Raw genomic sequence first — 72,089 nt, 5'->3', positions numbered from 1 at the left:
CACATTTTACGAATGCAGTATAATTGTTATCAATAGAATTTAAAAAACTGCAGTTGTATTGTCGTAAGTGGTGCTCAGTGATACCACATATATCTATGCTATGATTATTTAAACATTTGATTAAATAAGGAGTTGCTGTCATGATACCTCGGCAGTTCCAGCACATAAAATTAATATTCTGATATTCCATTGTCAGTATTTCTGTTATTAAATTGGCTAAGAAACTTGTCTTTCGGTAACCAGGGTTTTACATATACCCCACTAGGCCAAAAGTCGGCACATTCGATTTTTTCACGATGTTCATAACATATATTTATCTGAGCAGAAGCGGACTTCATTGTTTCTTTATTAAAAAATCTGAGAAAGGTTGGTTTCACACCTTTTTCTATAAGAAAATCTCTTAAGCCTGTTTCCGTGGAATATTTGCTGATTCCACCAATATAAAATCGGGCTACTCTAGGCTTTGTTACACCACAAAAAACGGATTGTTTGGCAAACGTTGCCCTACACTTGTCGCCGGGTGCCCAGACGCTAATCGTGTTTAAACACACAGAAGAAGTATCACTTCTCTTGGAGTTTACAGTGGGGCACCTGGGGCGGATCCAGCTTTTCTGATGAGGGGTGGGGGGGGGGGGGGCAAGACAAAAAGGGCACCATAGCATTATGAAAAGGCACTATTGAAAAATTACACACGGTTCACATGGACCATAATATAATAGTGCTACAACAGGGATGCTGGCAGACGTATTCTACAGTGTTCTATACATTGACAGAATAAATACATTTGTAAAAAACCTAAAAATCCTAAATAAAAGGGGCACTTCTCAAATTTGAGGGGGGGGGGGTCCGGACACCTTGGAACCCCCACCCCACCCCCTCTAGATCCGCCCCAGGGCACTGGTTGTCATGACTGGTGTGATGATTATCCGTTCTTTCGATCGCTGACAACTGTTCACGAGCAGCGCAGTCTCGACTAGTTGTACATTTGCTTGTAGTAACGGAGGGTAATTTCGAAAATTGGCTTTGTTCAGTTTCAGAATTGTGACTCTCCAGCGAAGACGGTGTTTGGGCGTGTATATCAGCAAGTGGAGCTGCTGTGTAAGGTGACTCAGTCATTGTAGATGTTGTCGACTCACGTACTGCACGGCCCTCATCTACCGTTATGCCAGTGTTAGAACACGTTGTATATGTCTCCGTCGAATCAGTGGTTTCTTTTGATGCAGTCTGTGTAGTTGACGTCTCTTTATGCAGTGTGTGGGATGGACGACTGGTGTTGGCAGTCGCTTCGGCATAGCTTTTTAATTTTAGTTGATGTCTCTGTTCTTTTTCTAGAGTACCAAGGCGTTTCCTTAGATCAGTTGTCGATGTTGTCACCGATGTTACTAACGTCATCAGTTCATCCACGCAGTTCCTTTATTTATTTATTTATTTATTTATTTATATAATTTATTTATTATTATTTATTTATTTTTGTTAAGGAAGACTGCTTGGTAAAATTCATGTACTTCTCTTCTTTGTCCAATTCTTGCCATTTGTTTATTTCCTTCCTACGCAAGGTATACATAATGCATTGCATTATTATTATTATTATTATTATTATTAAAGGTAGTTTTTGAAATATCATTTTAAAACATCATATTAAATCATACCTACCCCATTATCAGATTCTAAAGTTTGTACTGGTAACAGTTTTTGTTTCCGATAGTGTACGCATTATTAAGCAGTCATTGACATTTAAAAAAAAAAAAAACCGGCCTGTTTGCGTCGTGGCTTTGAACTTCTTTCTACAGGCTGGTAGGTTGGGTTAGATCCCAAACAGCATGGTTCATAGGATACTGTGTCAAAAGCAGTTTTGCAAGGCTAAATGTGGTGTAGCACATGAATCAGTTATCCATAAGTGTGGTTCCCCAAAACGTATATTGTGATATCCTTTTACTCAAATAAAATATGCTCTAAAACCGGAAAAGCCCATGTAATGACGAAAGCGGGCCGCCAAAATCTTTGTCCTTAAATATACAGTAACCGTAAATAAAAGTGCGTCGTTAAATTCAACATTTTTCTTTCTTAAAATAGTTTTGATCCGACTTGCGCTAGCTCTTAGGTTTTACCGATTTAATATTATTGATAAAAACTAGTCATTTTTTTTCAAGTATAAAGATACACTTTAAAAATGTCAAAGCGTCAGAGAATACTAATACTTATATATATAATAATGGGTTTGATAGGGTGGAAAATGCACGGTTTAATCTAAACGTGTAATTGTCCGGTGTTTAGGTAGTCGATGATTTTCTGTCAGCGTTAGGATTGTATGCTAGATTCTATTCAGTGCGGTTTGTGGCCAATCATGTCGAGTGTCTGGAGTTTGTGTAATATACGCACGCATAATATGCATGTCTCAGTGGCGTTTCTTTTATCTTGCAACTATTTCGTCAGTGTATCAGGTGCTTCTGTGTTTTAATTTTATAGTTGTAACCAATATATGTATTTCAATTGTGTTATTCAAGATAGGGTACGTTGATGGCGACTCGGGCTAGGGTTGACGACAGTCACTCTTCGCACCCTTGTTTTGGTTACATACACAATAGATGTAACGTATTCAACGATACTTTTTGATATGATATATTTGACGAATGATACCTTTTACTTGTTTTAATATTTAAAAACTTAAATTCATATTTTGTCTAAAACTTTGAAATACAAAAACGATATCGTTTCTATTATGGAGCGGTATCTTTAAATAGCAATTGTGTGTCATCAAAGAAAAGCTATGACGTCAAATGCAGACGTTTTTGCTAACGGAAGTATTTTTTATTGATAAAAATAAAGCAATTTTTACAATTTGCCAGTTTGTGGTAAGTATAAACAATTAAAAATACCATGTATCTAAACGTACTATTTTCCGTAAGGCACTCTTTTAACATACATATAGGCATCCCCGTATCTCCAAATGTTCTGAATTAATTTTACTCACCTGCTGCACGAGACATAACAATGATAATTATACTACCCCTACATCAATATATTTCTATGGACATCCGAATAAGCCCCCTGTTCTTATTTTACATGCACTGCATACATAATTATTTGGTAATTCAGAAGTTATCTGGATGTTCCGCTTCAAAATATATAGGCCTACCTCAACAAAAAAAGTTAAACTATTACCAGGCGCGGATGCAGGATTTCTGAAAGGGAGGGGTGGGGGGTTGGGTTTCCAAATGTGATGACTGATCTCACCTTTTACACAGAACAGTTGACATAATCACGTTTCCTCTTGAAGGTTATGCTCGGTTTTCAAAGGGGGGGGGGGTGGTCCGAACCCCAGGACCCCCCCCCCCCCGATCCGCTACTGATTACAGTATACACAAGTAAACTAAAATTAAAATTACAAATCTCACTGTATATTGAATTTAATGTTTATATTTTAATGATATATATATATATATATATACACACATCAGGTTATACCTCTGTAAATAATAACGAAAAACAGTTATTTCTATACTACACGATATCGTTGCTTATCCGAGCCAAAACCGATAAAAGTTTCTTCAGCTAAAAGAGTTCAACCTGTAAACGGTATCGTCTGCTCAATATAGGACTTGGAATTATTGCGACAGGGGTCAAGGTAAGCAGACAGGATTTTATTTTAGTGTGGCGACATAGTCGTACGGGCTAGATTTAGCCCGAATTAAACGAAAATGGCCAAATCTGGATAACAAAAAACATGTACCGGTATTCATGTTAGCATTAGCACGGGTCCCTGCATTAGTATATATATATATATATATATATATATATATATATATATATATATATATATATATTAAAACTGCTTTGTAATTTTATTATAATTATTAGTTGACCCTCAAACAAAAAGTGGTTCGGCCATGCCTTACCTCTTTGAAAAGTGGTAGGCCCTAAGGTCATGGCCGTACCAGCGCCGCCCCTGACTACGCATTTTTTACAGGTAGAATAATGAAAATACATGGTAAAAAGGTCTAAGGTTCGCGCATTTCGCCCGAATATATCTGTATAATTTTTGTTCTAATTTGAGGTTTTGTGTGGCGAAGCATTGTAATAGTATGGGTGTTGGTAAAACGCGGACCGGACCGGACCTGACCGGAATAAGCCTTACGATTTTTAATGCAAGCGTTCGCGACGGGCGTTTTTTGTTTGTTAAATGTTTGTTTTTGGTCTATGGATCGGTATTTTAATATGCAATCGTTTTTCAAAATGACTGACCAACAGAACAAAAATGCTTGAGTTTGGATTATTATCAAATAGTCCTCTGACGGTAGCCTACGTAGAAGGCCTTGGAATGATTAGTACATTACAAACACAAAATAAAATTATCCTTATAAAATTTAATGCGCGAAACTAATCGAGTTTATTCTCAGCTTATTTTTATTAAAAAAATTTGTTGATATTATGTTTAATGTTTTATTAAACATAATATCAACAAAAGTTGTTTTTTTGTTGTTTTTTTAATTCCAATTATTATATATACTTTTTTATTATTTATTTATTTAAAATATATTTATTATTATTATTATTATTATTATTATTATTGATTTATTAATTAATTAATTTAATATTATTTTGTATATATATATATACTGTAAAACATGAAAGTAATGCGCGAGAGAAACTAATGCGAAAAATGCGTATAGGTATTTGACGCATTAATTTACCACGCATTTATAAAAACCCCCAAATAAAAACATGAATCAGTGAACAACAGCAGTTTCATTTCACTTAATAATTATCTCAAACAATTCATTAAAACAATAATGTTTAAACACATTCACATACCAATTACAAAGTGTTTCGGTTCGGTTTCACATCTCAGATAGTTCGTTCAATTTTACAAAACATCAAGCAAGCCTGCTTTAAAACAAACCCGTTTGATACAGTCTGTGTCTTTCTTAATTGAGTCAAAACAATTGACAATCCAGCGAGAATGAATGGGCTTTAGCACACTAATCCTCAAGTCCACCCGGACTTTTACAATTATTGGATAAAACAATACATAGGTTACTCTCTATATATAGGTAGCTTAGTTTAACAGTGAGTTAAATGTGGCAACTCGTAACTTATTGAATAACGTCACTGAGTAATACATGTCGTACTTGCAGCAAGTTGTTTTCACACCAATAAATAGTCCAGTCATTTTAGTCGCTTTTAGGGCATAACCTTAAACAAATTGCAACACGAAGAAATTTAACTGTTTTCTATTCTACAGAGTCATCTAAATAACATATCAAAAGTATAGAAAAGTATAGAGAACGATTATTTTTTTATTTGAAATTTTCTAAGAGGTATTTAGAAAAAAAATACACATATTTAGTGATTCATTGGAGGGATGGTAGTTCACAATATTCGTGATTTTCTGTCATGAAACTGAAACGTTCTGGTTCAATTAAAAACAAGACAATGTCAGATTAGCATGAATGAATATTTTAGTAAAATTTCAAAATGGCCGCCATTTTAAAGATGGCTGTCATTAAATTATGAAGTTTCTTTTTCTTAATGCACTACAGGTATGTCGCCATGTACGAATACGAATATATTCATTCTTTTGACAGTAAAAGCAAGCCAATTTCAGATGGTTATGGATTAATATCTTAGTTAAATTTCAAAATGGCCACCATTTCCAAGGTGTGTCCTCATCTCCAGTGTGTGTGTCGCCAACTGTGGTTTCCAGGCATCTATCTTCTGGTGGTCCCTTGTCAACTACACCTCTCAAAGTCCGTTCATCCTCATCTCTAGTGTGTGTGTCGCCAACTGTTACTTCCTCGCCTCTGCCTCCATCTCTCAAAGTCAGATCATCTTCAGTGTGTGTATCTTCTTTCAACTTTGGTCCGTCTTCAATTTCAATTTGCCTCATCTGTCCAAAAGTGCTTGCCATCAAAATAGCATGTAAAGCTGTATCAGTAATGAAATGGGCTCGAATAGATCTAGAAATAGCCTTTCCAGTCAACATGTGAGAAACAGCATTTGGTGAGTAGATGGTTTCAAAGACTTCTCTCAACCCTGATCCAGCCATTATGTGTCCGACACATCCCAAGAAGCTCATTTCCGTATGAAATGCTCCTAGGCGCAAGACAATAGCCTGGAGGTCCTTGTCAAATTGAGAGCTGGCAATGATGCTCTGGGCTTTCCACCAAAGCGGTTGGTCAAAGGTAACGACAGCTGTCACGTTGTACTTAGCCGACTGTTTGCAAATGAATTTCAAAGTCGAATAAATACACGAAGGATCGCTAGAGCTCATATCGATCATTGGTACGAATGTTATTGATGATGGTCCAGGGTGCTGTCCTGTAGAATGCACCGTTTGCATGAAACTTGGCCATGCAGGGCGAGGGTTTTTCAAGGGCCAGGAGACTTTCCACAAGATGTCAAGATTTGAGGTAGGGTCCAGTGTTGCTTCTACGTTAGACAGCTTGTCATATGTAATGCTAGATAATCCATTCCATTCAGACTTGTAAAAATGGACTCCTATTTTCCCAATTTCTAACATGTCAGAAGTATCTGTTGCTCTCGGAACACGTGTGTTAGCTTTTCTTCCAGGTGTCGACGCCGCTACTATGCCCATCCCATGGAATGTGTTGAAACCATCCAGTGTACGGACATTGTGGTCTACATTGTCCGCAATGAATTGTAACACATCTCCCTCTTCATATCCCTTTACGTCATTGCCATTTGTAGATGCTGCATTGCGTTGGAAGTTTTTTACCTCTGTGTAAGAAGATGAAAATCCATGTTTATGGAGCGTGTCGATCAGAAATAGGGAGGCGAAATGATGTTGCATTTGTATTCCAAGGCCAATTTGCAATGGTGATATGAAATGCCGTGGACGACATGCTTGCATGATGGCTTGGCCTATTGAGGCTATCTTCACATCAGTATTGGTTCCACCAAATAGCTTCCTTAGCATCAACAACAAAGCACTGAGCAGGAACGCAAGATTTTTCTCGACTGAAGTTAAGTCCTCAATACATGGATATGCATCATCATCATCAACAGTGATGGACTTTATGTCTTGTCGTAGAAGTTTAGCTGCTAGTTCAACTATGCGGAATTTCTCCTCATCTTGATCCTGCTGCTTGGGTAACCTATAGAAGTCATGGAGAATTGAAAATGCAGTTTCGTTTAAAGTACCAACGTCAGCATTTCCATTAACTTCAGCTATGACGATCTTTTGGCCATAATGGTCTAATAGTTTCATTTTCATGTAGGGTATACTGTATGGTGGGTCATCTGTGTAGTATTTCATTCTGTTAACAAGTTCAGAAACTGTCATTTGGTCAGCATCGTTGGATTCGAAATACTCAACAACTTTCAGGAAGGCATTTGTTCTGTGGACATCCTCTGGTCTTCCTAGTTTACGTAACTTCTTGACGGGTTCAGCATCGTCAGTTGCATAATTAGGAATCCGTTTCAATGTTCTAAAGTTAGCACTGCAAGTGCGATGGTACATGGTGTCCTTTGCAAAACAATCACCTGAATATTCTAACCTGGATAGCACTTTTAGACCCCATTCATCTTTTCGCCTGTGGCAAATACTCCGGATTGTATCTTGAAATTGAATTTCTGTCCTTACGGGAATCATAGTAGAATGTCCAGTTTTCCAGTCATTTTGGTCTCTTTGGCCACAAAAAAGACAATCAGTGCGAAAATTAAATGCGTCTCCAGATGATCGAAGTGCACGTGCCTGTGTGTTTACATGTTTATCTGGAGGACTACGCAATGCAGAAGCAATGCAGTTTGGATTAATATACTTCCTTCTACACTCTTGATGAACGACCTGACCTTCAACGGTATTAACATCGTCGCCACGAGAGATGCTTGCAGCATTTATACTGTCACTACTTTTTGTTCGTAATTTGACAGTTGCCCCTTCTAGTGTTTGTTTGCATATTGCGCATGCTTCCATTTTACCTAGATGTAAATAAAATTTACTATTGTAATAATCAGTTTAACTTTTAATAATATTCGTATTTCATATAGCATAATTTCCAAGTTTATTGACCGTCATCATAAACCTGTTATTACAGCACAGTCTATTAGTACATTACGTCCAAAATGGGCTTTCATAGTTTTACATTTCAGCAAGAAATTGAAACTGTAGCTTTACTCTTTTAGACTCAAACTATCTTATTTTGTGAGTGAATGATTGGTGTATAATCTTTTAGGAAGGTGGACATTTATTATTTGTATGTGTATGTGCATTTATGAGCAATACGTACAACTGCGATACAAAAACAGTTGTGAAATCACAAACGTTACAAATTATGAATATGTTACGTGTTAATTTTCAATATAATGCCGAATATGTATAATGTTATGTTACTTGTGTATGACCTTTCTTGTGCAATGTATATTTATATATACATATCATATTTATTACTACGCATAACTTCCTAAATACCTGTAGTTAGTTGGTTATAGACTAGCTGTAGATCTAAAAATGGCATTAAGCAAAACCTACCTAGCATTCAGTTATTACAAACACAGCCATTGTATGACACAATTAGCTTGTCGCCTTTTCACCGCAAGCATCGCGCTAAGTAAACAAGTTGTCTTACGGTCAGCGCATTAATTAATACACGCATTTTTGACAGAGCTGTGGTGGCGCATTATTTTATACACGCATTAATTTCATGTGTTACAGTATATATATATATATATATATATATATATATATATATATATATGTATATATATATATATATATATATATATATATATATATATATATCAAGGTATATATTTATATAACATTATTAATTAGTTACAGTGTGGGTATGCTAAGGATGTTTAATAGTTTTGTGCGGAAAGCCAAAATCGAAAATGATGGCAGCCTTCGTTTACCGCATGCAGGGAATGATGGATTGGTCGATCGGAATTAAGTTGGAACTGTTATATTAAAGTTTTGTTTTGTTTTGTTTAACAACACCACTAGAGCACATTAATTAATCTTCGGCTATTGGCTGTCGAACATTTGGTAATTATGACTGGTTGTCATCAAAGAAACCCGCTACATTTTCCCGTTAGCAGCAAGGGGTTAAACAGGGAAGTACATACACGGCGTTGACCAGTTGTGGTGCACTGGTTGGAACGAAAACCAAATCCAATCAATTGTATGGATCCTCCGAGATGGTTCAATTATGCGATGCAAACACCTCAGCCAAGCGCTCAACCGACTGAGCTAAAACCCGCCCTCTGTTTTATTAATGCTGCGTTCATTTGGTGATCGCGAATAATGTATATCTTGTATCCTTAGACGATATCGAGCACACTGTGTAAGTTGTGCAATAGAACATTAAGTTTGTTTCATTGTATTTGTTAAAAACCCAACATTGCGGTGGACTGCGAATTGACATTGAATGCACTGCATGTTGCGATTTAGCAAATATTCAGTGTACTGCATATTGATTCATTAATGATTTTTTTTTTAAATATCATCTATAATGGACATTAAAAGACTATGTACACTAAACAATGGTAATTGAGATTAAAGGTATATATTAATAATTACAAAACATGTTAATTCCACGTATGACTGTAGGAAAGGGTGCAATGATTTACTTGTGCATATAAAAAAAAAGAAAAAAAAAAGCTCCCTTGCTATTAATGGAAACATGCAGCGGGAATCTTATCTAAGACTATAGGGCCGGGACGCAGCACAGTGGTAAAGCCACCGCCTGATGCGCTGTCGGTCTAACATCGACCCTCGTCGGTGGGCCCATTGAGCTATTTCTCGTTACAGCCATTGCAACACGACTGGTATAGCAAAGGCCGTGGCCTGTGCTATCATGTCTGTGGTATGGTGCATACAAAATAATCCTTGCTACTAATGCAAAATGTAACGGGTTTCCTCTCTAAGACTATATTGAAATATTACCAAATGTTTGACATACAATAGCTGATTAATAAACCAATGTGCTCTAAAACAGAACACATTTTAACTTTAATTGTCTTTTTGTTTGCAGGTGGACATTCTCTGAATATTTCAAGATCGGGAGCTTTTGCTGTGTTGAATAATCCCTTTGCAATAACATGCATTGTGACACAGGCCGCTGGTCTTGATGATTTGGTCAGATTTTATAAAAATGGCCCTGCACCTGTCGGTCATCAAACTAGTCTCTACCAGACTGGTGCTTCCTGTTCCATTTTCAATAATCCACCAGTCGGAACCAGCGTGTCCTGTGGAAGTGGAACAAACAGCAGCTCGTCCACCATCAAGAAGTACACTCTGACATTCAACAGTGTTGATGAACATTATGCTGGAGAATGGTGGTGTGGACTCAGACTGGCTGAAACAACCAGCCTTATTGTTAGACTTGTCATTTCAAGTAAGTATTATTTATTAACTATATGATTAAACATATCTTGGTACAAAACAAAGTGATATGTCCTACTAGTACGCCAAGTGGGACGTAACACTTCGACGTCACACGATGTCATCGCTTTGGCTCACTACAACCTTACAGGAACATCAACAAATCGAGTTGATCGAATATGGGTAATACATAGTATTATTAAGCGAGCTTCCGTTTCGTATCATGTTGATATGTCCCTCGTGAAATAACTTTCATGGCCACTCGCTAAAGCTTGTGACAATTGAAAATTATTTCTCTCGGGACATAAACATGACATGAAACGAAAGCTCGATTAATATCGTATAAATCTTACTTATATGGTTGAAAATGTAGAAACATTACTTTAGCTGTTTTCAGTTTTTTCCGTATCTCTTCCTTGATGTACTGCCTACCAGTTTGGAAATATATTAAAGGTGTATGCATCTAGAGAAAATATTTAAAGTTGGGAAGAAAATATTTAAAGTTGGGAAGAAGGTTCTACTTGTGAGATGAAATACATGTTTCAAATGCAGACCATGTCCGAGTGTGTTGTAAAGGACATAAGGAGATGCAGATACAAAGATTATACTTCAATGTCTGTACATTGCAGCCAGTTGACCATCCCAGGTACAAACATTGTTATACATTCAACATGGTAACAAGAGGTATTTGATAACAACAAGAGCACCATTAAGAATGCAGAGAAGACATCAACTAATAATGTCTGCTGTGTTTGCCTTTACTGACTACATGTATGATACCAACAACACTTTTATGCAGAATGGAAAACTGGTGGTTTTGAATATTCTTAAGTAACATCAAGATTGCCTTGTTATGTTTTCGTTCATGGAAGATGAGCAGAAATTGATGTTCATATATTTAAGAAGTAGAACACTCCATATGCCGTCACTATGGGAATGCAGGTGCAAATATCACTAACAAATTATGAATTGAAAAATATCTGAAAATATTTGTTTTCAAACCAAGGATGATAATATTGAACTACAGTAGAGTATACATAGCCTTCTCCACCCTAAATGTATAGATGTCCACTGATAATGCTCTGAGACTGCACACAAAGAGCACAGCTTGTCAAGTTGTCATTTGGTATCCGTCATACCAGGCAGTCCGGGCTCTTTCCCAATCAAATGGTTATGGCTGAGACATTTCAGAAGGAACACTAGATATGAAATGGTGATATGATACCATGTTAGCTGATGGACATACCGATGGAAGAACCAGATGAGAGCCTGAAGAAGGAGAGTCCCAGAAATTGTGAACATGGCAGACATCATATTTTAATTGCATAAAATTACAAAGTAATAAGAAATGAAGTCAAAACTTTCCAAGTGGTAATGACAATATTCGATATAGATACTAATTATATACATCTGAGCAAAATTTAGCACAATGTAAATAGAAAGGCAAATCTAAAAATATTATAGGGGCGAGAATTAGCTCAGTTGGTGGAGTGCTCACCAGAGGTGATTGCGTCAGCAGATCGTACCTCCTTAGTGGATCCATTCAGCTGATTAGGTGTTTTCTCATTCCATCCAGTGCCCCACAACCGGTCAAAGGTCGTGGTGTGTGCGTTCTTGTCTGTTGGAAGTACATATAAAATACCCCTTGCTGCTAATGGAAAAATGTAGCTGGTTTTCTCTGATGAAGTGTCAGAATTACCAAATATTTGACATCCAACAGCCGATGATAAAATAATCAATGTGCTCTACTGATGTGATTGAACAAAACACTTTCTTTCTTAAAATATAACAAAAACTGACTAGCATAAGATGAACTTCTGTGAGATACATGTAAGAGAATTGTACATGCAATGCAAAGGAAAAAAGGTACACACAACTGACGTTTTGAATTTTTAACACTGGTATTTAGTATAGACGAACAACTTCATAATACTGATGCAAATATATGTATACTTAATAAAATTAATTAAGGTCTAGTAAACTTTCTGATAATTCTTTGTTAGTGTCGTATTATATTTTCTAGTGTTGGTCATATGTGCATGACTTCTAGGCATTGTTTCAGTAAAATGTGACCCGTGATAACGCACAAATCTTAAAGACAGTGAGCATTTCACATATTTATGGAAAATATTGAAATTAGCATTTGGCAAGGATTTGTTAAACATTGGTTCATAATGATACTTGTCATTGTGTTCCCTCTAAATTGTTGTTTAAATCATTAAGCTTAAGAACATGACACCTTAGAAAGGAAGAATTGTAATTTTACCTATATTTAAAGGAAAATGCTAAAATATCTATTGACCCTTAAAAGAAGGGACAATTAAGGCATTTGGCCTGTTATGCATAGACAACGATATATAATGCACATTATTGCTTAATATCAACAAGTATAATCGTATAGGTAATTAATAAAACGGTTAAATGTGATGGCTATCATATATAACGGGTGCATCCATTTTGTACTATCCCAGTGAATACGCCCTCTGGCGATCTAGTGGTTACGTAATACCTAATGTGTCACGTCAGGAATTAGTCTTCGAACTGAAGAAACAAAACATACCGGATTTTTGCGGATGCATCGCATTGTTCTGTAATAATATCCATCCCAGTAAGCCAGCAACAAGTATATATTATTTTTCAATGCAAAATAAACCACCATTGTCCGTGTTGAAATAACTGTATTATGTTTTGTACATAAATTAACTGTGTTTTCTTGGTTAATTGCTATTTTCTTTCCGTGGCCTGTACCTGTGGTTCCTGATTGGCAGATGTATATTTAGACGGTCCCCAGACACCGTGTCTAGACACACTAAAAATACATGCGTCTTTTATTAAAATCGCAGGGCATTGTGTGATAACCCCTCAAATCGTAATGGCCATTATCAGCCATCCTGCTTTATTACTGTAAGTAATTCTGTAAAACCCTTGATTAAGTAGACTTTCCCCATCTAAAATCACAAAACTGACCAATTACCTAGTCCCAAAGAAAAGAAAATTATCACTTGGGTATCGTGAGTGGTTGTTTTTGCTTGAACGTGCCCTACCAATAGGCCTAATAATATGCAGTTTTTCTTTGGACTTTTTAAAGAGAAAAATACTATAACTCCATTTCGTTCTATTGATGCAAATTGAAATATATTTAGTTAAATGGTTTATTATACTATCAAGTAATTTATGTTGTTTTACAAGCCAGGTTGATGAAAGTGCCTTGTCGTAAATTAGAGTGTTTGGTTACACTGTACATAGAGGAGTTGGACAGAGCTGACGTCACTTCGCCCTAAGCTATACCACCGGACGTCACAAAAACGAAACAAAATGGCTGCCCTCTGTTAGCAGGAATAATCATGTTTTTTAATTGACTCTAAAAATACGCGTTTTTCATTTGTTAAAGTGTTAGTATGTGTTGGTGGTCCGGGTATGCATCTTTCCAACTTATAAGGCTCTTGTTTGAGTTGACTGTTCCTTTGATTAATTTTGTTGAGTATAGTATAAGCATATATACTGAACCATATTTGAATAATGCTGCAAGCCGCGAACGCACCTTAAGATTACATACTGCATGTACTTAGCAATTGTTGCAGCTTGTACACACTTTTTTTTTCAGATGGGCCAGACAATATAACACTCGATCCATCACCACCAAAGAACGTCAAAGAAGGATGCAATTTGACAGTAAACTGTAGTGCTGACTGTGTCCCACCATGTTCTTACTCTTGGACTTGGGGAAATGAAACCATCAGTTCAACCTCTGTGTTAGCACTGGAGAACATGCAACAGGACAATGAAGGAGAGTACACGTGTACAGCGACCAACACATTTACATCGCAGTTTGACAATGAAACATTCGAATTGACTGTTCTCGGTAAGTATTTTATTTCAATTGTTGTAAGTTAAACAGATGTAATCATACTTTCTGTAAAATAATTGACATGTATTGTAAAAATATTCCCAGTTTTACATTCACTATATGGTACTTTTGATGGCTATAGATATCATACAGATCGGCAACCGTCTGCAACACCAAAATGGCTCTTCCATAATCGATTCCTGTGACAGTCATGTATACTTTTCTTGGTGGGGGGAAAGACCTAGAACAATTGTTAACGTAATGAGGTCATAGGGAGGGGTGGGAGATACCTACAACAATTGTTAGCACACTGAAGTCATAGGGAGGGGTCAACGCTTACTCATCTTTGTTTCTATGATGGAACTGTACATCAGGATCTGTTGTTGAAAAAAAAAAATAGTTGGTTTTTGGTAAGACAACAATTCCAAAAATAATGTTGCTATGCAATTTGTTTTTGGTGGGGTTTTTTGTCTCGACTTTCAGGTGTGAAAACAAGAGATACTTTTCCTGCAGTGGTGGCAACGGTAGCAGCAGCGACGGCTTAACTTTTCTGTTAAAGTTAACATTAAAGTTTCACATTTAGATCAGTTTCTCACAAACTACAAGACCTCGGTCAATAAACCTTGGTTTATAGTTGCACATTTGGACAATCAATTCAATGCGTATGCATTTGCATATAATAATAAAAATCATCAATATAACATTTTAAATTAATATACTATTGCATTTAACTTAACGTTAACGTTTTGCATTTAGCTGTATTTCTTACAAACTATTCCATATTTTGAATATATACTGAACAAAAAAAGAAACTTCCGATTTGTACATTAAGTATTTGTTGTGTTAAATAATTCATTGTGTAATGAAATTATATAGGTAGCACCAACGACTTGCCACGTCGTGGACGTCCGCGTGTTACAACGCGTGGTCAAGACCGCTATATCATGAACACGCATTTGCGCAATCGATTTCAAACTGCCACTGCTACTGCTGCTAACACACCTGGGCTTCATAATAACCGAATCAGTGGGCAAACTGTTCGTAATCGTCTGCGGGAGAACGGTTTACATGCACGACGCCCTTACGTCGGATGTGTTTTAACGCAACGTCATCGTCTAAATCGTCTTAATTGGGCACGTGTACATACTCGTTGGATACGGCGACGCTGGAATACCGTTCTTTTTTCGGATGAATCCAGATTTTCTTTACAACGTGGTGATGGCAGGGTGCGCGTCTACCGTAGGAGAAATGAACGCTATGCTGACTGTTGTGTTCTTGAACTAGATCGTTTCGGGGGTGGGGGTTGTGTCATGGTCTGGGCAGTCATTGCCCATGGTTAGCGTTCACCACTAGTCGTCATTGATGGCAATTTAAATGCTCAACGTTACCACGATGACATTCTCGCTCATCACGTCATTCCTCTGTTCCATAACAACGCCAACATCTCGAAGTCTTGTTAATGGTGTCTTCGGGAGTGGCTTTCCTCCTATTGACGAGGCACTGGATAGAGATTCATGGAATCAACCACTATTTTGCCAAATACCCATTTGACTCTGCATTGTGCAGAGATGTAAAATCTTGATCAGGATAATGAGTTTTGTCATTAAGAATTACGTGAAAGTAAAATTATGAACAACTATTTATACTCGTTACTGTGAAATACGACGTATACAGTAAAATAGATTTACACAGTATAGCTTATAGTTAATACTTCTATTATAAATTAAGCTTTAAGATAATTAGGCAGGCATTGAATTGACATACATTCGCATCTGCTTCACGTGTGCAATTATGAGTGTCTCCCGACTGTATTTGCTTACATTATACTGATTGTTTTTATTGTGCATTTTGATTTTCATGCAATCAGGGAGTTAAAACCTGCAGACTACTCGATTAATTGTGACAAAACTGGAATGATTGGGTATTGCTGTAAAAGGCATCACTTGTTTTTTGTTTTGTTTTGTTTTGTCTATGTGTATGTGGATATGGATATGGATATATATATATATATATATATATATATATATATATATATATATATATATATATATATATATATATATATATATATATATATATATATATATATGGATATGGATGAAAGTTTATTTTTTTGTGGGATTTTAAAAAATATACTTTGACTGATTAGTACTGAGAGTCTTTATTCTCAGTCATCCTCTTACTGATCATGATTTGTGCTGGAAACAATAATGATCTTTATAATTCCAGGTGTTTGTTAACATTTGATAATTTTATTAAAAAAAAAAAAAAAAATCATATTTTCCTGCCAGATATTTCTTACCATTACTCAAAATGACAGAAAATGTAATAGAATTGAAGCCAGTGCATTCGGTATATAATTCGGTGACATCAGGTGACGTCAGTATCAAGAAGCTTCTCAAGTAAACTCGGAACACTTTTCATTTTAAACAGATAAAGGACCTGTCTGCATGCATTATTGGCATCACTGAGGTATCGACATTGTTATGGGAATTATCATTGTGCAACCAGCGAAATGCCGGTATATCTAAAGACTGCACTTATGGTAGCAGTCGTGACCTTGTGAAAACGTCCGTGTAATTTGAGCCGACATATGTGGTTTAGGTGGAAGCATTATAGCGGTGAATGTTATTGCTATGTTACATGCCAGTGTATATTTTCAGATCCAGAACGCATGTCTTCCACCTTAAGTGCAGGTGCTATATCAGGAATTGTGATTGCTGTTTTACTGGCCCTTGCTATTCCTACTGTTTGGATAGTCTATTCGAGGTAATCAAATATAAAAAAATATATAAATATATATATATATATATATATATATATATACATATATTATATAATAGTAATAATAATAATAATAAAGGGACCAAATCATGATTTAGTATGTTATGCTAAGTTACCTACAATGCAATATTGTTGTCCAATACATCAGTTTGGTTTGTGTTGATGCATATGGGTCAAACCTAACTGTGTGGAGTATTTCAGATCTCTCATTTCAATAAAATTGCACACTGAGTCAATTAGTGGGTCAAATTAAGGTACTTTTTGTTGTTTTAATTTTCACTGAAATCATCCCTTTGTTATGTAAAAATGATAGTGATTTACAGACAATTTGATTTCTTTAATGGGGCGGGTGTAGTTGGTTGTTTTGTTTTGTTTTGCTTTGTTTTTTGTTGGGATTTTTTCTTGTTTTTGTGGGCTGTGGGGTTTGTTTTGTTTTTTGGGAGGGGGGGGGGAGGTTGGTGGGTTATGCTTTTTATTATTGTTTATTTTATTTTTTTTGGTGGGCTTTTCTTTGTTGTTTCGTTTTGGTTTTGGTTTTCTTGTTTGGTTTCTGAGAGAGTGGTTGAGTGGGTGTTATTAAATACCATTGGTCACAAGTATTTTGAGAGAGTGTTAGTTAGTTACTTAAAAAGTAAGACACATGACAGCCAGACTGTGTTTAAAATGTTATAGCATGCTACTTGTTACACTGTTTGTGTCACTCGTGAAATATGTTTCGTCCTTCATTCGCCAATGCCAACTGGTAAATAATTTATTGTCCTCTATTTATTTTAGTTATTCCAGTACTAACCTTTAATACATTAATACATGGATAATTGGGTTGATCATAACACTAAAACAAATATTACTATTTTATGTCAAGTAACATTTGGAACATATTATATATTATATTTACTCACAGAAGACTAAAGAAGAAAGCTGTAGATGGGCAGATCGAAAAGCAAGCTGACATTCCTGCAGTTGTCCGAAACTAGTACCCGAATACGGAAGACAAAATGACGCTAATGCTAGATCCTAACAGGAATTGTGTTTGATTCGCGTGAAACTGTATCAGTAAACATGCTTAAGTGAAATGTATATGTTGTTGGGCTTTGTTGGTTGTGTTGTTGGGGTTGGCGTTTTTTTTTTATTTATAGGTTTTTTTTTCTTCTTTTTGTCGTGTTTTATTTTGTTACAGATTTTGTTACCTTCCAGTATTTTATATTTGGTCCTTTCTTGAAATAAAATTGTTGCACAAATTAGACAAAAGTTGCAGTATCGTAGTTAGAAGTACAGTGTTTCACTAATTTAACATTTAGTTGTCAAAAATAGCTATAGTTTGTTTGCATCAAACGTTAACTAAGGAATTAACGTGTAACTGTATAATAGATAATGCTAAAACTCATTTAAAAACATTAGTTTTAAACATATATCAACACTCATACTATTTTTAAGAACCCAAAACATTCTGACTGAATTAAGAAAAAAGAGGTTGCTTAAAAATTGTTGACTGTGTAGATAAAATTTTAATACACGTAACGGCAAAATGCTGGAACAGTGAAGTTAGGCAATTTGACCTGAATTATTACTTATATTAATAAAGCAGTATAGTTACATTAAGTGCAGAATTGCACGTGCAATTAGCTTACCGTGGCTATTCCATTCATTGTATTCATCTGTATATCAAAAAGAAGTTTTTACCTTGGTATATAAAGGGTCAGTCCTGAGTTTGGTTTGATTATAACACGCATTATACTGACAGAGTACATGTATCTTGGATGACTAAAATTACATATTAAAGATATTTCCGTGTTTGAAATATCAGACTCCTAACAAAAGACTAAAGGACCTCGTACGATTACAGTTCCGACTGAGCTATATCCCGCTCCTTCTCAAGCAAAAGAGACACTTAGTAAGATTTTTCAGATATACATGTATGCCCATACATGTATGCCCATGAATAGTCCTGTATCCTCAAGAGAAACCCACGGTGGCCCACTCAACCATTTAGTTTCCAGATTACCTGCCAGTGCTGGATGCAGAAAATATCTTATACAGGGTAAGGCTATGTGAAATCCTTTCTACTTAAAAACATAACAGAAAGACATCATCAAGGGGAATTAACTGCAGCACTTTTAGAATGCTTTGTATATTGTGCAGAAGTGCATGAGATTAGAGCATTCCTCCCTACCCTTGGACTACAACCATTAACATTAATAAGACACATCTTATAATTTTCGCTGAAGTGGAACATATCCATGTGTATCATTATTGGAGAAATCAGCTACGTTTCTATAACTTTATCATTATTATATAATAATAGGTATTTACAGATGGTTTCATAAACTGTCAAAATTAACAGGATTATCGTTTATTATTGACATCATTGTTTAAACAAAAAGAGGAAAAATCTATCCTAAACAGTCCTGACATCTAGCTACAATAACATGAGCTAATGACATTGTAAACCTGGACAAGACAAATAAATGTCGAGGATCTCACGTGTGATGCCCATTAAATCACGTATGTTACCTTCATCTCTTGTGCAAGAAGCCTTTACCAGACGACAACAGATAATCCAGTTTGTCACCATATTTTTTGTCGGTTTTGTATATAAAAAAACCTTTGTATTGTAAAAATAACACACGTGACATTTGTACCACCAATGACATCCTTGAAAAAGGACTGATATGCCAGAAATATGAAAATATAATGAAAGGCTGTTTATACATTTGGGAGACTAATATTTAGTACATTGTTGAAAAGTACTAATGTGGTTTAATTGCTAATAGTGGGTTTTATAAATGTTGATAGACCTACAGTCTTTGCAAAATGGCATTTTTTCCCCCGTCCACTCCAAGTAATGTTAAGAAGCTGAAATAGTGGGCAACAGTTTACATATATGAATTATGCAGTGCAGTTTAATCATCTGGGGCAAAATAACAATAAACCACAATTAGAAAGTACGTTTCTGGGGTTAATGTTTTTGTTTAATCACCCCTATACAAATAAGATATTTCTTCTGTATGTAACAAGCTGAACTGGATTTTGCCTTCCAATAATTTTGTACGTACGAACACTTTTTTTAAATTATATATATGTATATATATATAATTTATATTACAAAGCAAAATGAAAAATGACTGCTAAAAGCATAGTACACACACTAGATATATATTCCCTGGTATTCCAAACAACAAAATGTGTTTAATATTACCAAAACGATTATGTTTGGAAACGTCTTATAATGGCAGTAAATTCAGGACAGTTCCTTTAATGGCAGTAAGAGAAGAATAGTTTCATTTAATTAAACTAAAAAAGAAGAAGAAAAAAATAATAAATGTGTCTGAATTAGTATGTTTTAGCATTATTCAGTGTAAAGTTAATGCCAATACATCGGCTCCCTGTTGATCGAAACAGGACATACAAATTAACTTATCCGAAACATAATCTGTGCATAATTAACTCGGGTATATCAAAACTTGTAAAGTGCTTGCATTATATAGACAGGGGGCGGACATAGCCCAGTGGGAAAGAGGTGGCTTGATGCGCGGTCAGTCTAGGATCGACCCCCGTCGGTGGGTCCATTTGCCTATTTCTCGTTCCATCCAGTGTATCACTAATGGTATATCAAAGGCCGTGGTATGTGATATTCAGTTGCACGCTGTGTATAAGAGATCCGAAGCTACTAATGGAAAAAAAATGTAGCGGGTTTCCTCTCTAAGACTATTTCAAAGTTATCAAATGTTTGACATCCAATAGTCGATGATTAATAAATCAATGTGCTCTAGTGGTGTCATTAAACAAAATAAATGTTAACTTTGTATACTCAGTAACGAATAAAAAGTGTTATTTTACTTTTGCTTTGACGTAAGTGCTGGAAAAGTTCTTAGAAAATATCAACAAAATACGTCCAGAATCAAGGACGCTTTATACTTGAAGTCATGTTAATGTTTTTAGTGCGAACACTATAGAGTAAATCATACAAATTGCAATCAAGGAAAAATCATATGCGTTATATCACTTACTTAAGAGGCTTAACTGTTGGTCCTTTTCCCGTTTAACCAAAAAGCTATTTTAATGCAGCAGTTTCAGTCTCTTTTGCTCATTTATTAACATGGCATACATTCAAGTTTACCTATTAAATATAGATATGCCATACATTTAGGTATCCATACTATATAGATATGGATTGATACACACACATAACACGATTATTTTACAGCGAACAGTACTTGTAGTTTAAATTGTCATATTACTTATACTAGTAAGATTCAAGTTTCCAAACTATATATGACTTGCTACATGCCATTATTTGACATATATGCATCATGTACATTAACATTGATAAATTACATTGCGTAGCCTATATCAATTGCTTTCTTCATGTATGTTGCTAGATTGTTCATAGTTACGCATTTTTTAGACGGATTTAGATGGTCTACGTTTTTTTAAATTATTAAAATGTGTGGACTTCGTCCGGGAGTCAAAGGTTCACTTCATTAGATGTTTTCTCATTTCATTCAAGTTGATTAATTTTTTTTTTTTTTTTTTTTTTGGCAGAACTTGTAGAAAATTGCCATCTTAATGTGACCAGGAAGGAATTAATATTCATCAAATGGTATCAAAATGTACCTACCTCATGAATGGACATTGACACAAGCACAAAAAAAAAAAGTTTTTTGTATGAGTACTTTACAAGAAATGGAGAAAAATCTTCTCTTTTGTTTTTTCAATATATGAAATTGGTCAAGGGTTGCAAATGCCCCCACCCCTGACTTTCCCAAGTCCTGAATAAACCCTAGACAATAAAAAGCAAAAAAAGACCAGAAAATATTCGGCAACTCCAGGTTTCCCCAAAATCAGCTCATGGCTCCCGGACTAGCTCCAGTACTTTACCTTTCATTGTTTCTTTATCTAAATAGTGTTTGCATCTTTTGTGTACATATTTTAATATAGTTTTTAAACTGTATATGTATGGCTAAATTTCATCATTTGATATACATTCTACATGCGCACTACAATTACGTATATCAATTGTTTTATTAATGTATGTAGCTAGATTTTTCATCGTTGCGTATTTTAGATTGTTTTCAATTTTTTTTAATTTTTACACTTTGTGAGCTTAGTTTGGAATCCAAGTGTTAATTGTATTAGTCCCATACCGGTCCAACCGGAGGAGACTATAGGTTTATTATCCTGTTCATATGTCTGATTGTATGTCCATCCGTGTGTTCCATATATATTTGTCCGGATGTTTATGATATACTGAGCTGAACGTTTTTATATAGCTTTATCATGGACTGTTACAGATCATAGTGTTTTCCCTAGCTTGTTTTAGCATGGTGCAGCACCATGCCTCAGTAGTCTAGCACCATCTTGATTTAATCATCTAGCTCCTCTTTGATTTAATCAGCACCATGGTGCCCTGAGATTAAACAAGCCTTTTTCAGTAATTAATTCTAAAATTGCCTTTATAAAACATCCAAAAAGGTATTATTAATTAATAAAATATGTCTTTTATATCTTTTGCCATTCATTTATTAAAGCAAGCACATAAATTACATTAATGTTTATTTCAATTAATTTTTGTGTATTTTTAATGAAAAACAAGTGCCCCGAAAATGGTGAAAATGCCACAAAAGTGTTTGGTCTACCATGCTTTGCCAAATGTCTAGGAAAATCACTAGATCAGGTTTGATTTGCATGGCAATTTACCCATTTTATTTAAGAGTTATGACCATTAAATGTAGGTGATACGAAAAATTGTTCGGCCCAGTTGGGGACATGTATTGCTTTAGCAGTATTCTGAGAATTCTAGTGACATTTTTGTTTTCTCATTTTACTCTACTTGACGTAAATCTTTTTATGCATATCACATTAAGCGCAGAAATGTAACAAAAGTGCTATATTTTTTTTCCATCGAAATGGACTATACTATACCTACAACGAAACACTTTTACTATGAGTACTTTACAAGAAATGGAGAAAAAAATATAAATTGTTTTGAGTATTTGGTTGTAACCTTGTTAAAAAAAAGGATAAATATCTGGATTTGTCCAAGTGTTGGAAACAGTAACGGCAGTTGTGAAACTTAATACTGTGTTTATCTTGCAGTATCCACAAACTAATACAGATATATTTTGGTAGTCTCTATTTTTTCACTGAAAAAATCTATGTATTATTATCTACTAGCGATAAAAGTTAAAATTAAATAACGGAGCTCTCTAGACTGACAGACTTGGTGTTGTTTATTTACATAAGCAATTAAACTTAATGGTGCTTGTATATTATATAGATATTCCAATAAACAAGCTAACATTAGTTTCGATTAAGATGGTTTATAACTGTTACACGTTGTTTTACCGTTGTGAGTTCCACTCTGTTACCTCTTGTTTCTTCAAATAAATCCTAAACTTCAATAGTGTATGCCTTTGTGTTACATATATAAATACATATATCTTTATTTACATGTGTTTGGTAAACATTTATTCATTCTTTCATTAATTCATTGTTTGAAGAAAATACATATATAACAATAGTAGTGTAGTCATCATCTGTACAAAATAAATGCATTAATTAATTGATTAATCATCGGCTATTGGATGTCAAACATTTGGTAATTCTGAAACTTAGTCATAAAAGGAAACCCGCTACATGTTTACAAATGCAGCAACGGATCTTTTAAATGCACTTTCCCACAGACAGGAAAGCACATACAACGGTCTTTGATCAATTGTAATGCATTTGTTGAAACGGAAAAAAAAAAAACCAATCAGTTGAATGGATCCACCGAGGTGGTTCGATCCAGCGACATAAGCACCTCAAGCTCAACCGACTGAGCTAAATCCCGCTCCACCATATATACCTTGACCCATTACAAACAATTCCAGCTATGGACCCAGGTCAGGAGCGACCCCTGTTGGCCAGGGTAGATCTACAACTGTCCCTTTTTCTTCCATGCAAGTACAGTCAAGTAGATCAACTTACTATGGCAATACATTGCATGAAGTAAGAATTAAATAATTAAATATAAAAAAAAAAAAACTTATTTAGAACGGATATACATCAACTATAAATGCATATATTTCCAGACGATTTCTCAAAAACTGTTGAAAGAAACATAGAGATGGTAGAGGATCAACTTAAAATGTGCAGGAAATAAACTTGAACAATGTACGTGACAGCCATCTTGAATTTAAGAATTTTATTTAAACGGATTTTCTTTGAATGGGGGAGGGGGTGAATTGCACAGCACGAAAACAAATTTGACTCCCATGGCGGCAATATTTGATTTCTTTTAAACAAGCGTATCTCCAAAACTAACGTCGCAATCAAAGTGACACTTGGTGGAAATTACAAGGTGACAGATGTCATTCAAAAGGAAAGAAAAATAAAAACCAACAACAACAAAACGATCCGATATCTGAAACAAGATGACCGTCTTTGATAAACGAAAACTAATCGTATGGTACAGTCGCCGATTGCAGTAATGTAACGATTCATTGCAATGGAACTACCGTACACATAAACGTGCGCAACGAAGTTGACTCGCCCACGTACACACGTACACACACATACACATGCACACACACACACACACACACACACACACACACACACACACACACACGTGCACATACATACACACAGATACACATATAGACGCACATACACACAGAAACGCATATACACACACACGCGCGCACACACACACACACACACAAACATAGGCACCAATAGACACATACACACGCACACACATAGACACATGCACATATATACACACATATAGACACACACGCGCACACACACACACACGCACACACACACACACACACACAGTCACACCAACACACACAGATACAGACACAAATACACAGACACACACACACACACACTACTATCGCCGCCCCTTTCAAAAACAGCTCCGACAACTTCTGGAGTGGTTCCGCGGGCCGAAACTGACAGTGCTACCGGGGGCTGCCCCTTCTACTTTGCCGACCTACTCCAGGAAGGTTCCATTAACAACAAGGGTGGTTAAACAAGCACATATCGAACACTAATGATGCGTTTACAGCGAAAGTTGGTAGAAATAGTAAGATAGGATAGCACATTCGAATGAACTAAATATTTAGGATATCTGAAACAACGTGGTCACCGTCGAATAGCTGCTGGAGGTTGAGAGTTTCATTTGTTATAATATGTGGTCGATCTACTGTTGTTGTTCAAGTCGAGGTTCAAGAGGACATCCCTATTATTGTTAATGCTATTGTTAATGTTAATTGCAAGAATACAAAAGTGGTGGCGGTTCTTGACATTTGTAATATGGTGGAACATTTCGCGAATCTCATCTATTTCTAAGTATATTATTTAGATTAGTTGAATCAATTCCCTACTTTGCATATTCCAATTTCTAAAACTCCGTTTCTGTTTTTCAGAGAAACCAACTAGATATATGCTTTGTCAAAATAATGACGGTCTTTGATCTTTACAGAGAAAGCAACAGATATATGCACTTTATATAATGTAAGTTATTTACAGCACCCAAGTTGTCCTATTCACGTCCAGTGTTCAGTGGAATACTGTGTGTGTGTGTGTGTGTGTGTGTCAAGTGATCGTTTGAATCCCTAGTGCTAGCAGGACTGACAATGCAACTTGAATCAATAGCATCTACACTGCCAATATTGAACAGTTCCCCCTCAATATATAATACATCATGTGTCACATGAGCACGTTTTACTACTGCTCACACTCGTTTCAGGTGTGGGATCAATAGTCGTCTCTTGTCATGTATATCCTTTGGAGAATGGAGACTAAAATATTTCACCCCCTTCACAGTAGGGCGTTTCTGTTTAACTTTCTAACTCACCAAAATCGGCCTTGATTTCGAAGTTAGTCTCCTCCCCCATCCTCCGTCACTGAATGAATGAATGAATGAATGCATGTTTAACGACACCCCAGCACGAAAGATACATTGGCTATTGGGTGACAAACTATGGTAAACGCAAAACCTCCGCCACTGCTGCAAACTATTACCTGTTCCAGGTTGTACTTGTACCCATCCGATCACATTCGATGACGACAGGTTTTAGTTTTGTGTGTGTCAATTTCAGTTCTTCAAACGATGACCTAATAAACTGTGGACTTTACATCTTTAACTCTAGTTTTCAGGTTCACAATATGATCACTTACATTTCTGACTTTTAAGTTCAAATCATTACACCTTTTACCATGTATTTCCACCATTCTACAAGAAAAAGCAGTTGTAATCCGCGAACAAATGCGTAGTGATTCGATTGCAACGCTATATAGTTGTTTGGCAGTAATGCTAATACATATATATATATATATATATATAAGAATTGTTTCTCATTTTTTAGGAATTTATCGATGTATAAAAGTCACAAATGAGCGAAGCGATTTTACACTACATTTGTGACTTTTATACATCAATAAATTCCTAAAAAATGAGAAACAATTCTTATAATTACAAACAGTACAAGAAGTGTACCTTAAAACACTCAAAAATAATTTCTTTCGTTCTTACCGTCAACCATGTTCTGTAAATAAGCGTAGGAATACATGTATACATATTATTGGAAATTGTCCGCTAAAAATAAAAATAAGTATTGAATCAACAAAAACAGTGTAGGCTATATATCTTTATTATAACTTCTTTTTAAAAAATGAAACAATTTCATGTGCAGATTTGTCTTGAGTTTTTCTATCGCAAAGTGACCTTGATATTAACTTTTGTTTTCGTGTAGTGACTGTTGGTGTTATGCGGTTATTTCGATCTTGGTCTTCCGTGATGACGTATTTTTATGAGGTTTATGGAAGGATAACGCTTGGTTTTTTAGTGGCGTCAGCCAATCAGAATGCAGTAAATCGTATAAATTCGGAAAGTTTGTAATTATATATATATGGATTACGTTTAAACACTTTTATTCTAATTATGAACTATTAAGGATGTTTCGTTGGAATATAAGTATTAAAACGTGAGTACTGTTCTCTATATAATAAAATAATAGAAGTGATAGTGTTCACAACGATTTATACTTAAATATCTTATTTCTTTATCTACCCAGAATCTTTTCGTATTATTATTAAATTATCTTTGGCGTCCTTTACACTTGCATGATTTAAAGTGTTGTTAACTATACATTTTTGTTTTTGTTTATATGTTATTTGACATTGGCGATATAGAGGGTTCTCGGCGTGGAGCTAAAAATAGCAATATTACCCATGATTCTGCGCGGTCGGCCATGTTGATAGGTAGGTTCCACTGTAAAGCACACATAAGACGTTATTGTTTTGAGCTTAGAATATAGTGTTATCAGTTATTTGTTTATTAACAAAACATTTTGACCACTAGGAGATCGATAAAATGCAGAACTATATTGAGACACTGGATGACCAATCGAGATCTCGATACAATGACAAAACAGAGTGTATAGGAAAGCAAGATCCATACCAAATCAGCAAAGATAAATTGCTTCATGATCGTAATTTGTATCCCGCACTGACATATCCCGATCTTGTTAATTATTTAATATCCCACCCAAGCCCCTTTTGTACTTTAAAAAACTTCCAGAACTACAAGAGTTTGGACGCCTACGACCGGTTTGTGTGTGGTTGGGTTAGGGACGTTGCTGTTTACATATATAATGTGGATAAGGCCAGTCTCAAGCTTATCAGAGCCAAGGTTTTGCATTCTGCAAGTCTTAACGACCCCCTTCTTCATCCCTGGATCATCTTTAATGCTGAAGGCAAAGTACTTTGTGCACATTGTGACTGTAAGGCAGGACTAGGGGAATCATGCTCACATGTTGCATCAGTTTTATTTCACATTGAGGCATCGGTGCGGTTGAGAGAAACCACTACTGTCACGTAGGAACCTGCATACTGGATGTTGCCTTCATCGCGTACCAAAGTTGATTATGCCCCATTGAAAAATATTAATTTTATGTCTTTGAAAAGTCTCAAGAAACGACTGGATCGACAAATTGACCATCCTGAGACACAAATCTCGGATACCCCTATTCGTTCGACGAAACCTGTGGAAAAGGCATCAACTTCACAGTGGGAGACCTTTTTTAACAAGATTTCAAGTGAAAAACCAGCATGTCTGTCTGTAAACAGAAACTACAACAGCATTTATATTCCAAAAGTTCTTGACATTAAATACCCCATGATATTAAGTGAATTGTATGATGAAAACTTGCACAATGAATCCACAATCAATATTTTGAGTCACTGCGAAAGCATGTTTAAGGAACTTGCTGTCACTGATGAAGAAATTGGCAATGTGGAGCTTGCAAGTAGAGAACAGTCAAAGTAAAAAATGTGGTTTAGATTTAGGGCTGGGCGTGTTACAGCTTCAAAAATGAAAGCAGTATGTTCGACATCTAGTAGCAATCCTTCATTGAGCTTGCTGAAGTCAATATGCTACCCAGCAGAAGCAACATTTTCATCTGCAGCAACTAGGTGAGGATGTCAACATGAGCTAACAGCAAGAGAAAGTTACTTGAATCAAATTAGTACCCTTCATCAAAATGTCAACATCAGTGATTGTGGGCTTTTTTTAAGTGCATGTTATCCCCATTTGGGTGCTTCCCCAGGTGGTCTTGTTGAATCTGATTGCTGTGGTAAGGGATGCATTGAAATTAAATGTCCATATTGCATGAAGGATGAAAATGTATGTGGTGGGAAGAATTCATGCTTAGAAACGATTGATGGGGCTCTTCGGTTGAAGCGAAATCATTCTTATTTTTATCAGGTGCAATCTCAACTGCATGTTTGCAATTTGGAGTATTGTGACTTTATAGTGTGTACCACAGATGATTTGTTTATGGAGAGGATTGAGCCCTGCCCTGAACTTTAGGAACAAATTACTTTAAAATCTACCAAGTGTTTTACAACAGTAATACTTCCGTTCCACTAATCAGATCAGCCTTACTGCCTCAAAGTCCAAATCTATAAAACAGGGAAGGAAGAAAAGTGTCAAAAAGCTGTGTGTTAGAAAAAATAAAGTGGAATCCCCATCATATACCAGTACGCTCGGTCAAGTGGACCCTCATTGTAGTGACCATGCCTCGGCAATTCCTGTGGAGAAAATGGTCATTTCAACAGGACATGACAGTTCCGATGATGATGCAAAACTGTACTGCATCTGCAACAATTCAAGCAGCGATTCCAAAATGACAGCTTGTGACTCGGCAGAACATTCGAGTGGTTTCATGTTTCCTGCATGAAGTTGAAGAAAGAACCGATAGGAAAATGGTATTGTTTGGATTGTGTGGAGAAAGAAGCTGTGAACAATATTAGAACTTCTAAGATAAAGAGAAGGAAATAATCCTTAACTTCAGAAAGACATACATGTGCATATAATTAACTTTTATTTAACCTGTATGCATTTTTATTACTGGGTTGTGATTTTCATCATGTTTGTCCAGTGAAATCAGCAGCAAGGAACTTGTAAGCTTGAATATACAAATTGTTTCCATGAACTTCAATTATTAAATGAAATAGAGCTCAGTTTTCTTGTCAGAAATGATAAGGAACCCTAGCTGCACTGATGAGCCCTGGGAGGGCGAAACGTGCAAACAAATTTTAAAGCACATTTTTTTTCTTTGCTAAAACAGTCACACATACACCACCTTTCAAATCACAAGTACATCTACACTGTATATAAATCTCACCATTAAAGATGCAACATCATAGATGTAAGTACCATATTTCACTTCGGTCAAAGGTATTTGAAGTCTTAAATAAATTATTAAATATGAATGTTCAGTGAAAACACAAAAAACATTTGAGTGTGACAATAACAGTAATAAAGATTAGAATATGCAATACTGCAACGTCAAAAACATGAGTGTTAAATGGTTAGTTAGCAAAGCAAAAACTGTTTATAAATATTGCAACGGTGTTTGCATTATTTGTAGATTTATTTATTTTATAGTACTAAATAAAGTACGGAATGACCATGGTTTTCAAAATGACCAAATCCGGTACAAATTGACCAGCAACATGTAATTACAAATACTGACAGCTTGACGATTGGCAACTATAAAAGGAAAGCTGATATTGACAAAACTAATCAAACATAGCAAACTAATTTATAACATCCACCAAGCATGTTACTGAATTTCTCAATACATGTATTAAATTATTCGGCTGTAATATGTTTTATATATTAGTTTCAAGATTTGAGGCACAATCTACTTTTTGATACAAAAAATAACATGGTAACATGTTTCGCCCAACCCAGAGCTCGTCAGTGCAGCTTGGGTTACTACAGTTTCCTGTGAGAAAACATATCTCAACAGATGGAAAAAGTAATAAACTGCAGACATGTTGGGTTTGGAGTTTTGAAATTATTTTTGTTACATGTCTCAAGTCCTTCATGGCTGCTGTTCTGTAAAAATATATATTGTTTGCGGTCATTCAAATGGAACAACTGATGGGCACATATTTGTAAGTGCACAACAAACAAAAACAACTATCTAAAAGTGGTTTTGAATTTTCTTTTGTAATCAGATGGTCAATGGGGCATGTCCCTCCAAGAATGGTAAATTTTTGTCGCACACAGCCAATTACTCGCTCGACATGAATCCTCACATTTGCAATTTTCCTTGTGGATTCCACTTGAGATGCGGTCAGTTGGGATTGCCCTCTCATAAAAGCTGGATATCGCACCTCAGCTCCGTACACAGCTACCATTTCCTGAATCTCGAAACCTCGGTCAGCCAATTGACATCCCCATAAATCAAATTTGACAGAAAGTCGCAATTAGCCGTCAAATGTTTGTTGCTCACTCTTCCACCCCATCCTTCTGAAATAAAACTAACAGTTCCTTGCGGTGTAATCCCAATGAGATATTTTGCTGTGTTATGATGTTTATAGTTTGACTATGTCTGCGCTCGAGCTGTCATATTGGATGGTTTGTCAATAAAGAGCTCAAAACAGTCAATAATTACAGTTACTTTACGTCCAAAATATTTTCTAAAAACCATTGGCATGGTGTCATGAAGCTCGTCTCTGTCTGGCCAACGCACATTGACAGTAGCCAGAAACACCTTCGATATGGTAGAATTTGACACACCAAACCGGTAACTCAGATCAGTGATGGAAAGATTTAGTCGAAGCCGCATCAGTGTTATAATAAATGTTTGGAATCTTGTCAACAAAGAAAGCTTATTTTCTGTTATTTCTGTTTTTAGCAAATCAAACAAAGCCATGAGTGTGACAAAACTGGACAAGCCAGTATAATACTTGACCTTGTCATCATCATTTTCCAAATCTTCTGGTTTATGGGACTTCAATTTAAATACCACTTTCTCTAAAGTTTTAATTTCCTCGCGCAGTTTTTCATTTTCTTTCTTAAGCACCACAATTTCTGCTGTTGCTACTCTAAGCTTTTCAGGGTCAGACATATGGGCATCCTCCGTTTGGTTATCTACCTCAGGTTCGGTATCTGTACTGGAAACAGCTCCCCCCTCTTCAAATAACGCGTTCAGATCCAGAAGAGTTAAAGCAGCTGCCCTAGTCCGTTTGGTTTCTTTTCGGTTTTGTAACCTACTGTATCTTTGGCCCGGATCAGTTGAGATACGCTGCTTGTAACCCAGGTTTAAAGAAGACACCCAATCTGGATTGGTTTCATCATAGAAAAGTTGATGGCTTTCCTAAAAAAAAAAAAAAAAGACATAATATGAGAGACTGATAAATATATGTACATGTATGTGGGGAAATCTTTCCAGTAAGACTTCCAAATATTCCTAACATGCATACATGTATATTTGCTCTTAAATAACTGAATAACATACACTCATACATTATGTATTGGAAAATATACAAGTCTGTCCACACACACAGTTAATTCCAGCTTAAAACAATTTTTTATTTATAAAAAAATTAAATAATCTCTACAGAAAATTGTAAATATTTAAATGTGTTGTAGAGGTGCGTGTGTGTGGCTTTAAAAATAACCTGCTTGTTTCACCCCACCCCCAGTGACACACGAATGCGCATTATAATGATTATTCAGTTTTTAAAAACATAAAAACGTACCACTAATAAAATGCCTGGAACAAACTCTACAATTTTCCACAGCTTTCTTTGTCAATTCCTGACGATTTATACTTGCAAGCCAAGACCTCTTCCTTCGCTCACTTCTCTCTTTAGTATCTTCACCCTGATGAATTAGGACTTTAGGCAGTCGATAAAACCTGCTGTTATCTTTTCCGCTCCGTGAATTACAATCAACAATGGCACACGTTGTAGGCATTATGTTCAGATAAAGAAATGAAAACGGACAATAGCTTGTAAACAATGACGATAAAAAGATCACGATACGCTCAGCTGCCTACCAATATGGCCGACCGCAAGGCACTGTGGGTAATCCGTCGGAGCCGGGAACCCTCTATAAAGAATAAACTATTCTTGTCTTGATAAACTTAAAGAGAACTGCATCTCCACATTAAATTGTAGACTATAAATTAAGAAATATGAAACATTAAAATTAAAGATGGGTTTTAATTGTGAATTCCGGGTTTTGCATTTCGACGTCGGCTGCCAATTGTGTAATCGGAGGAACTCGGAAAATAATGACGTAATGTTAGCCGACGTCATGTAACATGACGTCATTTACCCGGGTTGGGGGTATATAAAACGAAACGTAACGCTGTTACATAACGGGGGCTTGAGGTTTTTACCCAGCTCCGAAGACTGGAAACAACAACAGCAGAGTGGAGACCAGAATGCAAGGGACGCAACACAACGCAGCATAACGCACGGAACGCGGTGTTAACGCAAGAAACGCAGCACAACGCAATGCTAACGCAAGGAACGCAGCACAGCGCAAGGGACGCAGCGTAACGCAAGGAATGCAGCTTAACGCAGTGCTAACGCAAGGGACGCATAACAACGCAGTGTTAACGCAAGGGACGCAGCAACAACGCAGTGTTAACGCATGGGACGCAACACGGAACGCTTTGTTAACGCATGGGACGCAGAATAACACAGCTTAAGACGCATAGCATAGTAGATGTTCAGCGTGTATATGTGATATTGTTTTGAAATATGTTAGCATCTGGGAACCCCTTACTTTGTTGTCCTTTGTAATGTCTCAGTGTCAGTCATCAGCAGCAATGACTACCTCATCGCCATTGGTATTCTAGGATTGTGAACTTAGTGTATTCTATAATCGTGCTAGTGTATTCCAGAATTGTGGAATTAGTGCATTCTTGGATTGTGAACTTAAGTGTATTCTAGTGTTTTGGATGAGAGATTACAGGTTGAGGTTTCCCTGAATTCTCACGACAGCTCGTGGTGAGCTTTGACGGAGGAGCGGGACAGGAACTGGAGGTAGATGCAGGTGTAAGGCGCGGCGAGACATCCATAAGGCATCCAGGGAACTCGCAGTATCGCTGTCACTCCTCAGCGGTGATTTTGATGTACTCCAGTTGTTGAAGACCGTCACCACTCTCTTGTTGGATGTTTGACCCAGAACGGTACTTCTGTTGATGTTTAATTCCCACCAGATACTCAAAAATGTTCTCGGAGTGGACCCACAGGGACAACGGCTTTACTACGGGCACCAACAAGGTGTTGCCTTCTCTCCTTGTTAGCTTCACTAGGATATTAGACCTTGGACCTCGTGTGGTTCGATAACGTTTCCTGTGTACCAGACCGACACCCCACCCCAGACGAAATCTGAGTGGATTTGCACATGGCCAGTGCAGTTCCAATACACTGTAAATGAGCAGTGTATACTACCAGACACAATACTTGGACAATAACACGCGTCGCGAAAATAACGCGATCGATCAATTCAATGTCAACCATTTGCTTTATTTGTGTTTTGTGACATAAGTGTTTATTCTCCAACTTCTGTGTTGTGTTTTAATTTGAATTTCTAGTGTTATCTAGTATCTTGTTATATCTGGATTTTAATTGGACCTTAACTCTTCTAAGACCCTGAAAAGAACGCTTCCTGCTCAGTTACGTTATTTCAAATTATATATACTGTGCCAAATAAGTTTAGCAATTACGTACAAGATATAAAATACAGACAACCGGATTGGATGTTGAATTTATTTGTACACATTATTTCATTGATATAGCATTTCTGAATATAGCCAGCAGTAACACGTTATCACGGTGTCAACGTCGTCACTTTAATGTCAACGGATGAAACGGAGGGGTACATCTACCAAAATGTTGAGAGAGGCTCAATAATGTGTGTGTGCACCAGCGGCATTGATGACAGCAGTACATCGTCGTCTCATGCTTCTAATGAGACCATTAATCTCAGGAACAGTAACTGCGTTCCATTCCCGGTTCAGAGCAATTTGTAGGTCATGGACATTAAGGATATGAGGATGGTTTTCGCGTACCCTACGGCCCAGTAGGTCCCATGCATGCTCAATTGGGGACAAGTCAGGAGACTTTGGTGGCCAGTTCAACACTTGGATGTGGTTCCGCTCAAGAAGATTAGTGGTTAGCCTAGCGGTATCATGTTGAAACAGAAAGCCAGGATGCTGCTGCAGGAATGGAATGACCACTGGTGTAATGATCTCGTCGCAGTAACGTTGAGCAGTCATGTTTCCGTGAATGAAAACGAGATCTGTTTTACCTTCACCATGAATGCCGGCCCAGACCATGACGCTGCCACCGCCATATCGGTCATACTGAATGACGTTGTCTGCATCATATCTTTCTCCCCGTCGCCTCCATACACGACGCCTACCATCCGCAAACTGAACACAAAACCTGGATTCGTCTCACTGCGTCTGTGAATAATGTCTGATCCCATTGTCTGCGTCGCCAGTGTTGGTGTATTCTGGCCCATCTCAGACGTTCCTGAATGTGACGCGCTGTCAGGGGAACACCAACAACAGGGCGACGTGCTTGTAATCCAGCAGCATGGAGACGGTTACGGACAGTTTGAGCATGAATTCTAGTGCCTGTGGTTTGCTGCTAAGTACGGGCTAAACGAGGAGCACTTTCGAACCTGTGACGTCGAGATGACGTCACTAAATACCTATCTTACCTTGGAGTAGTTAATCGTGGTCTACCAGAACGTGGTCGATCTCGCACTTGCCCAGTTTGGTGTACGCGTTGTCGGAGTCGTGATATGGTACTGTCATGAACACGAAAGTACTGAGCGACGTCGTGTACGCGTTGGCCAGCGTTAAGCCGTCCCATTACTTCATGACGTTCATTTTCCGTTAAGCCTGGACGGCGACCCATTATAACAGGATAAATTCTTCCTTTTGTTTTTGGATAATGTTGGTTCAGTGCATCAAAATGTGATTTCAATACATCCGTATTGCACGCGCTTCTGCGACAGCACGAGCGCACAGCGTTTGCATGTGCAGTACACATAGCGGCGTGCGATATAACAAATGGTGTTCTTTTCATTACCCAAAGCGACAGGGCATATGCAACTAACATATTACCAAGTTTTATCACTTTATTTTAATTTATTTGCAAGCAAGTCATTTACAAAAACTCGCTAAACTTTTTTGGTTAAGTATATATATATATATATATATATATATATATATATATATATATATATATATTATCCATATTAGGGCATTTTTGTTTCATTCTGGCAAAAGTCAGTCTGACCCCTTACAAAAATGGGAGCCCGTACGCCTACTACTGTTTTGACATTAGTCGTCTCATAATTTTGTAACTGCTGATTAAAACTAATTTCATTGTTAGAGCTCACAAAATGTGCTGTTCGTTACGACTCCGTCGCGCACGAGCGTAAATGTGACAGCCATCTTGTTTCACCTGTACTTTCTGTCCTCTTTTTTATTTCTTGGCGACATAAATGTTTTATCTACACACACCAATAATTATACCAACCAACAAATGAACTGCAATTTTCAGCCGGTTTTCTCATTGAAGTCTTCCAAATTAATTATAGAAAGATTGCGGACCTTCAGATAAATACGTCTTCTACACCATATGTCATATCATTGGGAGTAGAGGTTAATTTCAGTGCTTAATGCGTAGAACACGGAACCATGAAATAAGTTCGGTTTTGATGGAATTCTGGTTTAGTGAGGGTCCTGTTTTAATAGGTTTTTACTGTATATTACATTATGCTGTATTTATTTTGTCCGAAGCCAATGCTGATTACACCACTTTAAACAAAACAAATGAATTAATGTTTAAAGACACTCCAGCATTAAAACTATCTAAATAAAGAGTCAGTTGCTTGCTTGGTAACTTCATAAACAAAGACAAACACCATTGAAAATCAGGCTTTATTTGAAGAAACAAGAGGTAACACACTGAAACATACAACGGCAATAGAACGAGTAACAATCGTAAACCATCTTAATCTAAAGCTAATATTAGCTTGTTTGTTGGAAGATCTATATAAAATACAAGCACCATTAAGATAAACTGGTTAAACAAACAACAGGTATGTTATTCTGGAGAGCTCCACTATTCAATTTTAAATGTTTGTCATTAGTAGATGATAATTCATAAACTTTTCAATGTAAAATGTTTAATACTATTAAACGCTATATAGTTGTTTGGCAGTAATGCTAATACATTATCCATATTAGGACATTTGTATTTAATTCTGGCAAAAGTCAGTCTGACCGCCTACAACTATTTTGACATTAGTCGTTTCATAATTCTGTAACTGCTGATTAAAACTATTTTCATTGTTAGAGCTCACAAAATGTGCTGTTCGTTACGACTCCAGCCTTAAATAATTTTAATATTTAAATAAAGAGTCAGTTGCTTGCTTGGTAACTTATAAACAAAGACAAACACTATTGAAAATCAGGCTTTATTTGAAGAAACAAGAGGTAACACACTGAAACATACAATTAATGAGAATTATTTTAAAAGTCGAATCTTCTAAAATGTTATTCTGTTAGTTTTTGAATCCTAGTATTACGTTTCACAACTATCCAATCACAATTCAAGGAACATATAGACTTTCACATGTTGAATTTAAATTATTTAATAAACAAATAAACAAAATTCTTAAATGTCTCCAGTAGTTTGTGGAGAATAAAGTATCCTTTCAAAACTATTTGACAAGATAGACTTTCAAATCTGAATATAAATTAAAGAAACATTAATGAAATTCATAAATTCAATGTTTCGAAAATCTCACTCCATTAGTGTGTGAAGACTGCCTCTGAGAAACACTGTTCTGATTATCAAAAATATCGTATCAAAACTAGAAAAAGAAATTTACTGGGGTTTTTCTGTGCATAAAAAAGTTGAACATTTTAAAATTTTCGAAATAATACTATGTGTAGAATGAGTCAGATGATCATTGTACCACGTTCCGGAACAACCCATTGCGAACTCAAACAGGATAGACATAAAACAAACATTGGCAAATGTTATAGCGTTTGCATACCTTTGGCAATTCTAGATATTAACCAAGGTTACGCCAAAATGTAGATGTTTCACCATTTTTAGTAGTTAAAAGTTATTGTTTGCACATTGATTTATTAATCATCGGCTATTAGATGTCAAACATTTGGTGATTCTGAAATATAGTCTTAGAGAGGAAACCCAACATTTTTCATTAGTAGCAAGGGATATTTTATATGCATCATCACATAAGACAAGATAGCAAATTCCACGGCGTTTGAAATACTAGTGGTGCACTGGCTGGAAAGAGAAATAGTCCACATACTAAAATAATTAGTTTGCTTGTGTCAATGATTATACACTGGGTAGGTACCCTACAGTCCATTTCCATACGTTTATGAATATTAACACCTTCGTGGTCACTTAACACAGCACGTTTATTAAATGTCTGCACTTAATGGGATACGCAAAAAAATGCATTAACAAGTTTACAAAATAATATAAAATGAGAAAATAATATAAAACAAACCCTTGTCCGTCTAAAGAATACTTAACCCTAAAACATCTACCTATATACATTAAGAAAGCAACTGATATACGTAATGAAATTCTCTTCAATTTTAGTGTGCATGTAGAATATATGATACATAGTGAAATGTATATTTTAAAACACTATTTAGTTAAAGAAACAATGAAAGGTAAAATACTGCAGCTAGTCCGGGAGCCATAGACCAATTTATTGGGGAACCTGGATTTGCCGGATACTTTTTATTTGTTGCTCATTTGTTGTCTAGGGGTAGCTCGTCATGATTTAATGGGGTGCGAGTGGGTTTGGGGTCGTATACAGCTATTGGACAATAGCATACATTAACCTCTTCTTTGTTTACCACGGTTACACCCAAATATTCAAAAACAAATGTAGATTCTTTTTTTCATTTCTTGTAAAGTACTCATTCTAACAAAAGAGAAAAAAACATTCGTTTTGCTTGCGGCAATGTTTATTCGTGTAGTAGGTACTGTACAGTGCAGTTTGATACCATTTTATGAATATTAACACCTTTCTGGTCACACTTACATAGCACGTGGGTTAAATATCTATACTTAATGTGATAAGCAAAAGAAAACGTATCAATGGATTTATATAAAGTTGAATGAAATGAGAAAAAAAAACCCCTTGGCTCCCAGGGCCAGCTCACAAAGTAGAACAATATAAAACGTAAAACACCTAAAGTTCAGCTCAAGAATACGTAACCATGAACTATCTAGCTAATAGTGACATGTAACCATTCATATATATTTGAAAACTTAAATGTATGCCAAGTGTTCAATCATTGTGGAAACTAGAACTATTCACTGTACACTAGCAGTGGCATGTGTGCGCCCATTCATATATAGTATGGACACTTTAATGTATATATAATAGGTAAACTTGAATGTATTTGCCATGTTTGCAAATGAGCAAAATAGATGTACTGAGGCATTATAGTTGAATAAACACATTTGAATTTAGTGCTTTGAAATGCATAAACTAGTCAGAAACGTTATAACTGATATCACCTTTAATAAAGTAATAAAGTAAAGTTAAAATCAGAAGAAGACAAAGTTTTGTCAAGTTGTATTCAAATATCAGAAGACGACATTGCACGTATTAATTTCTAATTAAGGCTACTTCAGTTTTATAGAAATTACAGTAAATTCTATATTAAAATTACTTCTGGCTAATAGAAAAAAAGAGCAACAGTTAACTCATATGGTGTTCTGATGAATGGTGGTGTAATTTGTATTACATAGTGTACGTAATGGAAACATTAAAACGACGTGAAGTATTAGAATAAGCATCCTTCTTTTAGAATAAAGTTTCGAACATATTTTGTAAGTATTTTCAGATGCTTTGTTTTGATTACCGACAGCACTGGATCACAATAATGTATTAATCATCGACATTTAGAGACGAAACCTGCTATGCACAAAACAACAACACCCCCCCCCCCCCCCACCCCCCATCCCCCAAAACAAAACCCCAAACCCAACAACAAAACAATCAAACAGAATGAATAGACTTGAAAATATATAGAACTGTACTGAAAGGTTTTATTTACGGAAGTACACAAACTAAAATACAAATTAAATACAAAAAAATTATAATATAATAAATTAATAAAAAATAAAATAAAAAACTGAAATTAAAATTAAAAGAAATAAAATATAATAAAATAAAATACTACAACACAACAAGTTAACATTAAAACTCGTAAAACATCTTGTAGATGCATTATCCAAAGTTGTAACTTCCACACAAATTAACTTCTTGCATTATACATTTTGCAATATGCCCATACTAATTACAGCAAGAACTATTTAAGTTATTAGCAGAACAAAATGTTTGAGAACCTTTAGAGGACCACAGACAGAATGATTATCAATACTGCGTTGGGTGGGTGTTTACGACAAGTTTGATGTATTTGTGCATCTCATCTGACTCTGTCACACGTTTCTAGCTGTAGAAAGTTAACTTACAAAAATGTGTAGTTACATGGATTACATAAGATTTGTTACGACGTGATAGGACAGCAATCTAGTAATACTGAACGTGAATCTGTGCATATAATGCAAGCACTTTACATTTCTGATATTCCCGTGTTATTTATGCACAGGTTATTTTTTGGATCGTGTAATTTGTATAGCACGTTTGCATGAACTGGCATTAAAAGGACATACCCAAGGTTTTAAACACTATATATTTTTTACTATTAGAGCCGTTTTTGACAACTGAAATAATATTTTACTTAGATTTTATTGGTTAGATTATTCATTTGCGTACATTCGAAGTGTTTTTGGTCATCCTGCATTTCTTATATTTTTTTTAAAACAAAGTTATGTAGTTGAGTTTCAGTCACAAACTCATGTTTCACTCAAGTGTAACTTTATCCAAATGTGCTACAGGTTTGTAGATTAACTAAACTTAGTGTGCATTTTCATGGTCTGAAACTAGGGTCTGTTCATTTAACTCTATAATGTATAATGTTAAAACATATAGTTAAGTTTTGTCCCATACCTACTAGCTTAAATTTATTTATATATTTATTTCTTCTTCTTCTTCTTGTTATTATATATTATCATTTCTTAGCATACAGGTATTAAATAAACTGAGTAACTGTCCTGAGTTTACTGCAAGATGTTTCCGACTAACATAATATCTTTGGTGATTAGAATTGCATATTAAATACATTTTCTTCTTTAGAATACCACTGTCTGTATATCTATTGTATGTCATCTAATGATTGTTGCAGTAATTTTTATTGTTATTATTTTACATTCTAATATATATTTTTTGTACATATAAAATTATTGGAAGGCACTCTCTAATTTGTACATTATTCATTATACAGTTACATGTCTATTTGTCATTTATCATTTGACCATATCAACTGTTAGTGAAAAACATGTTATAATGGTACAAAATTCAGGACTGTCTGTTTAAATTCCAAGGTACAGCCATCTTTTTGATACATAGATGAAAACAATTAATGAAATTGCCAGTGCAAAGCAGCTGGACGTGCACATGCACTTCTGCCGTTGATGTTCATTTACTGATTTAATGATTAGAAGCAATAAGTCAAGTAAAATTGCCTACCTTCGCTGTTCCAGCATTTTCCCTTCATCCCCCCCCCCCCCTCCCCCCCGTATTAAAAATGAGATTTAATCTATAGAGTTAATAGTTTTAAGCAGCTATTTTTGATTATTTAGACAGAATGTTGTTTTGGTAGTTTTTTCTTAAAATGTTATGAGAGTTCCTCTGGGTTTAAGACTAACAATGTGTTTTTGTATGTGAATTTCAACCGTATTCTTTATACAGTTACAGGACAAGTCACCAGTTACCATTCAATACAAACGAACTATAGTTATTTTTAATTTTGGTCTTCTTTATTATCTTCGTTCTGCACATCTTCAGCTTTCTTCTTTATTTTCCTGTAAATACATATAATCCATGTTTTATCCAAGTTATATGACATAAAATTGTAATATGTCTTTTAGTGTAATTAAAACAACTAAGTAATTGAAAGTATATAGTGGATAGTACATTATTTACCAAGTGTCTGTTCTTAGTGAATGGCGAACAAAACTTATTTCACGAGTGACATAAACTTGGTAATACGTAGTATACTAAAACATCTTTCATACAGTATTGCTGTGACTAACTTTTATTCTCACATATTTTCTTTTAAAGGAAACAGTTATATTTATTGTGTTGGTGCATTTTTTTCAATACTGGCAGTGATGTCTATAATCATGAATTACATTCACCTATATTATTCCTCCACCGAATTAATATATGAAGTATCTATTGGAGAAGGTAGAACGTGACATAACGCAAATGAGATGATAAGCTTTCTTCTTTCACAAAGTTGATATGAGAGTGCATATGCAGAGGACAGATACATTCAAGGTAAATTCAGTTTGAAAAAACATTTGAAATTTAGATAACAAAACGAGAGAGAGAGAGAGAGAGAGAGAGAGAGAGAGAGAGAGAGAGAGAGAGAGAGAGAGAGAGAGAGAGAGAGAGAGAGAGAGAGAGAGAGAGAGAGTTTTTATTACACATAATGTGCAATTCTCTCCTACAACTTAATGAACATAAATTTCGCTGTTAGATGAATGACGTGTTTCAGTTATGTTTACGAATGACCAGAATTTAAAAACTAAACTAAACTAAAATATAAATATATTAGAATACATTTTTGTTTGATGCCAAAATCAGTTCACTAGGCATATAATGTTCCTAACTGGCGTACGTTCGTATATTGTTTCATATCTATATCAAGCAAGCGTAATGTACAAAAACTACGCCATTTCTTTGCAAGCACGCATAAAAATCGTAAATGCATATTTGAAGTTGATATAATGCCAATATTTGTTCACAACGGGCACACATTCATTATTGTATTATATATATATATATATATATATATATATATATATATATATATATATATATATATATATATATATATATATGCAGCAAGCAAGCATAACATACAAGGAAAATCTCAGTTCTTTAGGTTCAATAATATTCGACATCAGCAGTGAAATACAAAATGTCTGAAGTCTCCACAAACAAAATAATATCATCGTTATGCTCCAGCCACCAGAAGTTGCATCTTAAAACAAAGCTCTGAAGGCTAGCAACTATGTGAAAACTTCAATTCATCCAGGCTGTGAACGGTGGAATGACATCCGAAAATAATAAAAGAAAAAACACAGCAAGAAACACTATCTGCTTCAACGATAAAGGAAAGATATTCCTCAAATTATTACTCAAGCACTTTCTATGTAACCATAAATATCACAAACTATTCATCAAAAGCATCACAATAAGTTACAACGGCATGACAAAATGATGGCTCAAACTCAAATTGTTCCTATATGTGGTCTGTTGGTCCTGTATGCATCTGCATGCAAGATATGATCTAGACAAGGATTTACTGTTAGTGCAGTAGTCCGTGAAAAGAAGGTCACATTGACACACCGCCATCGCAAGTTGTTCCTACATATGAGGTTTGATGGTCCTGTATGCACATGTATGTAACATATGGTCCACACAAGAACACGTTAACACACAGACGTACGGACGAACGGACGGACGGACAGTGCCATACCATAATACTATTATAGATCATAGATGGGCGTATAATTATGGCTACACCAATGAACGTTTTGTAATTTATTTGGATCTCCTCTCCCTTTACGAAATCATTACTGGATCAGCTTTTGCGATTTCATTTTGATACACAATTTTTGTTAATTTGGAAATCAAATCCAAGCTATGAAGTTAACAAAGCACATTGGATTAATCAGTTCAAGCAGGTCTACTGCTCGCCAGAGGCTCGCACAATAAAAATTGTATTCATATATATATATATATATATATATATATATAGGGAATAACTGGTTACTGTCTTAAGATATCGGCTTTATCCTGCGAAGGTTAGAATGGCGAATGCAGCTAGGCTCTGCCGAGCTGCATTCGACATGAGCAGGATAAAGCCGATATCTTAAGACAGTAACCAGTTATTTCTTTTAACCTGCAATTCTATAGGAATATTCGGAAAATTATTATTTATTCCAATTTTGTGTACGCAAATCCAGTATTGTCAACCTAGCAAGGCTTTTGTCGTATGACGTCATATAAGATGTATGACGTCATTATTGTAAGACACTCGCTACATTCTGCCACATTAAACAAAGTTTCTAAACTCTAATTTATAAATAAATATACAAGTTTTGTATTGCTATCGCAAAACTTATAGTTATTTGTATTTACGGCACTTCAACAAATGATTTAAAGAGTATGTTTATTGAAAATCTACTCTGAAATACTCGAGTCGAGTTGGGCTTATGTCACGTGACTTATATTTTGGTCAGTGACCAAAAATATAGAGATTTATCTAGTCATCATATCTTGCCAATGTATACAGTGATTGCGGGATAAATAAATATATAAATGAATATATAATATATATATATATATATATATATATATATATATATATATACACACATACAACATTCATACATACATACATACATACACACACATACATATATACACACATAGATAGATATTATTTAAATACCTCTTATAAACTATCCAAACAGTAGGAATAGCAACAGCAAGTAAAACAGCGATCACAATTCCGGATATAGCACCTGCACTTAATGCAGACATGCTCTCTGGAACATCTGAAAATATACAACACTATCAGTTAACACAGCGTTAACATTCCATGACACTGCTATAATGTTTTCACCTAACCACCGTTTGAGAGAGCCAGACATAGTTTATTCAGTAGAAAGGCCCTTTATACAATCAGACAGTTGTTATGCACTCAGGGCTCACACATACACACGCAAAAATGCATGCATACATACATACATACATACACACAGTCACATATAGGCAAAAGCAAGTCGACATTGGTGGGGGGAGGGGACTGACTGAGATGGAGGGAGCACAGATTACGATATACTACCAATAATATTGTTGTCAAGTATATAAGGTTTGTACACCTCCAGCACACTTGCCTTGCATTCACACATGATTATATATATACATATGTGTGTAGGTGTGTGTGTGTGTGTGTGTGTGTGTGTGTGTGTGTGTGTGTGTGTGTGTGTGCATTGATTGTTGGTAGCAATATATAAATAAATATTGTGATCTTAGTCATTTATAGCCTAGTCAAAAATGCTAAAACCTCCTCCAAATATAATTATTTTTTCTTAGCTGAATTACTCTAGCTGTACTTATCATAAACGACAGTAGCCCGAAGAGTTTGAATACTGTTTTGACAGTGCAACAGTCTACCGAGAGTCTACCGGTGAAGGCTGACCATGAACGTCAGTACATAAGAGGATAAAATATAACAAAGCAGTATTAAAAATAGCATATAGTGAATAAAACGTTTTAAAAACCCAGCTTGTGTTATAAATATTTCCATTACTCTCGTCATCCCCCAAGACAATATGTATTTTGCACACCAATATTTACATATGAGTCGTTCTTTGTTGGCAATGGCAGGTTGGAAGAATTAAAAGCAACATTAACATTTTGTCATATCTGGTTTAATTTAAATAATTTTACAAAACAATAACTGCACTAAAATATTTAAAACATAACCTAAACAAAACCAAAAAACAACACCTCCCCATCCCCCTCCCCCAAAACAACAACAACAACAACAAAAAAACAACAACCTAAAACCCAACAAAAACAATATAACAAAAAACACGAGCATATTATTTTATGTATTTATAAAATACATGTATGTGAGTAGTTATAGACTTGTGCCAATTCAATGTGTGTGTGTTTGTTGTTGTTTTTTTGGGGGGTTTTGTCAAAAATTTAACAAGTCTAAAGGATAATACACTGGTTGTCATGAATATATATGATATTTGCTAACCTGGAAAATCAGTGACACAAATCCATGTGTCATAAACTGCATTGTCAAAAGATGGATGAATCATGTTTGCTGTGAGATTAACTCTGCCTTGTAGAGTTAAATGATTCAGTTTTAGTTCAGCAATAGTCTTCACTTGGGGAGCAGCACACCCAACAGCATCAGAGGTAATAACTGGCTCTAGTGTCTGGAATTAAGTCAAGAGATTTGAAATTCAATGCCCTTTTAGCAATATATCACGGTTTACTGCCAGAACCCATTCATTATATGTGGATAATTTAAAAATGAGTTATTCATCTTTTGATCAACAAGATGATGTACACTACTGAATTGCAATGTTTTGTTTCAATTCATTGCTTATTTATACAGAACCTAAACCACTTATCTTGTACGTGCTTTCTTAGTGCAAGCTAGTATGACATATTGAGCACTAATCTGTTCTGGCACTCTAACATGTTGTAGTATCACCCACACCTGATAGCCAAAACCCCTTAGCTGCTGTTTAATATACACTATCTCTTGCTAAGTGCTCAGACGTACAAATAATACATATATTTTCAATTATAATAGTTGTATTGGAGATATGCACACAATAATAACTACAGAAGAACCTACATAAATATGCAAAAACAGGTTATATGCTAAAGCAGGTTGTTTCCGATCATTCCAGTCTGAATAGTGACTATGTGGACTATAAATATAAATATTTAATTTGCAGTTCCACAAATTTTGAAAACGTACATTGAAGAATTCAGACATAGAAAAAACCCACCCATGTTCTACATCCAAATCACACAATGTGCGAAACCGGAGCTCTTTTTTCTTTTTCTTTTTTTCAAATGTCACACATATACTAGTATTAACAATTCGTGATTCTCATTTGTAAAACATACTGTACTATTCTTAGGTCAATACAGCAATTACGTTTTCAGAGCTTCAATTAAATTAGGGACTTGACTTATAGCAAAGATCAACTAATTGGTGAAGTCACACGGTTTGTTACAATAATGACATTTGAGGCTAGCATCAGATATGCAGATATGTATACAAAAACATTATGAGCACATTGGTTTGCAGGATAGATGTAAACATTTTAAAAAACAATCAGTCTGCTTTTGCAGAAACAACACTTTCTTTAAGACAAATTACAAACGTTCATAATTTACACATATTCTCTCTTCTTTCTTTAACAGGTTTTTATTGAAGTAGATAGACATTTGAGTACATGTTTATCGATCTTCAGAATGCAATATATCCATTTATTTTGTAACTGTTGTGAAGAGAAGTATCCTACTTTTTTCACATAATTTACATCTAGAGATGACACTTGATCAGAAAAATGGTAAATAACTGGAACTGACAAATAATTGCTTTTATATCCATAAATATGAAAAGTCAATGGGGTTGTTTCTTTACGTTTCACCCATATACCTTATTATTGTTGCCAGTAGAAAACCATGAGATGTTCACAATAGGATAAGCACAGCCAGTCGTTATGTTCACAGTAAAATAATGCAAAGAATCAATGTCTGTTTGAACTGGACATGCACTAGCAATGTCAATCAGAGATGTGTTAACCACAGCTAAAACAATAAGAAAAGAAATGATATTGTCAGTATAATTATTACAATTAGCTAGAGGAAAATGTATAGGATATTAAACAAACTTCCATTTTGTCTTTGTGTTTATGCCCAGAGTGAAACAAGTTTCAATTGGCATGGGATTAATTTAGTGAATGACGAAAATTATTTCACGAGTGACATACATTTAATGCAAATTGGTAGCAAATTTAATATTCTGTTTATTACCCATCATCAACATCAATTTTAAGTTATAACTATAAAAACAAAACGTAACACAAAACAAAATGCTTTTCTTTTGTGGAAACTACTAAATAACACACAGGGATTGGTGCATATGCTCATTACATCCGGCTCGTCCCCTGAAAATACAGGATTTGGTCCAACATACATTTTTAACCTAATTTTGGTATGCATTTACCATAGTTTGACATCCAGTAGCCGATGCATTTTTCGTGCTGGGGTGTCGTTAAACATTCATTCATTCATTCATTCATTTTGGTATGCTGAATAAAAATTAAAAAAAATATGTTGGCCATTTGAGAAAGTACGTGCTATAGTTCAAAATGGCCAAAAACAAAATGATGGAAAATCGCCTAATAAAAAGTATGTAACTGGTATCGCAACGATCTTTATAGGATTTGTTTTTGACATTAACATATATGTGGATACATGTAATTTATAAAAAATCTATGTTGAAAATTTGAAAATTTAGTTGAAAGTTGAAAAACAAGATGGCGGAAAATAAAATGATGGTCATTTGTCATAAAATCGACATCCACGTCTTATGGAGGGCATTATTTGCTGTCATAAATGCAAGAATGTATCGCAGCATACAACGCAAATGCGCTCAACATGTGTGGTATGATTCAATATGGCCGTCTCATCCATCAAATCCAAACTTATATTGACCAATCGATCCCCATTTATTGATATTACGCGCGCACACACACACACACACACCACACACACACACCAATAAATAAAATTAAATAAAAATAAAAATAAATAAATATATAAATTTTAAAGTAATGTTAGATCCGCGCCTGTATATGGTAGGTAAAGACATACAATGTTAGATCCTCGCCTGTATATGATAGGTAAAGACATATAATGTTAGATCCGCGCCTGTATGTGGTAGGTAAAAACATAAAATGTTAGATACGCGCCTGTATGTGGTAGGTAAAGACATACAATGTTAGATACACGCCTGTATATGATAGGTAAAGACATACAATGTTAGATCCGCGCCTGTATATGATAGGTAAAGACATAAAATGTTAGATCCGCGCCTGTATATGGTAGGTAAAGACATACAATGTTAGATCCGCGCCTGTATATGATAGGTAAAGACATAAAATCTTCCAAAAACTCATCTTAACATGTACATTTACGCATAGAGTATTTATGTTTTTGTTTTAACTATTTAACATACGTTAAAAAATAATGAATGAATGAATGTTTAATGACACCCCAGCGCGAAAAATACATCGGCTATTGGGTGTCAAACTATGGTAATGCAAACAAATAAAGTGATGATCAACATCAATATAAGAATTCAAGATTTAAATAAAAACAGTGTGAAGAACTGTGCAAAAATACAAATATCACAGATAGATACTGACTTTTACTTAAAATTTCAAGTTTGTGCTGTATTGGCCATTCTCAAAGAGAATGTTACATCTCTGCACCACGGTGACGTTACAGCACGCGCAGGGGCGTTAAAAAAGAATGCAGTTCCCTATCTGAGATCGTAAATTAATTCTCCGTATACTTCGTTTAGACGGTTGCCTCTAATTCCGAAGCCTGCAAACACATTTGTATCAACACTGTTTTTAAATATGGATGTTTGCTTTTCTATTCTCATATAGGTTTACTGAATACAAATAAATATGTTGTCCATCTGAATAATTTAGGAGTTTCATAGTATGAACGTCTGGATACTATTATTGTTTCGAAAATGTGTTGCATCCAAGTATTAAGGCGTGTTTTTGTTTTTGTTATTTTGAGCACATAAGCATTATATGTCAAGTGGCCAATGTTTTTGGAGTCAGCATATTTAAATTTGGTTAGGAAAGTATGTTGGATACAATCCTAAAGAAAGTATTGCGTCTATATCTCTACAACCATCGTTAAAACCAGTATCTCCTCAGCTACCTCACTCATCACCCTAACTATGCATACGGACCTTTTTTGCCAGAAGGATAATTTATATTTTGTCACCCAATAGCCGATGTATTTTTCGTTAAACATCTATTCTATTATAGTTTGTGTTTATACTAGAAAGACGAAAACTATGGTCAAATTCACCTGCACTAACACGTTCAACCGCAAGTAAGTGATCTTTACTGTACATAGTCTCAGCTTGCGGAGAATTAGAAGAAAAGTAACTACTGTAAATCTGGGAAAAATTGCGTGCATATTAATTTTGTCATGAAATTTATACGCACGCATTATTTTCACACGCATTATTTTTTACAGAAACCAACGATCATTCGCGAAATTTGAATGCGAAATGCGTTAAGGTGCGTATTCGCGGGAAAAAAAACCCCACGTCGCAATATTAATCCGCTATACAGTAACTAGTTCCGTTCATACTGTGAATATGTGTAGCGGGCAAAAGCGTTGCTGACTATACCTTAAAAAATCTAAGAATGACAATACACCAAAAGTTAGTTATGTAAGTATACAAAGAGGTATGTTAACCTTCAATAGCAATACATGTTATCTAATTAACCTGTATTACTTACTTGCAAAGGGTTTCGATAATTCTAGTGTATGTATATTGTTTGATGTATCCCAAACCGTCCATTTACCAGCATGTACTGTTTCATTAAATGAAGCAATTTCCAGAGTCATGACACGTGCAGATTGTCTTGTGATATTAAATCCTTCCAATGACCCACACTGTCCATACTTGTTTATACATCGACCTTGTACCATGTCATTCAACTTGAAAGTTATAGCATCAGTTATATTGACATCACTTCTATATACGAACACCAAAGACTGACCAATTACTGCCAAACTCTTGTTTATGGTAAGGAATGCATAACCTGAAAGAAAATAAAACGAGTCCCACAGAGCTCCACTATTTAATTTTCAATTTTGTCAGCAGTAGAACATTTATTAATTTGCAAACACAAACAAAAAACATCTTAGAAATTCATGTGTCATGTTCAAGAATTATCAAATTAAAACTGCATGAGACGTATTTTATGGTTTGTAAACTAACGTTTTATTATTAAAACAATTATGAAATTAGTTATCTGTGTTAGTCTGTGTAGACTTGTACTGATTGTAATAACTTTAGTATATGAATGAAAAGCCAAGGAAATAGAAAATGTCAATGTTAAGCTGTAGTTTTATTCACTTTAAATTCATGTTTTTTATAGCTGTTTTTTTAATTAATTAGTTGGTGGAAGGTGTTCCAGTGAATTGCTGTTCTACACTTCAGAAGTACCTAATAAAAAAAACCCCATATAATTAAAAGTACATTTAAAATGTTTAAATTTAATTTTAAAAATCACAAATTCAAAATTTCCAAAATATCTCTATTAGATTGTACAGAATGCCCCGGAGAAGCATAATACCAAGTTTCAAAATTATCCTATCAAAACTGTAGAAGAATATAGACTTTCATATTGTAAAATTAAATTTTAATCCAAACAAACTGCAGAAGAAGATAAACCTCAAAGTAAAAGTTGACAGACAGATGGACACCGGACAAATTGATGTTGGAAAAGCTACGATGACGAATGCAATAGCATTGCTAAAAAAGTAATGCAAAGATAAGTCAAAAGGAAAGCTGATGTTTTAAGTTATAAAGTGTAGGTTAATTCATGAACTTTAAATAAAAACAACATAGTGGTTCATATTAAAGCTGCCATCTCTAGAATCGTGTTCAAATACCGGCCTCAACGGCCAGGCTTTCTGCTAGAGAATAAGTTGTGGGTACGTAATAAAAACAAAGCAGGTCATAATTACAAAGTGGGTTTGAAATCTGTAAAATTAGACATTGCATTCAATGTACTTATTAAATTATAAATAGCATTAGTTTAGGGTACGCACGTTTACCCTTTATATTCTGTGACAGAAACCCCGATGGTATAGTAGTGGGACAGGTGACAAATTGTGCACTTTTGGTTAAAAGCATGACACTGAGCACATATTTACCTTGGCCCATTACAAGCATTTTCGGATATGGGCCAAAGTCAGCAACACCTCCTGGTGGCCAGGGAGAATCTACAAATGTCTCCCACCCCGTTTTAGTGGGGCGGCTGACACTTTTTTTTCACTTTTAGTTAAAAATATGAAACTTGGCATATATACACCTTGAACCATTACAACACTTTCAGATATGATTCCTAGTCAGACGAGCACTCTGGTGGCCAAAGATGATCTACACATGTCCCCACCCACTTTTAGTGGGGCAGCTAATACCCAGTACTTTACTGAATTATGCACTTTTGGTTAAAAACATAAAACTTGGCAAATACATAATTTGACCCATTACAAACATATTCAGATATGGACCCAAGTCAGCAGCGCCCCCTGTTGGACAGGGAGGGTCTACAAATGCCACTCCCCCTCCTGTGTAGGGATTTCTTAATAACTTGCTAGTATCAGTTCATTCTAAATGCACTTTTGAAAAGCTGAGATGCATGCAGAGAGAGGTTAGGGAGGTTGGTAACTAGGGTGGCGTTTTGGCGATGTGTGAGTACAGTAGTCGACTAAACCTGATTAGAACTTGTTAAAAAGGCCTTGTGTATTATACTATATATTCCGGATTAAAAAGGCATTGCGTATTATACTATAGATTCCGGATGCAAAAGGCCTTGCGTATTATACTATTGATTCCGGATTAAAAAGGCCTTGCGTATTATACTATAGATTCAGGATTAAAAAGGCCTTGCGTATTATACTATAAATTCCAGATTAAAAAGGCATTGCGTATTATACTATAGATTCAGGATTTAAAAGGTCTTGCGTATTATAATATAGATTCAGGATTAAAAAGGCCTTGCGTATTATACTATATATTCAGGATTAAAAATGCCTTGCGTATTATAATATATATTAAGGATTAAAAAATCCTTGCGTATTACACTATAGATTCAGGATTAAGAATGCCTTGCGTATTATACTATAGATTCAGGATTTAAAAGGCCTTGCGTATTATACTATAGATTCAGGATTAAAAGGCATACTGGGAGTTAACTTTGCCTGCATAGATTTTTCTAAATTTTTTGTGTATTATTCCACAGACAATTCTAATAACAATCAAAACATGTGTACATCATCTGTTTTACTTGACTAACCTTGCACATGATGATTTGCAGAGACGAGTACCACCATTAGGAAAGTCCAACACATTTTCAGTAGCACAGTATCTTTTACCTTTTCAAAGGTAGGAATTCTAAAAAAAACCGGAAGAAGACGAGCATGATCAATTCATATAATCATACAAAGTGTGTTTGATGTGTCTCTATCATTAGCATCGTGTAATCATACATAGTGTGTTCGATGTGACTCTATCATCAGCATCGTGTAATCATACATAGTGTGTTCGATGGGTCTCTATCATCAGCATCGTGTAATCATACATAGTGTGTTCGATGTCGTGTAATCATACATCGTGTGTTCGATGCGTCTCTATCATCAACATCATGTAATCATACAAAGTGTGTTCGATATGTCTCTATCATCAGCATCGTGTAATCATACATAGTGTGTTCGATATGCCTCTATCATTAGCATCGTGTAATGTGTTTCATCATATAACAGTAATTGTAAATCTGTTTTGGTGAAAATGCGGTAAATAATTACACAGAACCTGACTGATCTTCATATTTGTTCACATTGAAAACAAAATGCACACTCTTGTCTAACCGGTATCCACAGTTACACAAAGGGTATGTGGTAAGTCTACAGTAACATCTGTACAGATTGGTGTTTAAAGCATTATTTTCCCCCAAATATTTGATATACTTGACAATACATCGTCAGGTCTGCTAGGTGTGACGTCCATCACAGGATTGACATACCAAGATCTTTGATATACTTGACAATACGTCGTTAGGTCAACGGTACAGTGACAGATGGGTTATGTTTTAAAATGTGTACATAGATTGTGTATTGGTCTCTATGCATAATGTATCTTTGTACATGTAGATTTAAGTTCCATTGGTAGTCTACATAAAAGTGTCAAAATATTAAATTAATTTGCTGATTACTTTATATAAAACTATTTTAGGAAATGTACATAATTAAATCTAATGTCTTAACCTCTTGGATGGATCAAACATCACATCTGAAGTGCGAACTCATTTTAATAATATGACATACTGACGGCTGTGTTCTGTATCCAACGGTAGGTTCCAATGTACCAAACCAATTCCAACTGCCTATAATGTTAACGTGTACTAATACAACTCTATAAGTCGCGTATCAACAATCCAAAGGCTGTACGCCGATAAAAAGTGTACGAGTGTCATACCGTTGTTGTTGGGGGTTTTGTGTGTGTTTTATGTGTGTGTGTGTGTGTGTGTGTGGGGGGGGGGGGGGGGGTTGTGTGGTTTTTTGTTTGTTTGTTTGTTAAAACCATGCAGCTTGATAATGTACATAACTACCTTGGATACCTGAAAAGAGAGAAGGATGGATACTACTTCTGTGGCTGCAACAACACTGCTCTTATGGAGGCTTTCAAATATTAGAATGTGCACCTAAAATTTTGACATGGATCTTTCTTGACCGGCATCGGTGGTGTCGTTGTTAAGCCATCGAAAATCCGTACCGGAAGTCGTCGCCATTGGTTGATCAGTGCCTGCTCAAGAGCTTGAAGGGTCTGCGGTGGGTTGACCTGCTGTCTCAGTCGTCTTCCCAATTCATCCCAAATGTGTTCGATTCAGGTCTGGTGAACGGGTCAGCCAATCCATGACGTTGATACCGGCGTTTCGCAAGAAACTGCGCGTCAAGATCGCTGTATAGGGTGTAGCGTTGTCATATTGAAATGTCAATCCTGGACCGTGCTGTTGCATGAACGGCAGCAGTTCCGGTGTCAACACTTGATCACGGTATTGTGCGGCAGTGAGGTTGCCCTGGACGACAATCAATCGGGAACGACCATGGGAACAAAATTAACCCCAAACCATTACGCTGCCGCCACCAAATCTGTCGACCTCCTTAACACAACACTGCGCATAGCGTTCTCGCGGTCTACGCCACACCCGTACCCTGCCATCAGCAAACCTAAGTGTGAAACGTGACTCGTCACTAAAGACAACGTTATTCCAGCGTCTCTGATTCCATCTAACGTGTCGTCGAGTCCATTCCAGACGTTGACGACGGTGAAATGGCGTGAAAATGGGTCCCTTGTATGGTCTCCTAGCTCGCAGACCAGCAGTCCGCAGTCGATTCCTGATGGTGGATTTTGACACCCGACCCCTGAACAATTGTCTGCTTGTGGACGCGGCCGTCTCAAACCGATTACGGAGATGACGTAATCTGATTTGTCCATCCTCTCGGCGTGACGTCACACGCGGATAGCCTGGCCTCGGACGATCCGCCACTACACCTGTCTGTTGCATACGGGTTCTGAGATTATGAATTGTCTGTCGGCTGCATCCTAGTGTGCGAGCAACTGCCGCAACGGATTGCCCTGCGTGCAGCCTACCCACAGTACGCTCACGTTCTGCATTTGTGAGGCGTGGCATTCAGTCACTAATTTGTCACCAGAAATTTTAATGTGTTTTCCTGTTAAACAATACACGTGTAAATTGATTTGAAGGCATACGCGTTCACTGTGTTGATCACGTGTCCCTGTGCACGTGTTTGTCAGGTTTTGCGCTTTAGACGTGCAGAAAGGCAATATGAGCGTTTTCACTCCGCCCCGTCCGTGCAGTATCATCAGGAAGACCTTTATCATCCATTATGTAACGCAAATTTCAACTGATTTCCTCCAAAATAATTTACGATAAAAAATATGATTGTAAAGTTTCTACTTGCGCTCAGTATATATCAATCAGCATATTATTTAATATGATTAGAAAATTATTATTATTATTATTATTTTAAATTATATACCGGTATATGTTCGTTTTAAAAATATTCCCTTGAAAAAAAGAACCAGCTGAATTCCTTTCGGGAATTTCCGTAAGATTTGACCGATGACGTAACGAAGGGAACTCCTTTCGATGGTGGCAAGCCAGCGCCATTGTTCATTGCTGCTTGTGTGTTTATTATGGTTTCACGGTGAGTTGTTGGCGGCTGTAGCAATACAAAAGCCGATGAATTTAGTCTTCACGTATTTCCTAGTAATGTTGCTGTGAGAAAGCTGTGTGTGAATGCGATTAAACCTCGTGGAAAGACTGGGCAAGATGAAAATGTCCGAGACCGTTGCAATAGCAGTGCACACTTTAGTTTTGATTCGTTCTATGTGTTATGGGTTTTAAAAAAGATGCCGTACCAACATTTTTCTGCGCCACAAAACATATGACAACACGCCGACGCCATCCACACCAAAACGACCTATGGGGGGGGGGGGGGGGGGGGGGGGGGGGGCATATCGTAAACGTCCCAAACTGCGTTATGCTCCCAACACCGATCAGTTTGTTTTCTCATGCATGGTTCGTGCAATCAACATCCGATTTGATGTCGTCTGCTTTTCGTTCATTTCTGAGGTTTTTCATTAGTTTGAGAACATTTTCATTAACAATAAAGATCGTGTAACTCAAAGCATTCGTAAATATTTTGGTGTTACGTGATTGCCACGACAGCACTTCGAAAGTTTAGTAGAATAAACCAAAACACACGTAGCTTTGGCGTAAAGCATAAGAAAAGCTAAAAGAACACGACTGTAACTCGAAAGACTTATACACTTACGGCAAGGGGATTCCCTTGTTGCCACCAATGAGATCAATAGAAAATGCTTGTGACACGTACCGTACTGACAACTGTGCCTGCGCCATTTAATATTGTGCTGTTTGAAAAATACAGAATGAACACAACTGTGCTGATATGTTGTTGATGTCTTGAAGGTTCATGGAGTAGGTAGTTTATACATTTTTCGTTAGTGGGTCCATTTTTGTACTATTTCGGTTGAGAAACGGTTGAAATATTGAAATGTGCTCTGTAGGCCTACAGCATAATTGAAACTGTTCGGACGTATCCGATTCGGACTACTTCCACAGTGTAAATTAAGTAATCTGCTGTTGTTTGGTACAGTACATAAAATAATTGAACATTATATATAATATACATGTAATAATATTAATTTAAATATAAACACTATTTCTCATCTGTTATTTTGGCTTTTGATAACTAAAAACAACATTACTCACTTTCAATATGGCACCCAAATCACACATCGTGTGCAGTAGTAAAATTACGTCATCATTGTTTGCGTCAGAACCATACGAGATCGAGGGAGATCAAAACGAGGCTGGTAGTCCAAGAGCTGAGCCGCCAAATTTGACCAGTTGGTACCATCCGAGGGCACCAAACGTAACTACGGTATGCCTTTTTGATAAAATTACGTAACGCTTGGAGACCACCCCCTCATTCACAAACAAGTCATGCGATGGGTATAATAACATTTTAAAGTACTGTTTTGCAATTTGAGAAAGCGCAGACACGCATTTCAGTTCGATTTTATTTTATAGAACTCGAATTGTGTATATGTCTATGTTTGTCTAGCTATAACTACCTACATTAACATAGGCGTTGGAAACGGGGATGGGGGGGGGGGGGGGGGGCACTGCTCCCCGAACTCGGAAACTGGGGGCACAATATGAACTCGCATTTAATAATTGCCACCCCATACCCCGTCGCTGCCATCTTCCGACGCCTATGGTAGGTAGAACAACGAAAAAAAAAAAAAAAAATATGTGGTCAAGTTCTTTATTTTAAACAAAAATATGAACCAAAAGATGTAAATGAATGAAAACCGGACGGAAAAATATTTAGTGGTTAGAAAGTTTTTTGGCCTTTTGAAGTTTGGCGTGCTATGAAATATGTCTGCCAAATTTTGACTCGCTTTTTTAAACTTGCCGGTTAAACTCAACTACTAATCGCCATGTGTATGTTTCACTTTAAAATGGAACTGAAACACGCCAAATATTATTCTGGAATATGTAATAGTGTTTTTGAAGCCACTGGAAAATGGTAGCATATACCATTATAATGTTAAAATGTTATCGTGAACCCTAACGTCGTTATAAACGTAAATTCGGAAAATAAGCAACTTAATATATTTGTTTAGCCTATCAGGACAATGCAACAATACCCCATTCATTTCCAAGTTCTATTATGCATAAATAGTGAAACAATGTTACATAAAAAATAAAGGCAGTGCACATGGGCGTTTGAATGAGGACGTGACGAAAGCTAGTGACAGGGACTAGTCCATTGTAATACAATAGGGTAAAACAGTCTGTTTAATGATAGTGAAAATATTTTGAAGAAAAATAAAGTTGGTCGTGGGGGGAGGGGATGACGGGTCTTTTGGGGGTGGTGGTGGTGGGTTGGTGGGGGTGTTCTTGATTTAAGCTGAGTAACAAAAAATACATTTGGAAAAAAAAAAAAAAAAGGCTGATTTAAAAAAATAATAATAATAATAATAATAATACAAAAGTGATTAATGATAGTGAAAATATTTCGAAGAAAAATTAATGTTGTTGGGGGGGGGGGGGCGTGTCTTCTTTTTGGGGGGTGGTGGTTTGGTGGGGGAGGTCTTGATTTAAGCTGAGTAACAATAAAAAATATATTGGCAAAACATAAAAGGCTGATTTTTTTTAAATGATGAAATTAATTAATTAAATAATAATAATAATAATAATAATAATACAAATGTGATTATTGCATGCCACTGTAAATATAAATAGAAAATGTGCGTGTTCGTCTGGGTTATATGTTTGTTTTTGTTCTTTTCTTTTTTTTTTGGGAGGGGGGGGGGGGGCGTGTGCGTGTTTGCCGAAGGGGGGAGGGGGTTATTGTATTTTATTTTGGGGTGGGGTTGGTCTTGTTACTGGGTTTGTGTTTGTTTTTTGTTTTTTGTTTTTTTTGGGGGGGTGGGGGGTGTGGATTGGGCTCTTTGTTTGTTTTTGTTTTATTTATGTTTTTATTTGCCCGCCAGTTATGCTTACACTCGTGTACAACAATGTTTTCATTGTAACATGTTGGACATCTAGGCCCTACCTATCTTGAAAAATCGACATGCAAGACGAACATAAACATGTTTATACAAATACTAATGTTACAGTTACTAGGTCGATGTTTTTAGGATAAATTATTTTTGCTGTTATTACAGCAAAATTGGCAATTTAGCATCTTTAGAATACAATTTAATGTAAATATAAAATTAAATTGAAGCATTGAAACGAAATATTTTGTAAAACAGGCGCCTGTGCAGGAAATTGTGTAGAGGTTTAGACCGTGGCTAGCAAAGGTTTGTGTGGGTGTTGGGGTGAGGGTGGGGGTCGGGTCATGTTTCCCTGGAAAACACATTAAAAAAGAACAATATAGCATGTGGGGGGAGGTACTGTATGCTGATCGGAATATTACCTAATATATATATTTTTTTATTTAACTATTAAAATGGTGTTACTGCCACACACAATTCTTTATAAAAACTGTAGGTGTGTTTCTATGAAGTTATGCTAATTAATGTGAGGCGAGATGGCAGCTTTAAAAAACAGGAAGAAAATGTCCATGCAAGAAACAACCAAAACAATGTAATTGTGGGTGAGAGCTTGCTAGTCATAATGTATTTGGGCTAGATTCACCTCCGATATTTGACACATGGTCACGCAATTTCAGCAATTAGGCCCTAATATTTATTTTTAAAAACTAAAACACATGTAACATACTAGGCAATGCCACCTTGAAGCGATGCATTATGGGATTGATAAAATGGCTGCCGCCATAACTGCTGAGACAACCCCAGTTAGGACGCCTTGCGTTCAAATGTGCTAGGGTGAAATGACTTGAAAATTCAAAGAAAACATAGAAATAGGTTCAATTTAACAACTGAATATGTGAACTCGATGCGCCGAAGTATAGAACTATATTCAAAATCCATTTGAAGTTCAGTGTTTTTCAAAGTACATTTAAAATATCACATTTCGTTATCAGTGACAAAATCGACCTTTCTGTATAATGAGCCACGTCTTAAATACCTCAAAACACTTCTAAAAGAAGCCCTTGACGTCAGACGTCGCGTTAAGACAAAACAATTATTATCATGGCCGCGACGTCATACTTTTTACGCGATGTCATTGACAGAGCTCTCTTGAAAATCGTTATTGGTGTAGTTTTAACCGAATTACACATTAAATAATTATATCTGTTGGAAAGACGATAAGACGCTGTGTATGTACATCTATTTAATATCACTGTATTTTATTGGCAAGCTGTAATATGTGTGTTGAAAAGTGAGTCATTTAAGCTGGTGGCAGATATGCAGCGCAAAGTGACGTCAAACTTTGTCATACCTACCTATGGTTAAACGTTGTCGCCGTGACACAGCGTTTATGAAGTTATTGTTTTTGTTAATGTAGTACTAAAACATTTTGTAATGTGCGTTACGTAACACTGTTAAATACACCACACATACCCTGTAACGCAACCTAACGTTCGGACCTACACCCACCCACCCCTCGAGCGTTACGTAATATTTAATGGACTCTAGGTGTATGTATCGGGAACTCAAAACAGCATGCTCGACTTTTCTGCAGGGTAGCATAAGGTCAGAAACCGAGTTTTAGTAAAGAGAGAGAAAAGAAAAGGAACGATAGAAGGAAAAGGGTTACTTCGTGCATAACTGCGCATATATATACTCATACAGATATACTCATACAAAAATACCTATATTCACACACACACACACACACACGCACACACACACACACACACACACACACACACACACACACACACACACATATATATATATATATATATATATATATATATATATATATATAATACATATATTCATACATGTAGGGCCTACACACATCTACCAGAATTATACGGCAGAGATTAAATTAAAATATTATATTTGTGCTAAATTGTAGTCTGAATTTTCTCTTCCAAACAAGCTGTTCCCATAGCTTTAGTATCCTCAAGTCTCAATGAAATAGTGTTTGCAACGTTGCCCATTCAGTATTAAATACATCTTATTTACAAGTTTTTAAAATAATATACCTTTTCATTTAAATGTTCTGTTGCAATATGCTTGCACAGCATGTTCATACTATAGATATAACATTTTATATTAATTATTAGATAGTTTTAAAAATCGCTTTTTTTATTCTTTACCAAACCAAACATTATACTAATTTTATTAAAATTAATTATAGTTCCTGTACGAGTAAATATCTTTGAATCCATACACATTTTAAAGCTATAAGAAAATTATCTATATTTATGATTTTTATACCCCTATTTTTGTAGTCCTGTGTTATTAAAGTTCGCTTTTACTTTTCTGGTTTATTCTTCCAAATACATTTTTTAAGTAATGTAGGCCTATACAGGCGTTTTATTACTTTTTCGTTTGGCTTTGGTAATACCATTAAAAGGTGTGTTAACTTCGGTATTACTACAGGTTTTAGAACCGTTACTCGCTCTAAAACAGTTAGTTTCTCACTGACCATATTTGTATTAACGTTTGCAGTTCCAGTAGTTAAGGGTCATAATTGAGTTCACCAATATGCTCTAATATGGCTGGGAATTTAATGTCAAGTAGTTTAGATTAATTTATGTCATTATGTATTAATCACACAATCTGAAAAAAACAAGAACACTTGACAACATTCACCAGGAATTTATTTTTAACTATTCCCAACTAATTAAGACAATGCAACATCATTTTGATCCAAGATGGCCGCCAATATATTAGCTTGAATAAGGAAATCATGAGTTATCGCATTTTACATCAACTGGGAAAATAATTGTTATGTTAATTATTACCTTGTATTGGCAAAGGAATTAATTTATAACAACTTTTTTTTTTTTTGGGGGGGGGGGGGGGGCAATCATTTTGGCTGGGGTTTTTTGTTTTGTTATTTTTGGATAACCTTTACATCTCGACTGAATGTAAAAGTTGTAGCGAGATTAACGGCAAGAGGTACAGTAACGGGCAAATAACCTTTGAATCATGCCCCCGGACCCCCGCCCCCCTCCCCCCAAATAACTCACGCCTTCGGCGCTCATTCAGTTACACACACACCCCCCCCCCCCCCCCCCCCCCCCCCCCCCAATAATGTCCACCATTCTACGGGCCTGCATTCCATGTTTTCAACAAATAATAATGTATACCTCAAGAACTGGATTTTCTATATCGCAAGTATTTTAATTATCGCATTCACTTTTGAATACAGATTCTGATAAAGTTATCATTTTATGAATCCAAGATTCCAAAATGGTTGCAAAAAAGAGAAAGAAATGGCTGTTTTATATGTTTAGAATAACCTAAAGCAATCATTTTGAAACAAACTGCTACGTTTTAAGGGTAAACACAATTTTTCTTCTTTAATATCTACATATAAAGTTGCATATCTACATATAAAGTTGCATATCTACATATAAAGTTGCATGATATGGACCAAGTAGATCACAGTGCTAACGTTGCTGTGATAAATGGGCATATACACGCAAATCAAAAGTTGCTAATGTTTATACGATGGGTGGCTGATGCGTTCTGAGTTTAACTACGAATGACGGAAGGAAATGTTTTATTTAACGACGCACTCAACACATTTTATTTACGGTTATATGGCGTCAGACATATAATTAAGAACCACACAGGTATTGAGAGAGGAAACCTGCTGTCACTACTTAATGGGCTACGCTTTTCGATTAACAGCAAGGGATCTTTTATATGCACCATCCCACAGACAGGGTAGTATATACCACGGTCTTTGATATACCAGTCGTGGTGCACTAGCTGGAACGAGAAATAGTCCAATGGGCCCCCCGACGGGGATCGATCCCACACCGACTGCGCATTCAGCGAACGCTGTACCGCTGGACTACGTCCCGTTCCTAACTACGAACGCTATATAGTACGCCCGTGACAGTTTGCATGCATACTTACAGGCTAGATTTGAACCAAATACACAACCTGGTCGCATATTTCTGCAGGCATCAAAGAAACTAGGTAATTTCTGTTTATGGAAATGGAGAAAATTGGCTTCTTTGCTGTCATCAAGTATCTGCAACTAAAAGAGCTAACTTCTACATAATCTGTGCGGCATTGGTGTCAACTTGGAGGATAATGCTTCGTTATGTGCAACTGTTACGACGTGCGCAGTGGAGTATTTTTATTTATAAACTAGGAAATCCCAAGTAATTTCTTTCAAACACTCTAATATATAAACGATAGAATATATTTCATTGAAATAAATTTATAAAACTTCATTCGAGATTGATATTGTATAAGGGAACTACTCTTTACAATATTTGATGTGGTGAGTATTGCTAATGAAGTTAATATCGTGGCACTGTGCCACAAATCATTAATAAGGTGAAAAGGTATGAAGAAAGCTGTTTTATAAAATCGGAGAAACTAATGTTTCGCAGCAACATCTGTTGCTTTTATAATTGTGATATGATAAGTTTTAACATTAAAATCCATCACAGGTTTGTGGGCCACGCTATTGGAAAATCCTAGATTTGCGCTTGCCTATTAAACCATACATGTAAATCGCCAACAAATATTTTTAAATGTCCCCTTTATGCAACATTGAAAACAATCGGATACCCCATCCCAATTAAAACAGCGCATGCGTTATATATACAGTAAATCATACATAACTTTGGCATCACGCGTTTTATATGTCTATAACTTATACGAATTATATAACAGATTACCGAACACATTTTGATATTTCTATATATGTTAATAAACGTTTTCACTAGTTAGATATATTTTGAAACAACTCGTAAAACATAGGCGTCGGAACATGGCGGTAAATGGGAGGGACATTACACGTGACGTCATATATCAATAATTATGAATATAGAAACATAATTTAAATTGTTTGTAATCAATCGTTAACTGTTGGTTATAAATAATAATTATATACAATTATAATTTTGTGGGTTGAATGATGGAAATACATAGTACAACGTACTCAGGTTAGTACATTTTGCGCGAATATCTGTATCGATTTTGCTCCAGCACTAGCGGGGGGAGAGAGCAGTTGCTCCTCCTGCCAAACACGCCCACGTCTCGTACGCCTATGCTTCTGAACATGCATCATGATTGCCATTTGTGATATGTTGTGTGATTGATAATGTTGTGCCATGGAAACATACATGACTTGATGTGGATGACTGGTTGTGATATATGTTATCAAGGTTTCCAGTGGTGAACAGTTCCTCTCTGAGGGTTGAAGGACAGACACTGCCATCATTCTCATATATGTTGATTACTATGTTAGCTAATAATGTTTTAACATAATGTATGTCACACCAATGGATTCCTTGACCTCAAAAACATAGGTGACAAATAAATGTTATGAACTTCTCTTTTTGTTTTAAATTATCACCACGAAGATTTATGCTATAATATTTCACAATTGTGTTCTGTTGGATTCCTTGACCTCAAAAAAAACCCATAGGTGCAGATACCAAGATCATAGCAATCACAACACTTGGAGCCGTTTTATGGGGGAAACGTGTTTTGTGGCGGCCATTTTGAATTTTCACTTGTCGGCAGGAACCGATGGAGTCACGTCGTGGTTCCCGCAATTTGTGAAATTAACATACCCCCCCCCCCCCCCCCCCCCCCCCCCAGGATAAACTTTCACGCGTCTTTCCAAAAGTCCACACCTGGCCTCAGATTACAGTTATCTTCCCATTTGGTTGTCCAAAATTCGGAAGTTTCACCGCGCAAGTAGTCTGCTGTTTGACTGTGATTATTTCATGGCAGACAGCTATGAAGTGGCAACTGTTTGACTGAAATGACAGGGGATAGCATGCAGTTTGTAAACATGTGTAACTTGTTGACATTGAAGACTTGTTTGTGGTAATTCCGGCCCATGCAAAAGTAGTGCTTTTTGTGTAAAATGGGTGTACTCCGGCCTGGTTTAGAGGGTGTGTCTGTTTAAACCAATATGCTGGGAGATAGAGCTGGACAACAGGGGTTGTCCTTTTCAGGGTATGTGTCCCCCAAGCAGGCAAAGGTACATACAAAACTTCACGGGCCTGCTGATATTAATAAAAATGTTATAGCCACTAAGGCTATATAGAAACATATAGCGAAATTAATTGTGGTCTGAGGCCACCTCGGTCGCATATCCGCCCCACTATAAGTTTAAAGGCACTCAAGCACCAAACATATCTAAATAATGAGTTAGTGGCTTGTTTGGAATCTTCTTAAGCAAAAACAAACACTAATGAAATTTAGGGTTTATTTGAAGAATAAAAGGTAACACACTGGAACACATAACGACAATACAACGGATAACAATCGTAAACCATCTTAATATAAAGCAAGTCGTAGCTTGTTTATTGGAATACCTATATAAGATACAAGCAATATTACGTTGTATTTTTATTTAAATAAATGACAAAAGGTTCAACTTTTGTCTCAAGTAGATGATAATTAATAGACTTTTCAATGTTAATTTTTGAATAACATTTAAAAAACAATAATGGAAATTTAAAAAATTCATAATTTCCAAAATATCACTGTTAGTTTGTGAACCTTACGAACGTCGTCGCGAAAATAAAAATCGAAAACTATCTCAATTTAATCTTTACTTGTTTATTAAGATGTCTACATACGAAAAAGACAAACACTATTAATGCGATGGTTCTAAGTTACTTGTCATTGTTTCCAACGAACATACATTTGTTGATGGCCGAAATGACAAAGTAAACATATTTCGCTATTTTGAATATTAGTGTCTGTAAATACATTGCATTTCTGATTGTCCTAAAGTTTGTAATAGCGTCATTTTTATTATCCTAATATATTTCTATATCTCTATCTATCTATATATCATTTATTTTTATTTAAACGTTGTTTTAGGATGGTTATATTTAGGTGTTTAAGCATCTAGCTGATTGCAGCGTAATTGGAGGTGCAAAAAAAAAAGAAAATCTAGCAGCCTGGCGGACTACCAGGTTTAAACATCTGGTAGCCCGAGTGAGAAATTGGTAGCCAAAACACCCCGGGCTACTGCTAAGGTCGAGCCCATATATATATATATATATATATATATATATATATATGTATGTATGTATGTATGTATGTATGTATGTATGTATGTATGTATGTATGTATGTATGTGTGTGTGTGTGTGTGTGTGTGTGTGTGTGTGTGTGTGTGTGGTGTGTGTGTGTGTGTGTGTGTGTGTGTGTGTGTGTGTGTGTGTGTGTGTGTTGTGGTTGTAATGTTTTTTTTTTTTTTTTTTTTTTTTTAATAAACAACAGTTTAAAAGAAACCAAACTATAACACAATGTGTATCAACAATATTCAGAAACCATTTTTGATCTAATTTAATATTATTCATTAAAATATTTACACAAAATACACAAACATTGTTTAGTTAAAGGTTTGACTAAAGAAACATTGAATGGCAAAATATTGCAGCTACTCCGGGAGTCATAGGCTGATGCTCTGGGGAACCTGGATTTGTCTGATAGTTTGACCCTTGCTGGTTTATGTTGTCTTGGGGTAGCTCCTCGTAATTTGGAAGTGGGTTGACTCTTTTTCAACTCTTGGGCAATTACAGATATTAAACATTTGGGGGTTTTGTTTGTTTTGTTTGTTGTTGTTTTTTCTACCAAAGTTACACCCAAATATGCAAACGTGTAGATTTTTCGCCATTTCTGGTGAAGTATTCATACTATACGAATTAGTTTTTCTTGTGACAATTTTTATTCATGGGGTAGGCACTGTACAGTACTTTTTCATATCAATTTATGACTAGTAGCCTCTTCTTGGTCACATTAACAACACGTTTGTTAAATCTGTGCACTAATGGCATAAGAAAACAAAATGCGTAAAAAGATTGACGTCAAGTAAGATGGAAAATGAAAATAAAATCTAATAAAATGAACGGTAGACTACTGGATTGACCGCACAAAATGTAACAATAAAACAATGTAAATCATTTCATGTTCATCTAAAGAAAATATAACCATTAACAATCTAGCTATATACAATCTTCAATTTTAGTGCGCATGTAGAATATATGTCAAATAGTGGCATGTATCCATTCATATATAGTTTTAAAACTATTTTAACATATGTACACAAAAGATACGCACACTATTTAGTTACAGAAGCAATGAAAAGTAAACTTTTGGGGCTAGTGCTGGAGCAATAGGCTGATTTTGGGGAGAACCTGGATTTGCTGTATACATTTGTTTCATTGCTGCTTTATGTTGTCAAAGAGTAGCTATTCATGATTTGGTGGGGTGGAGTGAGAGTGGTGTCGGTGTGGAGTGACAGTAGGGGCGTTTGTAACCAATGGACACTAACATATATTAACCTTTTTTTCACCCAATAGTCAAATGTGTACATTTTTCTCAATTTCATGTAAAGTACTGTTACTAAAATCATTAGTTTTGCATATGGGAATGTTTATTCACAATGTAGGTACCGTACAGGCTATTTTATGAATATTAACTCATTTTCTAGTGACATTAACATAGCATTTTTATTAACTTTCTGCACTCAATGGGATATTAAAAAATGCATAAAAATATGTACGTCAAGTAGCATTAATTGTCAACAATTTAAAAAAAAAAAATTGAACACTTGGCTCCCGCAGTAAGCCCACAGAGTGAAACAATAAAACACGTAAATCACGTGTAATGAATATATAACCATGAAATATTTAGCTATATACATTAAGAAAGCATTTGATATACGTAATGAAATTATTTAATGTTTGTACGCACGTACAATATGTCAAATAGTGGCATGTAACCACTGTAAAATAATGGTGGTAGGTCTATGTGTGCGTCCATTCATACATAGTATGGACACTTTAATGTATGTCATATCTATATTTAATTGGCAAACTTGACTGTATGCCATGTTTGCAAATGAGAACAAATGATTTACCATTAACGCATTTGTATTTTGTCCTTGGACATACGAAAATTAAGTTAATGGTTAATTTCATAATTAAGAGGCACGATTCTGATTCAAAAATATTATTATCTTATGGCAGATTATTTTTACTTGTAGAATGTAGGAAATTGCATTTCAGGACAACTAGTTTTTTAAATTTTACGGGGGAGCATACTAGGAAGATCGATCTCAGTCATCCCAAAATGCATACATGCTTCCGACGTGTAGTAAGCAATCTCTTAAACACTTATTTAGACTTAAACGTTCTGTCCCTTCCAAACCAACAAGTACAATGAAACAATTTGATATTCCGGGAGTAACTAGGATAGATAACTTTTCACTAAACTTTACATATATAATGGCAAATAACCTAGATCTGCTGAACTTGAACACAGCTATTAACCCAATAGCCTTGGAGCCACCTTGGATTTTGTTAAAATATATATATATATATATATTTATATACTGCTGGCTCAAAGGACCCTGAAGCCGGAAACCAGGGATGGCATTCCATGTCGTCCCTGATGCACCTTCCACTCGTAGAGCTAGACTATCTGATAAAGTTTTTACTATTGAACTAGCAGCTAGTTTATCTTTTCTGAAGTGGATCTTTTCTAAAATTAATAAAAATAATACTCCTCTTAAATGTCTTATCCTAACTGACTCTCTTAGTTCATCAGCTTATATTTAATTAAACACAACTAATTAACTGAATTAATTGTATTATTGTTAAAGGTCACTACATCTGTCCTTGCTCATGTCGGCATCTTTGGCAATGAGACTGCAGATCTTAATGCAAAAAAACTAACAAAAAGCCCCAACTTAATGATAGCGTTAATGTTAATATCAAAACTAATTATAATGAGATAATGCCAATAGCCCAAAATAAGCAATTACTTTTTGGCAACTAGAGTGGGGCTTAAAAAATCGAGTATGGCATTATTTAATAACACTGAAAGGTAATTCATCAAGTCCCACCTTTTCAGACCCTAAAACTAGAAAAGTCGTTACTAGACTTCGCGTTGGTGTTACCCTTGGTCTAAATGACAGCAAGAGTCGACTAAATAAATTCAAATATGATAAAGTGCGTAAGAAATCATTACCAAAATAAACATTAAATTTAACCCAATAAAAATATATAATCATCCTAAAAGATCTATTGGTATCGTCAATAAAGCTTTTATCGACTTTGTCCAAAACAACTAAAGTTCGTATCTAAATAAGTTAAATACTGTAGGTAACCAATTAATTCAGTTAGTAATGTATGAAAGAGTGTGAATGTTCGACTCGCTGGGCTATAGGGCGGGGGGGGGGGGGGGGGGGGGGGGCATCTGGCAGCGTCCTCCTGTTGAGTCCCTTAGTATTAGGACGTATTACTGCCGCGCGTATATTTGCCTATTGGCGTTTTATTCTTAACTAGTAGTCCTATATGTATTATTTTATTATTATTATTATTATTTTATATATATATATATATATATATATATATATATATATATATATATATATATATATATATATATATATGTGTGTGTGTGTGTGTGTGTCATGTTTTAATAGTACCAATTTGTATCGAATCAGCCAATAATTAAACCAGCCAAACCAACATTAAAAAAGGAGAGGGCTTTTATATAGCAATGACCTTAAGTGGTTATCCGTATGTGTGACGCATTGTACAGATGTAATGCTCACGAATGCTTGAGGGAAAAAAAGAAAAAAGGACTGCAACAACTTCTACAACAAATAGACCAGCATCTTCAATATACGTTTCTCTCTCCAGCTACGGACGACTGATGGCCGACTTTTCACCAACATCATCATAACCATTTCCCCCATCCCATCATCCCTACCCTATCACCTTCCTTCATTCATTAACATTCAAGATTATAATTAACTGTAGAACCCACAAATGCTCTATGGATAACCTGGGGACGGGCGGGGCAGGGTGGGACGCCGTATTATGGGGAGATAGGGAGTGTTAGGGCGTAGGCAGTCTCGGCCGATAGGGTGCTTGGTAGGAGACCCCCACCCCACCCCCACCCCCCGCAGCGCTCACCTGTGTGTTTGAACGTACACCAGATTGGGCGCAAGGCTCACTCCTTTGAATACCTTTCCTCCAGGATTTAAGCAATTTTTGTTATTACTAATTACTAATTATTAATTGGTAAATGTTATTTTATATTATTATAATTTTTTATATTATTATTGCCAACTAAATATAATTATGTAAAATTTCATAACTCATTTCTTAATAGAGTTCGCAGCCATCCTGCCTTCTCCCCATATTAGACATGAGATTTCATAACTCATTTCTTAATAGAGTTCGCAGCCATCCTGCCTTCTCCCAATATTAGACATGAGATTTAATCAATATAGTTGGTAATCTATAAGCAACTTTTAAAATATAACTTAGACAAGTTTTTATTTTATTTTGTTTTGCTTTGTTTTGTTTTGTTTTGTTTTGTTTTGTTTTGTTTTGTTTTGTTTTGTTTTGTTTTGTTTTTATTATTATTATTATTATTATTATTATGTTATTATTAATTTTTGTTTAACCCCTATCTTAAGCTTGTTTTGTGATATACTTTTAAACGAAACAATAAACACTGTGGAGTTGTAGTGTTAGCGCCATTTTGTCTGTCATAATCGGTCAGTAGTTGTCGAAGTCGAAGGTAGTTTCAGTCTGGGTTTCTTGAGCGGTGAATATCTTCTGTCTATCTTCGTTTTCTTTCTTTTGTATTTTCCTGTAAAAATAAAATAAATACATATATACATACATATATATATTATATATATATATATATATATATATATATATATATATATATATATATAAAGTCTAGTTTTAAGAGGTATCCGGTTTAGAGAGGTTCTCTTCTGTACAGATATTTTAAATGGGGCCGCGAAAAAACGTGTGGTTCTGAGGGAATTCCGGTTCACTGAGTGTCCGGTTTTGAGATGTTTCACTGTATATAGAGGATCAGTTATGAGTTTTTTTTTTATATGGAAAATTTCAACAGAATCTATTTTAATTCGGTATTTGTCGAGGCTCTGCCGAGAGAAATATCTATTGACTAAACGAAGTTTATATTTTACATATTAAGAAACACGAGTTGCGAATTTTATTTATCTAATAACACTTCTTAAATAACATTTTAATTAAATATTTAGTAAATCACAGTACTAAAGTCACCACCATCGGTAATGTGACGTTATCACGATAAGCACAAATTAGTTTGACGTCACGCATTTTAACTAAATCGTTGAAAACGTTACCCTCCGGTATACAGGTCTCGTTGGCTTGTAAGCAAATGACCCACCCACTGCAACACATTACCTAGAGACTATGCAAATTTGCATACTATTATTAATCTAAAGTAAAAACGTGTGTGAACGTGCCACTCCGACTTAGTGTGAACGCGGCTAATATCTATTTTTAAATTGACACCACTAAGCAATAAAAGATTTGTGTCAAGTTTCACACATAATTCCAATGATATTTAGGCGTTTGCCATTGGGCTATTATAAATAAGTCATTTGTGATTAGATGTGTTATTTTGTTGTTGTTTTGTTCAGCCAGTGTTCGAGATTAACGGTATCCCGATTTTAATTTTGGATACCAGACTTCAATAACCCAGTATCCCACCGGGATACCATATAAATGTTGTTGATTTTTGTTTAATCCTGCGTTTTAATTTTCGCTGAAAAAATTAAAGTCGTCATTTACTGGTGAAGTTAAGTAACAGTGTCGTGCAAGTTTGTTACGATGTTATTTATGAATTTCATTTAAGTAGGATGCTAAATTCTCAGGTGGGATACCAGATTTTGAAATGTTAGTATCCAACTAGGATACTGCCAAAAATATTTAATCTCGAGCACTGTCAGCATATTCAAGTTTGAAAACAAAAAATCATTAATATACTCTTCAAAAGAAGAAACGCAAAACACATTGTCGTAACATTTGGAGAATTGATTTAATTATTGAATGGTGAGTCCGATAATTACCAAATGTTGCAGGATTGTTCGCAATTCACTCTAGTCCATTGTGAGTAAGTGATAGGACACACCACCAAGGTCAAGGTCATCTGGAGTCAATACCGGGTGTGGCCTCCGCGTGTATTGACAACTGCCTGGCACCGCCTGCCCATTGAAGCAACCAGAGTACGGATGACGTCCCGGGGGATGGTGGCCCACTCGGCCTGCAAGGCTGCTGCCAGCTCGGGCAGGGTCTGGGGCTGTGGTTGTCGCTGTCGGAGGCGTCGGTCCAACTCGTCCCATAGATGCTCAATTGGGTTCAAATCCGGTGATATCGATGGCCAAGGAAGGACATTAATGTTGTTGTTCTGTAGGAAAGCCGTTGTGAGACGTGCTGTGTGAGGCCTGGCGTTGTCATGTTGGAACACTGCGTTGGCGTTGGCCATAACTGGAACGATGTGTGGCCGGAGGATCTGGTCAATGTAGCCCTGTGCATTCAGGTTGCCCTGCACGTGGACCAGGTCAGTTCTGCCAGTGTGTGAGATGGCTGCCCACACCATGACACTACCCCCGCCGAATCTGTCCACTTCCTGCACGCAGTTTGCCGCATAACGTTCACCACGACGCCTATACACGCGACATCTTCCATCATGACGTCGGAGCAGAAATCGGGACTCGTCACTGAACCACACCCGTCTCCATCGCAGTTGAGGCCATTGTCGATGAATCTGGCACCACTGCAGTCGGAGTCGACGCTGTTGTGGTGTTAAGATGACACCTCGAACTGGACGTCTGGCACGAATTCCTACCTCACGTAGGCGGTTCCGTACGGTCTGGTCGGATATCCTGCGCAAACCTGGTATTGCTGCGGCTGTGGAGGTGGCAGTAGTCAATCGTTCCCGAAGGTGGCGTACCCGGATGTAGCGGTCCTGCCCGGGGGTAGTGACCCGTGGTCGACCGGATCTAGGGAGGTCACGTGTTGATCCATGTTGCTGGTAACGGTCCCACAGTCTGGAGATGGTGCTTGGGGACACATGGAATGCCCTGGCAACGGCCGTTCTGGATTCGCCTGCGTCTAGTCGGCCGATGGCATTGTTTCTCTGCGGTTCACTGAGACTTGGCATGTCCTGGATTGTCAACTGTCGGCCAGATACAGAGGCCAGGC

At 35.9% G+C, this 72,089-nt stretch overlaps 3 protein-coding genes across 3 annotated transcripts in view; 1 reads left to right on the top strand and 2 right to left on the bottom strand.

Moving 5' to 3' along the window:
• Window positions 1-14,020: 14,020 nt before the first annotated feature.
• Window positions 14,021-18,308, top strand: LOC121386264 (carcinoembryonic antigen-related cell adhesion molecule 20-like). Its single transcript, XM_041517108.1, has 3 exons — window positions 14,021-14,207; window positions 16,856-16,961; window positions 17,878-18,308. The coding sequence occupies exons 1-3, from the start codon at window positions 14,114-14,116 to the stop codon at window positions 17,948-17,950; spliced, it is 273 nt and encodes a 90-aa protein (XP_041373042.1). The 5' UTR covers window positions 14,021-14,113; the 3' UTR covers window positions 17,951-18,308.
• Window positions 18,309-40,342: 22,034 nt separating this feature from the next.
• On the bottom strand, window positions 40,343-56,221 carry LOC121386909. The gene is made up of 7 exons (XM_041517950.1): window positions 56,199-56,221; window positions 52,179-52,276; window positions 49,608-49,913; window positions 46,709-46,860; window positions 45,281-45,464; window positions 43,958-44,063; window positions 40,343-41,294 (listed from the first exon to the last, which is right to left on the bottom strand). Exons 2-7 carry the CDS (start codon window positions 52,231-52,233, stop codon window positions 41,234-41,236), a joined length of 864 nt encoding a protein of 287 aa, XP_041373884.1. The 5' UTR covers window positions 52,234-52,276; window positions 56,199-56,221; the 3' UTR covers window positions 40,343-41,233.
• Window positions 56,222-68,454: 12,233 nt separating this feature from the next.
• The window catches only part of LOC121386702 (pregnancy-specific beta-1-glycoprotein 8-like), a 32,550-nt gene continuing 28,915 nt past the window's right edge, over window positions 68,455-72,089 (bottom strand). The window contains exon 7 of the mRNA XM_041517696.1: window positions 68,455-69,693. Coding sequence (XP_041373630.1) covers window positions 69,600-69,693 — 94 coding nt within the window. The 3' untranslated portion in view covers window positions 68,455-69,599. The remainder of the gene's footprint in view (window positions 69,694-72,089) is intronic.

This window comes from Gigantopelta aegis, chromosome 12 (assembly GCF_016097555.1).
Source record: "Gigantopelta aegis isolate Gae_Host chromosome 12, Gae_host_genome, whole genome shotgun sequence".
Taxonomy (NCBI): Eukaryota; Metazoa; Mollusca; class Gastropoda; order Neomphalida; family Peltospiridae; genus Gigantopelta; species Gigantopelta aegis.
The sequence above is the reverse complement of the archived record's forward strand: the minus strand, read 5'-3'. Positions and strand labels throughout refer to the sequence as shown.

What these genes read in the sequence shown, in the direction of transcription:
- LOC121386264 (XM_041517108.1), top strand. Translation starts at nt 14,114, where the DNA reads ATGCAACAGGACAATGAAGGAGAGTACACGTGTACAGCGACCAACACA. An exon ending in ATTCGAATTGACTGTTCTCG is followed by an intron (nt 14,208 to 16,855) that starts GTAAGTATTTTA and finishes GTATATTTTCAG; the next exon opens with ATCCAGAACGCATGTCTTCC. An exon ending in GTTTGGATAGTCTATTCGAG is followed by an intron (nt 16,962 to 17,877) that starts GTAATCAAATAT and finishes ATTTACTCACAG; the next exon opens with AAGACTAAAGAAGAAAGCTG.
- LOC121386909 (XM_041517950.1), bottom strand. Translation starts at nt 52,233, where the DNA reads ATGTGTTGGACTTTCCTAATGGTGGTACTCGTCTCTGCAAATCATCAT. An exon ending in CTACTGGCAACAATAATAAG is followed by an intron (nt 45,465 to 46,708) that starts GTATATGGGTGA and finishes ACTTAATTCCAG; the next exon opens with ACACTAGAGCCAGTTATTAC. An exon ending in TTGTGTCACTGATTTTCCAG is followed by an intron (nt 44,064 to 45,280) that starts GTTAGCAAATAT and finishes GTATATTTTCAG; the next exon opens with ATGTTCCAGAGAGCATGTCT.